General features: G+C 45.0%; 2 protein-coding genes across 4 annotated transcripts in view; one reads left to right on the top strand and one right to left on the bottom strand.

Annotated features, from left to right (window-relative positions):
• Positions 1-4,578, top strand: part of HERC4 (HECT and RLD domain containing E3 ubiquitin protein ligase 4) — a 99,136-nt gene extending 94,558 nt beyond the window's left edge. For all 3 annotated transcript variants that reach the window (XM_040362164.1, XM_040362163.1, XM_040362162.1), the window contains 2 exons: positions 1,272-1,374; positions 4,062-4,578. In XM_040362164.1, coding sequence (XP_040218098.1) covers positions 1,272-1,374; positions 4,062-4,270 — 312 coding nt within the window. In that variant the 3' untranslated portion in view covers positions 4,271-4,578. The remainder of the gene's footprint in view (positions 1-1,271; positions 1,375-4,061) is intronic.
• Positions 4,579-16,850: 12,272 nt separating this feature from the next.
• DNAJC12 (DnaJ heat shock protein family (Hsp40) member C12) lies at positions 16,851-34,117 on the bottom strand. The gene is made up of 5 exons (XM_040362161.1): positions 33,881-34,117; positions 27,529-27,607; positions 23,916-24,055; positions 20,466-20,652; positions 16,851-17,134 (listed from the first exon to the last, which is right to left on the bottom strand). The coding sequence occupies exons 1-5, from the start codon at positions 34,103-34,105 to the stop codon at positions 17,040-17,042; spliced, it is 726 nt and encodes a 241-aa protein (XP_040218095.1). The 5' UTR covers positions 34,106-34,117; the 3' UTR covers positions 16,851-17,039.
• Positions 34,118-72,089: the final 37,972 nt, after the last annotated feature.

The following is a 72,089-nucleotide window of genomic DNA, read 5'->3' as shown; positions in this document are numbered from 1 at the left end:
TGCGCAAAAATTTTTCCAACGCCTTTTTTTTGGGGAAAAACCTGTTTTATGAATTGAATAACAAAACCGTAAAGTTAGCTACATTTTATGTATAATGTGAAAGATGATGTTTTGCCGAGTAAATAGATACCTAACATGTCACGCTTTAAAATTGCGCACACTCATGGAATGGCGCCAAACTTCAGTACTTTAAAAATCTCCATAGGTGATGCTTTAAATTTTTTTACAGGTTACTATTTTCGAGTTACAGAGGAGGTCTAGTGCTAGAATACGCGACGATACCTCACATGTGGGGTTTGAACGGCGTTTACATATGTGGGCGGGACTTGCATGCGTGTTCGCCTCTGAGCGCGAGCTGCCGGGGACAGGGGCGTTTTAAAAAAAAAAAAAAAAAAAAAAAAAAAATTATTTTACTTACTTTTATTTTTATTTTTACATAGCTTACAAGCATGAGATCGTGAAAAAAAATTCACCGATCTCATGCCGACAGCCGAGATTGCGGCTTTGTTTACTTCCGGGTACCCGGGCGTGACGTCACAACCATCTGGTCACCAGTTATCTCTATCCTCGTGAGCCGGCGCCTGCCGATTCGCTCTCAGGGCCCCCGATGGTACGGGAGAGCCCGGAAAAGCACCGGATGGCGGCGGGAGGGGGGCTGCCTATAAGAACGATCAAGCGATGGAACTGCCGCTTTGATCGTTCTTATCATGCACAGAATCGCCAGCAGGAGATAATGATATCTGAATGATGCCTGTAGCTGCAGGCATCATTCAGATATCACCACACAAAGTCAAGTGGTTAAACTAAAATTCCAACACCAAAGTGGACTAAAAATAGGTAATTATGCTGATCTTTTTTTACACAGGTTAGGCAGCAGGAGGGGAGAGGGAACATGTTTTAGACTAGCTAATGTTAGGCTGGAATTCCACTTTAGAAAGGTACTAATACTGTCAGGATCTCCAGGTAATAAACATAGAAAACAATTCAACAATGATTTGATTAACAGAAAGGTAAACAACGATGCATGATGCCACACAGTGTGAAATTTTAAGTTTACATACATTTTTAATGGGGAAGTCCCCATTCTAACTATACTACATGTGTTCATTTGTATTCAACAAAGGTATACAGTAACTGCAACATGCATCAAAGCTATATATATGTATTGTAAATGTTAATAACCTTTTATATATGGAATAGTTATAAAATAATATATACCGTAAGTATAAACAATAATTGTGATTTAAAAGTTCAAATTTTGTTCTATTTAGCATACAGAATATAAGGGCGAGTATTGGGCAGATCACCCAACGATTAAAATCTTCTGGAAGGTTTTCCATGAATTATCCCTGGAAAAGAAAAAGCAGTTCTTATGTGAGTATTGTTTACACTTTTTAATATGTGATTCTTTAGTGGTTTGTGCCCTATTTGACCAGTTCCTTGGGTAGTCTGATACCACTTGCATATGATCCATGTTTCTCTGTACCTCCTGGCATTACAAGATACACATTTATTCACACTGGAACTTTGTGTCTGTTGATATAAAGATAAAACCGATAACCTTTCTGTGGGCCTGCAATATTCTACAGGAACATTTATTAAGTTGGAATTATGAAAAGTGTAGCTGTTGATACAGTGGATATAAAAAGTATACACACCCCTGTTAAAATGTTAGGTTTCTGTGATGTGAAAAAAAAAAGGCAAAGATAAATCATTTCCAGAATTTCCCCACCTTTTTAATGTGACCTGTAAACTGTACAACTCAATTGAAAAAAAAAATTAAATATTTTAGGTGGAGAAGTAAAAATAAGAAATTAAAGTAATGTGGTTGCATAAGTATGCACACCCTCTTATAACTGGGGATGTAGCTGTGTTCAGAATTAAGCAATCACATTCAAAATCATGTTAAATAGGAGTCGGTACACACTTGCCATCATTTAAAGTGCCTCTGATTAGCCCCAAATAAAGTTCAGCTGTTCTAGTAGGTCTTTCCTGACGTTGTCTTAGTTGCATCCTACAGCAAAAGCTATTGTCTGCAGAGAGCTTCCAAAGCATCAGAGGATCATTGTTAAAAGGTATCAGTCAGGAAAAGGGTACAAAAGACATTATATATACCATGGAAAACAGTGAAGACAGCCATCGCCAAGTGGAGAAAATATGGCAAAACAGTGACATTACAAAGAACTGGACGCCCCTCCAAAATTGATGAGAAAACTGGTCAGGGGGGCTGCCAAAAGGCCTACAGCAACATTAAAGGAGCTGCGGGAATATCTGGCAAGTACTGGCTGTGTGGTACATGTGACAACAATCTTCCGTATTCTTCATACAGGTGAAACTCGAAAAATTTGAATATCGTCCAACAGTTCATTTATTTCACTAATGCAACTTAAACGGTGAAACTAATATATGTGATACAAAAACAAGAAGGAATGCAGCGCTGATGTGTGATGAATATATGATTCATGTAAATAATGTGAATAAAGTTCATGAAAAATAATATAAATAAAGGTTCATTCTGGAGTGAATATTGAGTCCAGAAAGTTAAAGAGAGATTTGGTGTAAACAAGATTCCAAAAGCCGTGAAGAGAAAGAAATCAGTGATTAGTCCAGCATAATTTTCTCAGAAAAAAAGGGGCTGTTGGGAAGGTGATGTGACAAGCTCCAAGTTGCTACCGGTGGAATAAATCTCTGCAGTACACCCGTGAGATAAGATTGCCTGCTTACCAGAATAAAAGACTGCTTTACATCAGTCTCATGGAGCATGTGGGAAGTATGGTCTCCCTGTAACCAATCCGTCTAGATGTTCAGAATGGAACTCAGCAGTAGGTCCAGGATGTACACATGAATGATAAGAAAAGAGGGGATTCTCATAGCGTATTAAGTTTTTCAAAGAGGTAGATTTAATAAATGGTTGCACTTACAATCATGTGATGAGTTATGGGCACAAAAGTCGTAAAAACGAGGAAATTGCTTCCACTCCGATAGTCCGATGCTTCTCGCTGCTCGATCGAACACACCGCCTGGGACCTCTAAAAAGTATAAGCATGCATATGTACTTGGTTTGGGCCCCTTTTGCAGCAATTACTGCCTCAATGCGGCGTGGCATGGAAGTTATCAGCCTGTGGCACTGCTGAGGTGTTATGGAAGTACGGGATGCTTCAATAGCGGCCTTCAGCTCTTCTGCATTGAACCCGGTTTTGTTGCTTTTGGCAGTGTGGGCAGGTGCAGGTATTCTTCCACCTATTTTTGGTAAAAAAAATCGCAATAAGCGTTTATCGATTGGTTTGCGCAAAATTTATAGCGTTTACAAAATAGGGGATAGTTTTATTGCATTTTTATTAATATTTTTTTTTTTTTTACTACTACTAATGGTGGCGATCAGCGATTTTTTTTTTTTTTTTTTTTTTTTTTTTTTCCCCGTGACTACGGCATTATGGCAGACACATCGGACAATTTTGACACATTTTTGGGATCATTGTCATTTTCACAGAAAAAAATGCTATAAAAATACATTGTTTACTGTGAAAATTACAATTGGAGTTTGGGAGTTAACCACTAGGGGGCGCTGAAGGGGTTAAGTGTGACCTCATATGTGTTTCTAACTGTAGGGGGGCGGGGCTGGACGTGTGACATCATTGATCGCCTTTCCCTATATCAGGAAACAGACGATTCTCTCCCCGTTCTTCAGCTCCATGGACCGATCACGGTACTCCGGCGGCCATCGGGGTCTCGGAGCTTCGGACCGGGTCGTGGGCGCGAGCCCGCGACCCACGGCTGGGCATTTAACAATAACGTACAGGTACGTGATTGTGCCCAGCCGTGCCATTCTGCCGACGTATATCGGCGTTAGGCGGTCCTTAAGTGGTTAAAGGTGGAAAAAGTTCTGAAATGATTTCTTTGACTTATTTTATTACATCACAGAAACCTGACACTTTTAAATAAAAATTAAAAATATAAATGCAATTGTATATTGTGTGACCTGGTGATAATTGTACTTTTAGATGATACATTGGTATTATCGTATCGTTTGTATGACATTTTGTTATATATATTTTTTGCAGTGTTTTTGACTGGAAGTGACCGTATCCCAATTCTTGGTATGAAAAGTTTGAAACTTATAATCCAGCCAACAGGAGGGGGAGATGATTTTCTACCTGTCGCTCATACCTGCTTCAATCTATTGGATCTTCCCAAATACACCAGAAAATCTAGTCTGAGAGACAAACTAATTCAAGCCATTGACCATTATGAAGGCTTCAACCTTGTTTGAAGAACTCCTATTAAGGCTTATTCTCAATTGAATATTTGCAGTCTCTTAATAATTGAGCCAGCCAAAATTGTATTTAATTTTCTATGTATATTGTTTTCTAAAGGCTGTTTTTGCTATTAACAAAACGGGAAACATGTACAGGCTGTGTAAGTAAAACACTTTTCATTGTATATAACTATACAAGATACTTTTCTCCCTTAAAAATTAGGCTTCAGTTTGCTCACCAGTTAGTTATTTCAAACCTTAATTTTATGCTATACAAGCCTTATAAACGATTCTGTGAAAAATAAACAATGTTTTTACATTAAGCATTGGTAATTCTGTGTTGGGCATTTCATAAAATGTTATCCTTTACTGGTATACACAAGTGAACTAATGCTAATAGGAGATTGGCCCACCTCTTCTCTATCACTGGTGTCTTACTTTAGCAAAAAGTGGACAGAGAAAACCTATTAGTCCACATTTTTACATTCTTTTAATGTTTTCTCTAATTTCCTAAAAACTGAAGAATCTATCATTACCGGAGCTTTGGAGACTACTGAACATTTACCACTGCTTACACTTGTCAAATAGTGTAGCTGCCCCTTCTATTGTAACTAAAGGACTGTACTTTCTTAAGGTTGGGACACTGTGTAAAATCTACATAAAACAGAATTCAATGATTTGCAAATCTCATAAACCCATATTTTATTCACATAGGAAAATAGAAAACATATCAAATGTTTAAACTGAGAAAATGTTTTAGGATAAAAATTAAATAATTTTGAAATTGATGGGCAGCAACACATCTCAAAAAAGTAGGGACAGGACAACAAAAAGCTGTTGCTCTATAAACAAAAAACAATATTTTCTATTTTCTGCCATAAAACATACCCGATAAAAATGAGGAAGATGGGGTAGGATAGGTGGCAGCAAGGGTTAGCAAGGTGGCAGTGGGGTGCCAGGTGTGATAAGGATGAGAGGGGGGTGGGGTGTTGGCAAGGTGGCAGTGGGGTGACAGGTATGATGATAATGAGGATGACAGGAGTTAGGGTGTTGGCAAGCTGGCAGTGGTGTGCCAGGTGCGATGAGAATGACAAGGGGGGTAGTGTATTAGGAAGGATTTTTAAACGTTTAGAAATGTCTATTGCCTCAATATAAGTCTGCAGGCTGTAACTGATTCTGTTGAGAGGTAAAAAAAATAACACTGCAAAAACATGTACAATGGTGTTATCTCGTTTATGGGAATCGCTGCCTCTTGAAATCCACTACAACCTGTGTCCTCATGCTTTTATGGGAGGGGGATCATCTATTAATCAAGATGCGACATCCCACCCACAATGTTCTTTTTTTTTTTTTTTTTTTTTTAGTTACTGGGCATGGAGCAGGAGGGAGGGACTGGGCTGTCATTTAGGATCTGTATACACGCCCAAATGTGTGATGTCAATATTAGGATTGCACTGATACCATTATCGGTGCCAATACCGAGCATTTACACGAGTACTTGGATCAGTGATCACTGACTCTGTCCATTCATAACTGAGCATCGTAAACTGTGTTTACAATGTCTCCGTTTTATGAATCGAGAGGAGCCGCTGTCTCTTGTCCATTATTATTCAGTGCAGCTGAGGCTGCAGAGAAAGGGACTTGGAAATCTGTGTCGTCGGTCCATTTCCCTCATTCAAAGGGGAGATGTCAGGGGTCTGTTTAGAACCCTGATATCCCACCAAAGTCACCCCCAACAGGACTGATAACAAATAATAATAATAAATTGTAAGAAATATTTAAAAGTTAAAATTGTAAAATAAATAAAAAAATAACACTGACACTCATGAGTACTTGTACTTGGTCTTAAAAAAAAAAGTGGTATCGGTGCAACCCTAGTCAATATCATGGGACCTGAACAGCTGAACTGAATCAGGAAATGTTCTCCCCAGCAATAGAGACCAAACTGAGCATGTGCAGAAGGACTACCCTCACTGTGTCTTTTCTGGACTTGTCCAGATTGACCGTGCAGGAGAGAGAGGATCTGTGCATACAGGATCAAACAGCCTTTTTACACAATGCAGAGGATTAATCACTTAAGTTCCACAGTGATTAGAACAAGCATGCTATTCTGCATGTACAGACATATTTTACTGTTGTGGGTTTAGTAACTCTTTACAATAAAAGGAATTTTGACTTACCTGTAAATTCAATATCTTGGAGTACAGGACACAGGCCACCATCCCCTCCACTCCTTGGTTTATTCTGCATTGCTTGCTACAAAACTGTGAATTTACAGAATGGGGTAGGCCTAATAGCGGAGGAGCCAAGGCACCATGTCCTAAAAAGCTTGTCTAATTACCTGAAGGTCCTTGCCTATAATCTGTGTCTGTCTGTGTCCTATCTGTTCAAGATATGGAATTCACAGGTAAATCAAAATCTTTTTTTTGTTTTGTTTAACTCATATGAGAAAAACGGATATCAGAAAAACGGATATAAAGTGGCAGGTACATGGAGTTACCTTCAAATACCTGCATCAGCCTTCCAAACTTTCCTGTCACAGACAAATGGCAAGAGATCCTTTGGCGGACTCGACAGACGCGTTGGTAGCCCCGTGGGGACAGTATCGGCTAATTTATGCATTCCCCAGCTGAAGCTGCTTCCTCATCTGCTTCACAGAGCGGAGGCCGAAGGGATCCCGATGATCCTAATTGGCCCAGATTGACCTCAGCGTCCCTGGTACGCCCTCCTGGTAAGACTAGTGGCGGATGCTCCTTGGCGACTGCCGTTGAGAAGACCTTCTGTCACAAGGTCCCATTCTTAATCCTGCTTTACAGTTGCTGGCTTTAATGGCGTGGCTGTTGAAAGCCAGGTGCTGAAGGACCGAGGCCTGTCGGATTCCGTAATTTCAACCATGCTGAGGGCACGGAAGTCTTCTTCTTGAAAGATTTACCATTGCATGTGGAATGTTTACATCTCTGTGCAAAGGGATGGGGTGGCATCCACGTACATATTCAGTTTCTAGGATCCTGCTGTTTTTGTGGCGTGGATCAGAATCTTGCTTTAGGCACCATTAAGGGGCACTTTTGGTCAAGGGGTTCGACATGTGGCTCCTCCGGTTCGACCACCACTACCTCCGTGGGATTTGAATCTGGTGCTCTCGGCACTTCAGGAACCCCTCTTTGAGAACATCGGAGAGATTCCTCTCCTGACACTCTCCCAGAAAGTGGCCTTTCTAGTGGCCATTACATCTGTCAGACGGGTTTCTGAGTTGGCAGCCTTGTCTTGCAAGACCCCCTACTTGGTCCTCCATAGGGATAAAGCGGTGCTACGCCCACAGCCTTCGTTTCTTCCGAAGGTGGTTTTGGCTTTTCATCTAAATGAGGACATTGTGCTTCTATCTTTGTGTCTTCATCTGTCGCATTCCAAGGAGGCTGCGTTACATTCCCTAGACGTGGTACGTGCTCTGCGGGTGTATCTGTCTGCTACGGCTCCGTTTCGGAGGTCAGACTCACTGTATCTGTGTCTGGTCCAAAGAAAGGCCTGGCAGTATCGTCGGCCACCATTTCTCGGTGGATCAGACAGATCGTGATTCAGGCTTATGCCCTGAAAGGGCGGGCGCCTCCCTTTCCTGTCACGGCACATTCGACCAGGGCAATTGCTTCCTGGGCCTTCAGACATCAAGCGGCTGTCTCACAGGTGTGCAAGGCAGCGACCTGGTTGTCCGTTCACACCTTTATAAGGTTGATGTAAGTGCATCTTCGGATGCTTGCTTCTGCCGCAAAGTTTTGCAGGTGGCTGTTTAAAGGTTGCAACTCCTCCGTTGAGAAGCACAGGTGTGTTGGGGTGAAGTTTGACTTTTGATTGCTGTTCCCACCCATTGTTTTTTTGACACAGTCAAGAGTATAAGGAAGCTGTGTCTGTCCATGGACAAAAGAGAAAATAGGATTTTTGTACTCACCGTGAAATCCTTTTCTCTGAAGTCCATGGACGGACATCGCACCCACCCCTCCTTTTTAGGTTTGTACTCCTTTTTGACAAACTGAGCTGCTCACTGTAGTGAGAGGGTTTATGACCAGAGGGACCGCCCCCTGGGTGGGGCTGTTCAGCTTTGCTAAAGATTACATGTTAACTATTAACATGTCTGCCTAGTCGTCTCCTGATAGACGGAACATAACCCTACAGTCAAGAGTATAAGGAAGCTGTGCCCGTCCATGGACTTCAGATAAAAGGATTTTATGTTGAGTACAAAAATCCTATTTCTGTTCTAGTGATAGCACTAGAGTTGTCAGAGCTTGGACCAGATCTACAAAATGAAAGGAAGCATCGGTTTGACATGCCAGCAAAATTAAAAGATTGTATCATAAGAAGATGGAGATCTTTTTTCTTTTCTTTATGGAGCTTAATATTATTTCATGAGTAATGTGGTTTTACTTCAACGTTAAAACAAGTTTTCCTACGGAAATTAAATCTTGCAATCAGATAAAGTGTGCTGTTTGGCGGTGCAAGAAACCGTGTATATTATGTGAGGTAAATTCAAAGATATTTCCAGTAGGCATCACACCTTTAACAGACTGCAAAGGTTTGAGCAAAAACAGAAAAAAAAGAGAATGGACTTTGAAGGTTGCTACTATAATCCCAAATAGGAAAGAGAGATGGTCTTGTATTTTAATGGAAATATATAATTTATTTGAATCGCATAAAAAAACACACATATATTAGGAAAAAAGGTAATATAAATACATGAACATATCTGGAATAATACACTGTCTTATGTAAGAGAACAGATGAGAAGCTGAAACAGGGAAGTCGCATAGATGGCCTAGGAGACTGGGAAGCCAGGTAGTCCTAGAAAATGATTTCTGGCTTAAAGGCCAAGCATATGAAACTTTAATATCAGTGCCAATGGATCACTACGCATTTCGCCTTTAGCTTCTTCAGGAGATCGTATTGGTACATCACAAAAGGGGGGGGGGAGTGCCTATCAAGCACAGAGGGCCCAATCAATATTGTAGTGCAACATCATGGAACAAGGAAATGGCAAGAGAGCAGAAAAAAGGGCTCAAAAGATAGAAGAAACAGCCTATATTGAGGAGCCTGAATCTAGGTGGATGGCAGCTTGTGGAATTAATATATGCTGGATCTTACCACTGGGTAAGTATTGATAGTAATCAAACAGTCCTGAGATCAATATATGGACACCACCTGTGATTGTTTCTCCAACTAGTTTTCCCAAGGTGGAGGAGGGATATGAGGAAAAAACTAAGCCCTGTGTAGAGTAGATTTGTGCTAAAGCGCCCCCTGCTCTGTGTCAGACGCTCTGTTGCCTGTATGGCTTGTCAGACTGCAAAGGTTTGTAGGAAGCTTAAACAAAAAACTTTAGATAAAGAACTGTAGATACTGCACTGCAGAACATATAAAGAATGGTCTGGGTGAAAAGAAAGCATGCTCTAACCGTAACAACCAACCATATTCATTTCGGTAGAATTGGGGCTGCAGGATTCTGATTCTGGTTGAGAGTAATTGAGTCTACGGTTCTCAAATTATGAATGATCTCTGATGCAGTATAAACAGATGTACACTACTAACAGCTGACAAACTGATGGGAATGTGCAGTTCAGGGGAATTCGGTGGTATCAGTAGCACGTGGCAGTAGTGAACTGTTGGGGGTACCATTGGGTGTAGCCACATGTGGACTATAGCTGTAACCAGAGCCATCTTTAACATTGATTGGACCCTGGGCAAACATTTTCTAATTCACTGATTAGTTGCTAGAGGTTACAGCACATCATTATTGCTAACTGGTTGCTAGAGGTTACATCCTATTATTACTGCTCACTGACTGGTTGCTAGAGGTAATAATGCTGTTGCAAAATCAAGTCCATAAAATGGAACAAGTCCGTAAGTGCATGTGAAAAAGCACAAAATAAATCACAGCATGCAAATAATAATTTAATAAAGGTGTCTTCCTGCCCCACGCTAATGAAGTCCCGCCTACGGATGTAACGCGTATGGGGGGGAGGAGCTACGTTGGACATCACCCGCGATCACCGCTGTTCTTTGTTTACATGCTGCAGTTGTTGGCACTCGCAATTTGAGTGCTTTATTATGTGAGTAGATTTTCCTATGTTTTTTACCTCATTAAATATTTGGTTCAGTGAGCACTAGATAGTCCTTTTCTTTTGTTTATTTATGTATGGTGGAGTGCAAGTCCAGGTTATCTCTCCATGACTCCATTGACATTTGCTGTATCATAAGCTGCCTATCTGAGGATTGTCATTCGGATCTCCATTGTGGGATTATATGCCTTATGACCTATTGAAGGTCGAATCTGTGAGGTGAGAGGCCGTCCTGTGTGCGGTGGAGGATTCTTTCTGGTCACCTGTTTATATTTACACTGCATGCTGTGATTTATTTTGTGCTTTTTCACATGCACTTACGAACTTCTTCCATTTTAGGGACTTGATTTTGCAACAGCATTATTACTATTATCATTTTTTTGTGCTGCCCTGTTTTATTGTTTATTCTCTGAGGGATTTTCTATGAATTCATCCTGAGTGCTGGCATTTAAAGTAGTTTTTAGTTTTAAATATTTTTCAGGGCTGAATACTTTTATGGTTGCTAGAGGTTACAGCATATAATTTCTGCTCACTGGTTGGCTGCTAGAGATTACAGCAGCACACATTACGACTCAGATTAATTGCTAGAGGTTATAGCACATCATTACTGCTAACTGATGGTTGATAGAAGTTACAGCCTAGCATTATGGCTCGCTGACTGGTTGCTAGAGTTTACAGCACACATTAAGGCTCACTGACTAGTTGCTAGAGGTAACAGCATATCCTTCCTGCTTGTTAATTGGTTGCTAGAGGTTACCACACATAATGTATGCTTGCTGATTGGTTGCTAGAGGTTACTGCACATAATTACAGCTAACTAATCGGTTGCTAGAGGTTACAGAAAATCATTACAGCTAACCGATTGGTTGCTAGATAGAATATGCTACAAACTCACACAGCAGTCCCCTTGCCTGAGTAGAAGTGTTGTCTTGCATTGCAGCAGAATGTAACGTGGCAGAAAAGATGGGGTTAATGAAGCCAACCAGGATTACATTCAAAACAGTACTGTCAATGATCATAGCAAGCAGAGAGGCAGAGATGAGTGATGGTTCAGTGGCTAAAGCAGTGAAAGAGTTCAGGTTGTTGAATATTCCAGCTGTCTGCTCATCCATGCCCACCAGTATGCACAGGCAGTGCTGATAGTGTTAGTAGTAAGCGGAAAAAGGGAAATAATAGTTTAGCAACTGAAACCGTGGAAAACATAAACTAAACTAAGCACATGTGCTCATTCAGAGTCAGAACTCCATCCGCTTTCTGCTCATTCATGCTGCCTGAGGAATGTTATTGCCTCCTCTCTGCGATACCTCCTCACGCTTCTCGCCTCTGCAGCTGCTTGTCAGTGTATCTCTCCACTCGGCCAGCTCTGCTGTCAGTTATGGTGCCGCTTACTGCTTCCCTTTCTCTTCAGCTACAGCCACACTATATGTGGCCAAATGTTGGGCCCCACAACAATGTTTGTTCCCAGGGCAGCTGCCCAGTTTGCCCTGCCTTAAAGACAGCCCTGAACATAAAGGTAGGGTTTTTCAACTTCCATGAGCATACACAGCTCTTAAATTTGAAAAAAATCACATGCTCTTATACGTGTATGGTGTAGGTGACTTGATAAAGGAGGCAATTCCTCTGAAATGCGTCATCATGGCATCCTATTGACACCAGATTTCCTCCCGTCTTCTGCTTGTGTTGATTGTTGTGTGGACGGTAGCACCGGCTGGACCGGGCACATGCACACTAGGTACCGCACGACTTGTCTGTGTTACGGCTTCACATGTGCTGTCAGGATCCAGGTAGCCAGCCTAAGTACTCACGGTTTTTCTTCCCTGTTGGGACCTCACAGCGGTGTATAAGGTGAGTGGCTACAGTTGAAGTGGTTTTATTGTGTTTTTATTAAAGCTGAACCCCTGACAAACAGCTTAATACACAGCTGAAATAAAATATATAGCGGCTGTTTTACCTGCCAACGGTCCAACGTTTCTGTATAACAATATGGTGACCTGACTTTTCTAAACTGAAGAGATAGCGGAGGGACCCCAAATGACCCAGAAGAACCCCCTAAGCAAAAAGGGGGGAAAAAAGCGGGCAGGGAGGACTGACTCAGGAAAGAGCGGATATATCAGCTTGAATCTTACCAGATGGACAAGTGCCCATTGGCCCCTTCATACAAGTGTTAAGTGGTAATATTTATCTCTTACACTTCTTTTGGCACTTTCTGCATTTGTCACCAATTTCTATCTATCACCACTTATATCCGGTTACCATCTTCTGGGACCATCTGGTCCTGGGACCCCCCCCCCCCCCTCTCCTTCTTACTTCCTGCAGTGTACCCCACGCAGATCCATCTCCACCTTTACCCCCTTGGCTGCCGTGGGAGGCAATTTCATTGGCTGGCTGGGCGTCTGAGCCGACAAGACACAAACTCCTAGAACTTCTCCTGACGAAGCAATTTAATATCGCGAAACTAGTAGAGACCTCCCGTACCGTGACCCCAACACTTGCCTGGACTCCCCTTTGGGGGATTGTAATTTCGGTGAATTGATCGGTAGTCACGATATGTGCATTGTTTTAACTGTCCTCAATGTTTAGTGTTTTTATTATTTTATTGATATTGTATTAATAAATTTATATATTTTTTGATATATCCGCTCTTTCCTGAGTCAACCTACTTACTCTGCCGCAATAGTCCTCCCTGCCCGCTTTTTTCTCCCCTTTTTTCTTAGGGGGTTCTTCTGGGTCATTTGGGGTCCCTGGAGTCCCTCCGCTATCTCACTAGATTTTGGACGATGGTACTGTTTTAAAATCGAATATTACTTAGCTCATTGAAGAGGTTAAAAATGTATTTCATTTTCTAAACTGAAATTAAAGTGATACTAAACCCAGGACCCGACATTCACGTCTCCCACAGAACATGGAAATGCGATAGTTTTAGTAAATATAAACTCCCAAATACCTTTTCTCATCAGCAGTAAATGGCAGTCTTGTGACTTCTATCAGTTCCTGGTTAAAGCTTATAGGAGGAGTTTTTGTACTCTGAGCCTGCATGAACCCTGACCCTCTGTCTGGACAATGCTGATTGGCGCTGTGCTGATCACGTGCACTCTCCCAAGAAAATAAAAACACTCTAGCAATTCACACCAAACTGAGCATGTGCAGTTTGTCCCCTGGCCTCTGTACTGTCAGGAGATGGATTGGGGGCAGAGGAAGAAAGGAAGGATCAGAAAAGACAGGATGAAACAGCTTTTCTCTTATCTCTTAGATAATTAAATACATGTTACATTAACAGAGTTGAACAGCCCCGCCCAGGGGGCGGTTCCATCCAGGCATAACCCTCCTCACTGCAGCATGCAGCCTCAGTTTCGTTCTGCCTAGCAAGGAGAAGGACGTATGGCTCCCTTTGGGCCCAGCGCCCAATTTTATTTTACTTTTTCTTGAAAAATCTTCTTTCAACTGTCTGCTGAGAGACAGGCTGGATAATATAGATCCTTGTTGTCTATTCAGTCTGACCAGCAAGCGTGGGCACACCTTTGCAAAGAGGCTGGGTCTGCCACGCCATACCTCATGACTCCTGGGGTGGCCGGTGAGCTTTTCTCCGAGGTCCACATATGACTGGGCTGTGGTGTTGTCTCACTCACAGTGGACCGGGCCGACTGCTACCTCCATTGCGGTTGTAGCTCTGTCGGGAATGCGTCAGCGAGTCCTCGCTCGGACGGGTATATACAGTCCCTCCCGCTTCGGTGGGTTGGTACGGCTGGGCATTCCTGGGGTTCGGGGGTCCTCTTCTCCTCCCTTCCCTGCTCCTTTTCCCTTGCTACATTGCTGACTGAAGGATCTTTTCATCGGTCCAAACCGATCGTGTGTGGGCCCCATCGGTCAGTTAACCTTCGGTCAAAAAAATGAGAACTTGCTTTAAAATTTAACCGATGGACTGATAAACGATAGGTCAAAACTGATCGTTAGTATGCAAAAGCATTGGTTAAAAACCTGCGCATGCTCAGAATCAAGTCGACGCATGCTTGGACAGTTCTCATCGGATGGACCGATCGTGTGTACGCGGCATAACCGATCGCGTGTGGGCCCCATCGTTTTTTTATCCATCGGTTAAAAAACTAGGAACTTGTTTTAAAATTATCTGATGGTTAACTAACCGATAGGAAAAAAATCGATCGTCTGTAGGCATGTCCGTCGGTTAAAAATCCACGCATGTTCAGACTAAATTAGGGGATGGGAGCGCTCGTTCTGGTAAAACTAGCGTTCGTTATGGAGATAGCACATTCATCACGCTGTAACAGACAGAAAAGCGCAAATCATCTTTTACTAACACAAAATCAATTAAAGCAGCCCCAAGGGTGACGTCATTGGATTTGAACTTCTCCTTTATAGTGCCGTCGTATGTGGTTTACGTGAAGTTCTGACTTGATCGGTTTTTTTAACCGATGGTGTGTAGGCACAACTGATCATCAGTCAGCTTCATCGGATAACTGATGAAAAAATCCATCAGTCTGTTTTCATCGGATGGACCGATCGTGTGTACAGGGCATAAGAGATGTTTGGCAGCCGGTACGAGTCCCCTTGCCGGAATGAGTGACACTGAACACTGTTCGGATATTTAAACCTACTGGCGGACTCCCGGGATAGCCTTCGCCCTCTCCACAACGCTGTATAGATGAATCCATAACCTCAGCAAGCCGCAGTATAGACGGATGGCCAATATCATTGAGCATTAAACAGGGGAACACTGTGGTAATGTATGATTGAACATACCAACCTATACATGTTGTTAACAGATTGAACTGATACAATATTACCAAGCCAGTGTCGTTATTGCAAGGCTATTGCTGATCCCCTATTTTTGATCCAATCCAGTGTGGGGTAGTTGATCACTGAGCATACTGTGACAAGTGAGTCTATGATCAAACTTTAGGAGTCCAATTATACCTATGAGGGACTCAACTACAACTTACAGAAGGTCTTTATTCAAGACCAAACAAGCAATTTAAACTGAAATCTCAGTAATACTGTTGGCCCCTGTGGATAATTGATTTATTATTCTTGTCAACACCAGGATTTACTTCAGTACTTGGAATTACCAAATGTGACTCCTAATTATTGATTGCACATGCTCCTCTAAATAAAATCCATTTAGTTGATCACCTAATATACTCCCCACCTCTATCCCCCCTCCCTCCGCTCCCTCCCTTTATACCTGGTCCAGCTCCTTGTAAGTCACACCCATTGATTTCTACAAGGGAATATTCAATAATTGATACCTATTTAATTAATTACCCAGATTTCCTCATAGGGCTAAATTACCATTCTCATTGAATGGGGTGTGCATAACTTGAGGCTGGACTTCAACGTCCGAACTATTGCTGTGTTTTGTCATTTGTGTGTCCTGTTTGTCACCTATGTTCATTGCAATTATGTTCCTATTGTTTTTATATCTTATATATTTAACTTTTTGGAATAAACTTAATGAATTTTGGATTATTCCAGTCTTGTTGCTAAGAGTAACCCCTTTTTAGCCTGTCTATCAACAGGCTACCCCTTCCCTTGTCTATGCTAATTGGTTACAGTACCAACACCTCACAAGGTGAATGTATCTCACTTGGTTACCTGTATATTAGTGATAACAACTTGCTTGCTCCCCTCCTCACCTTTCCCCCAGCTTCTCGTGTATGAGGAAGTAAGCAGGAGAGAAAATTTATGTCATGGGTGAAAGTCCGCTTTACCAAACAGGCAGCTAATATAATTTAAAAAATGTAAATATTAATTGAGGGTTCTTTGTCTTAAATTACATTATTTAAGATTGCATACTGTACTGTTGCTGGCCGAATGCTGGTATAATAATAAAAAAACACATCTATAGATAATCTGCTTATAATTTATTGACAAAAAAATGTAAACCATACAAAAATAACATTAATCGGAAACAACATGCAACATTTCATTAAATACTGGAACAAAGACCATTTTACATAGAAAATGAACTTTTACTATGTTAAAGTGACATTAAAGCGGTGGTTCACCCTAAAAAACAAGTTTCTACCATGAAATCCAGCATACTAGCGTGAGCTACAGTATGCCTTTATTTTTATATTTTGCGCCGTACTCAGTTTAATCCCGTAGTTAAGTTTCAGACTCTCCGCGGGGAATAGGCGTTTCTATGCAGAGGGGGAACATGATTGACGGCCGGCTATGGCGCGTCACGCTTCCCGAAAATAGCCGGAGTAGGACTCGGCTCTTCACGGCGCTATACGGCGCCTGCGCACAGACTAGGAGCTGACTGTGCAGACGCCGTGAAGAGCCAAGTCCTATTTAGGCTATTTTCGGGAAGCGTGACGCGCCATAGCCGGCCGTCAATCATGTTCCCCTCTGCATAGGAACGCCTACTCCTCGCGGGGAGTCTGAAACTTAACTACGGGATTAAACTGTGAGTACGGCGCAAAAAAATAAAATAAAGGCATACTGTAGCTCGCGCTAGTATGCTGGATGGCATGGTAGAATTTTTTTTTTTTTTTTTTAGGGTGAACCCTCCGCTTTAATATGTAATTTGTGTACAAAGAGATGACTTGTAATAAAATACTTCTAGGTAGTATGGAGTAAATAGAAAAATAAGGCTTACATTATACACTATACACAGTAAGAAAAAGCATGTCATGGAAAGAGCACTGGAATACTTTAGAGGAAGGATCTTATATTTCATAATTTCTGAATTTTCGAAGTAGGTCAGATGGAGCCTCGGCCGACCAGCGGAAGCGCAGGAGACAGTATGTCATGTCTGGACTTCCTACATTCAAACGAGATAAATGGTTGTTAAAGAATCAAAATTGCCAAAATCATACCAATGCTGTATTTAAGATCATAAAATATAACTCTGATGTATGCCACATTAAAGTGGATGTAAACCCGAAAAATATATTTTTAATTAAGGCTTGCACCTTGTACAGTATAAGATTTCATGTCATCTGTGCCCAGTCTTGCTACAATGGAGAGTTAATCCAGCTTTGAGCAGTCCTCTTTTTTTCAGTGAGATAAAAACTGACAAACAGAGAAATAGGAGTCAGTTTCTCCCCCTTGCTGTGAGTGACAGGCGATTTACATATCTCCGCCTGAGAGAGACATTCTGTGTACTTCAGATCCCCTCCTCCTTTCTTCTCCAGCTCTCCTAGGATTGGCTGCTCTACACTTCAGCATTATTGGGCATGCTGAAGTCATGTGGTGATCTTTATGGGTTTTGACTGGATGTTAAAAGCAAAAGTTCAGTGTAAGAAATACACAGGAGAAAATGCATGTTGACAAGGGCAGTGTGGAGGTGGGTGGGGAGTCTACTGACATCATGACTCCACCCACAGAGCTCCAGACAACAGACCCACCCAAAGAATCTGCAGTTTTTTGGTTCTCATAACAGACAGAGGGGAGACATTTGACAGGTAAGGATACATGCAGGAGGCATGTATATCCGTATAGTTAACCACTATGGCAGTAGTTTAGAAAGAATGAGAGAGGGTTTACATCCACTTTAAGGTGACTGATCCCCTTGCCTTTCATTTGTTAAAAAATTCTAGATATTATGGATCCTTGGGGAAAAATAGGAGTGTTTTGGATAATCTTTTGCATAATTTTATACCCCCTCTCTCCCCCCCCCCCCCCATGACAGTGTTCGGGGGTTCCTCTCCCCCACAGCAGCTGTCACTTTTGAAATCTACATGGCTGCCCAAATCAAACAGTCATGACATTAATTTACAGAAATCTGTGAATTATTGTACTACAAGTCCCATCTGTCCTCCTGGCAGACAGACTAGAGTACAGAGATCTCGATGGAACATGAGTATGGTGTTTACCATATTGATATTCCATTGAGACTTCCCCTAGCTCTCCAACTGAAAATGTGTGTGTCTGTATGGTACCCTAGGTAAATTAAAACTTTTTTTTGGTTGGAAATTGGACCTTAGTTTGTTGGTAAATATTAATGGATATCTTCTGATTTTTTTTATGGTATCAAAGGAAAACTGCCTCAAAAATAGTAAAACAATGTGTAGTTTTGCTGTAAAATTGTGTGCTATTGCTTTGACCCTACACCACAAAAAAAACTAAATAAAAAGAAATTTAGTTATTTTTGACGTGCATAAGGATACCAGATGGGTGACATAAGCACTTTTTGACCTTCCTGTAACAAGGGGTCAAACACCTCTAGTGAGTGTACACCTATTCCTTGAGCACCAGTGCCACCCATCAGTACAACCTATCAGTGCCACCTAATAGTGCCCACCAGTGCCACTTCATCAGTGCTGCCTTATCGGTGCCGCCTTATCAGCGCCCATCGGTTTGCAAAATGTTATAACAAACTATGATTTATTTTTATTTTTATGAATGGCTATTTAAGATTGATGTCACTATACTTAAGCGAGTGTCATCCTTTCTTATCACGTTTTTTTCAATACTGGAAGGTGTTGATTTTGATCTTTAAATGGGCAGCTACACTTTTTCTTATTTTGTTATCTATGTTTGGCTTTCTAAGGGTGCCACACGCACTGGTTTTTGTTTTTACTGACAGAAAACTGTTCCCTGTGGAACATCATTTAAAAAAACATTATTTTTTATGCCCATAATAACTGTATGCTCTGGTGGTGTTTTTTCTGGTTAGAGTCATGCTTAGATTCCTTCAACACTTTGTTTCTTTCACCTCACCAAGGAATGGGTCCTGCCGTCCTTCCTAGCAGAAACAGATCCTGATCTATAACAGGAGTTGGATGTCCCAAAAGTCCTGGGCATCTAGCCCTGAGCCACCTCCTCATTTAGGGCCTCAGAAAGATTGTTCATTGTCCCAACTGGCAAATCCAAGGGGAAAGAGGCCACAGCCAGAACTTTATCAACCTGGATAGTCCAGATCATCTAGAAGGAGTACAGAGCGGCTGGGAGAGACCCTCCAGCAGCGATAAACGCTCATTCCACTAGATCTAGCTTTATTACATGGGCAGTGCAAACTAGAGTGTCCTTGGAGACCATCTGCAAGGCGGAGAGTTGGTCATCACAGCACACCTTACTGTGGCACTACCAGGTGGACCCAGAGGCTCTCATTGGAGTTTGGGAGGAAGACATTCCAGACCTCCATGTCTATTGTTAATAAGATTTGAATATGCATCATGACCCCCCATTGTTTAACTTGTTTTTTTTATCACTTGTACATTGCCATGTTGGTGTCGGTAAGATGAAAAATACTTTTTTTACCTGATAGCATTCATGGAGTCCTGTACACACAATCGGTTTTCCCGTCGGAAAAAGTTGGATGGTTTTTCAGACAGAATTCCTCTCAAGCCTGCCTTGCATACACACGGTCACACAAAAGTTCGGTGAACTTTTGACTGCCAAGAACGCGGTGATGTAAAAGACTACGACGAGCCAAGAAAATTAAGTTCAATGCTTCTGAGCATGCGTCGAATTGTTTCCAAGCATGCGTAGGAATTTTGCGGGTCGGGATTTGTACACACAATCGGAAATACTGATCAGTTTTTTTCCTGACAGGAAAAAAAGAGATCCTGCTCGCTATCTTTTTCCAGCAGTTTTTCCATTGGAAAAAGTCTGATGGAGCATACACATGGTCAGGATTCCCGACCAAAAGCTCTCATCAGACGTTTTCCAACAAGAAAACCGATCGCGTGTATGGGGCATAAGTGTTTGACACAATTTTCCATTTTTCTGTCTCTCTGTACAGAGGCAAAATGTGAGTGGAGAGGTATTAGAATACCTGTCAGATTTTTAATGCTACCTCTGCCCCTGTTAGGGAGATTCACTATATCTTTATCTTGTTTACCATTATCATTGAAAATTTAAGTAGAAGAAAATCCTCAGAAAAGTAATAGAGAGGAAATCTTACAATGGGGAAAATGGTTCTGGTGACCCCAAGGGATTCCTTTAATTTGCAGGAATTTCAACTTCCTGGGTGTGGAACAGGAAGTAAAGGTAAATCTCCCCAATAGGACACAGATGGAAAAAATAACTGACATGAGTTATAACCTTCACTTACTGTATCCAAAATGAAAACATTTTTGCTTAAAGATCTACTTTAACATTTAAGAGCTTCATCACAACAGATCAATAGCCACTAATTCTTGTGTTACCTTCAGGACTTTTAGGTGACAGTAAATCAATATTTTCCTGAGGTTCCTCCAATATGTAATCCTCATTGCGGAGTGGGTTATTCTTTTCTTCCGCATCATTTATAATGTCATCTTGTGCTCCACCTGAAGGCTTGTATGGAGCCTCCAGCATCGCTTCCTTCTTGTTCTTCACGGTCCAATGCATTGACTAAAAACATACATACACAGAATTTACTAATATATCATCAAACCGTATACAATTGTTGTGTTGATTTTAAGTGCAACAAAACGTAAGTATTAAAATCTGTGAGCAGGCAGCAATTATTGCAGAAAAGACATGCAATCTGTCTTCTGTAATATCAAAAACGTACCTGCCTGCTCACCATCTTCTATTGAATGTACACTTAGCTGTGCTTGTGCAGCTCAGCATGCATTCCTGGCACACTCGTTCTGTGCTGGAATGACTTACTCCTGTGTGCATGCACAGGATGATGCCACTCACCCACCGGCCAATCAAGAGGCCAAAAACCTGGCACCCAGAAGGGGGTCAGGCAAACCGTGATAGCAGCCAGTGAGGGATGTAACCGCCACATGTCTGGAAGGTGGAATTAACTAATTCTGGGGGTTTAGTTCCCCTTTAATACATCTACAGTATAGTCTTCCAATAGAACATGTAAAATATGTTCCACCCCGTTAGTTAGGGTATGGTGGTACCCTGCTCTGCCCATGGACCATGTTAGGCCTGGGTGCAGAAGGGGAAAGAATGTTATATGGAGGACACTCATGACATGCAAGGAGATCAAAGCTCTACATCCACAGTTGCCTTATTTTACTATTATATATTTGTATCTGAATGTAGTGTTAATATATATTACTATTTGAACAAATGACAGATTAGACCTTACGGTGATTTCACACTGGTACCTAAGTGTCCTCACCATTATTGGTTTTGTTTTGTATAGTGAATTGGAAAAAAATTGTGTTTTTTGTTTTTGTGTTTGTTTTCAATAAAAATTATCTGATTTAAAAAAGAAAAATATGTTCCAAACCCCTTTTAGGTATCAATGTGAAAGCCAGTATTTAAAAAAATACCAGTCACTAACTACACATCTTCTTGGGACTGGTCCATTAATATTAAACCCTCATAAATAGAGAGGGAAGGTACCATGCTAATATACCCACATCCCACAACATACACAAGAGAAAGGTTTTTGTAGCAAGAGGACTTTTCAAGGGCATATAGAGAATGGGTGATAAATAAAATTATTCTGGCAGAAAACTTCAAAAAGCCAGGTCAGAGAATTAATATTGAGTAGTGGCAGAACCATTAAACATTGTGTGCAGCCATAATGTCACTAGGTATAAGCATTGGGAAATTCTATAGGCTTCCAGTGACCAGGATAGTGATTTGTCTTCCTGACCTGACCCATGCTTTGTACATGTAACCATATGTCAATGACCTGTACGTTCAGCATGTTGATCCCGCCACTTGGGTTAAAGGCCACATACGCCTACTGATGCTGTAATCATACAACCAAATGTTATCATCCGATACAATCGTATGATGGTTAACAATCAAGTAGAGAAATAATTACTCTGCATTTTTGTCTTAATCTGAACTTGTCTGAAAAATGTACTTTAACAGAGATCAAAACTGTCACAACAGTTTTAGTGCTAATTTCAATAATAGCACATTATTAGACTGAATTCCATTAAGTGACTGACGTCAAACTATGCCAAAGTAAAGAAACAGATGTTACAGAAGTATAAAGAGGGTTACTACAGAGCAACAACTCATCTGCATTCTACTACAAAGTTTGGATTAGGAAATGTTTATTTGCTAGGTTCAAAGAGAAAATGTTTTGAAACCACCTAATTCTATTGAAACAAATTCTTGCACAATAGCGCGCTATACGGTCAAAACACACTCCAATGCCAAAGGAAAGCTTTCCTCCAATCAAGTCTCAGCGTTCTCCGGGTCATATTACACACACCCACCAGCACGCAAGCATGCCTTTAAAATAAAATCCAGACCTAACAAAGCCACTGATACAGTGCAGGTACATGTATGGTTACAGTCTTTTAAAACTGCTGTTCTATAAATGAAAATTATTCAGAAAAAAGCATCGCACCTCTCCTCTTGGGGTAATGGTGAGGTGGTCCCCTGTAACAGCAATCACAGTCTTCCTTAAAGGGGTTGTAAAGGACATATTTTTTTCCCCCCTAAATATCTTCCTTTACCTTAGTGCAGTCCCCCTTTACTTACCTCATCCTTCAATTTTGCTTTTAAATGTCCTTATTTCTTCTGAGAAATCCTCACTTCCCCGTTCTGTCTGTAACTCACCACAGTAATGCAAAACTTTCTTCCTGGTGTGGAAAAGCCTCTTGAGGGGGGAGGGGGCGAGCAGGAGTGTCAGGACGCCCACTAACACACAGCTCCTTTCTCTATCTGCAAAGTAGAGAGTGTACTGACTTGCCTGCTCGCCCCCTCCTCCATCAAGAGGCTTTCTCCACACCAGGAAGAAAGCCTCGCATTACGGTGGTGAGTTACAGACAGAAGAACAGGAAGTGAGGATTTCTCAGAAGAAATAAGGCCATTTAAAACCAAAATTGAAGGATGAAGTAAGTGACGGAGGACTGCACTAAGGTAAAGGAAGCTATTTAGGTAAAAAAAAATCCTTTACAACCCCTTTAATTTGCATTGAATCTCTCTATGAATTTGGCCCTTGGCTCTGTCTGTGATAGCAGTCAAAGTTACCTTGATTTATGAACAATTAATTCTTCTTGCATTGTCCAGCAGTTGCTTCTACCCAGCCCTTCTGCCCAATTCTTCAACAAAAAGATGCTTCATTCTTGCCATTTTCTCTCTCTGAATATACCCCCTCCAGCAGGGCAGCTAAAGCCATTGAGCCTTCAGTACATGCCCCCAATCAGGAAAGGTCCAAATAGAAGGCACACTTTTTTACTGATATCCTCTCTAGGCAGAAACCCTGGTGAGAAATAACACTTTGGTAAGGTCAATAAAACTATTTCCCTGGCACCAACATGTCTTCATACATGTGGTAGCATGCTGCTATGGATTGGCACCAGGAAAGAAAAATTCCGGTAAGTATTTGATACAATTTTAAATTTTCCTGGTGCCAATATTGCAGCATACTACCATATGTATGCTGCCATTGATTTTCTGTGGTTCTCTCCTTAATCCATACCACTGAACAAAGATGTCAGAGATTGGTTAGTTCAGAAAAATATTTATAACTCAGTGATTATCTTTCCCACTTTGGTTAATGGAACCCCCTCAAAAGTAACAGACAGAAGCAATCACCAACTGAGTTTAGGGGATTCAGCAGAGTCCAGAAATATATAAACATACAAACTGCCTACAGCTTAGCTTCAAATCACACTAAACATAATTAGTAACATTCAAGCTTAGAGCAGGGCCCCTACACTATCATACTTAGAAAAACTTACCATTTTTAGAGAATCCTGTAAAGCTTCCCATTGCGTAAATGGGATCAAGATTTTGCTCCGTCTCCAGTAATCGTAATGAGCGCGACTTTCTTCATTTGTTAAGGTTTCTTTGGCTTGCTGGAGTTTTTGAAACTCTTCAACTGCAATGTAACAATGTGTGTTCAGAGATTCAATTGTCAACATGAATTAGGATTTAGGGTCAAAAGGTAATTTATGGCAGAAATATCACAGTTAAATGGTGATGGCCAATCCTATGGCTCACCACAATTTTGCATTGACAGTCAATAATAAGGAAAATTTTGCATACATTTTACTATATTTCTTTAATTAAAAATTAAACCAAAGGATTTGGGGTCTGCATGAGGGTATGATTTACCTAAATATAGGTCAGCCTTGCCTATAATATCTGCCTGTTTTATATTAAGAACAGTTACATAAAGTATCATTTTCTGTAATTCAGTAAACACTGCATGGTACTTCAAAATCCCTTTGCAAACCAGAAAACCAACATTATGCTCAAGACTAATTTAAACTTAATTTTTCGCTTATTACGGGATGCAGGATTAGGAGACAATTGGGCTGTACTGAGGGCTACAGAAGGATTTTGACTCTGGGTGAAAGTGTTCATATGCCCCAGCAGAAGCCAAGCCTCTTGCAAGGAAGACTCCTCCTCCCTCTAAGGTCCAAAAAAAATCCTTTTGTTACTCCCAAGCTTTTAACGTCAAAGTTCAGAGCAAAGCCAGGTTCCCAGTTCAACTGCAAACCCTGAGCCTCTATACCTTTTGAAGCCTTCAAACAAGTTCTCTTTGACATGAAGGGACACCCGACTTGGTGGGATATCTGCTGGCCTTTGCAAAACCTGGTCTGAAAGCATCTTGGATTTGTGGTGGCTCAGTAATCCAGTTCTGATGTTGGGAAAATCCTTCCTCCTAGTGTCTTGGGAGACCCTAACCACACATGCCAGCCAGAAGGGTGGGGGAAAAGTCTTGTTTTGGTATATGGGCATGTTAGTGTTTTGTTACTGTTGCCCACCCATCAGCTGGACTATTTTGAATGTCCCCATTGTCTTTGAATCCTGTGTCCCTTAATGAACATGAAAGAAAGGGGAATTTTGTTATTTACCATAATTTCCATTCCCTGGAGTTCATTAAGGCATACAGGTCCAATCCCTCTGTTCTTTGTGTTCTTACTAATAGTACGCTTTTTCATGAACTGACGAATGCTGGGACTGAATAACGAATCTCTAATTTTGAAACATAAGGAAAGAGTATCTCCAATAGCTTTTTGACCACATCAAAACAGTAAACTCTAGGTTGAATGTTATTAAGGAGCCACAGAATTTTGCGATGTCAAATACTATCTATATATTTTACAACTAGGTTCTGTCATTTCTTATAATACAGTTACTATATACAAAATTTGGCTCAGCATTCACTAACAGGCAGACATTTCCAAAGATCCACAGACATTTCATAGACCTTCTTTTACACTGGAAATCCCCCCTTCAGTCTATTATGAATACTGGTGCCAGACTCATTTACAGTGCCTTAAAAATTATTCACACCCCTTGAAATGTACACATTTTGTCATGTTACAACCAAAAACATAAATGTATTTTATTGGGATTTTATGTGATAGACCAACACAGAGTGGCTCATAAATGTGAAGTGGAAGGAAAATAATAAATGGTTTCAGATTCTTTTTACAAATAAATATGTGAAAAGTACGACGTGCATTTGAATTCAGCCCTCCGAGTCAATAGTTTGTAGAACCACCTTTTGCTGCAATTACAGCTCCAAGTCTTTTTGGGGATGTCTCTATTAGCTTTGCACATCTAGAGAGTGACATGTTTGTTCATTCTTCTTTGCAAAATAGCTCAAGCTCTGTCAGATTGAATGGAGAGCGTCTGTGAACAGCAATTTTCAAGTCTGGCCACAGATTCTTAATTTAATTTAGGTCTGGACTTTGACTGGGCCATTTTAACACATTCATATGCTTTGATCTAAACCATTCCATTGTAGCTCTGGCTGTATGTTTAGGGTCATTGTCCTGCTGGACAGTGAACCTCAGCCCCAGTCTCAAGTCTTTTGCAGGTTTTCTTCTAAGATTGCATTTGGCTCCATCCATCTTCCCATCAACTCTGGCCAGCTTCCCTGTCCCTGCTGAAGAAAAGCATCCCCACAACATACAACACAGTAAAGGGGGCTGAATACAAATGCAAGCCACACTTTTCAGATATTTTATTTGTAAAAAAAAAAAAAAATGAAAACCATGTATCATTTTCCTTCTACTTCACAATTATGTGCCACTTTGTGTTGGTCTATCACATAAAATCCCATTAAAATAAATTGATGTTTTTGGTTGTAACATGACAAAATGTGGAAAATTTCAAGGGCTTAGTGTCCACTACACCTCTCTGCCAACCCCTCCACTGGCTTCTGATTGCCCAACAAATGAAATTCAAAATACTAACAACAACATACAAAGTCATTTGCAACTCTGTTTTCAGCTACATCGCTAATCTTGTCTCAAAATATCACCCAAACCGTCCTCTCTGCTCCTCTACCTGCTCTCTAGCTCCCCTGTCCCCTCCTCTCATGCTCGCCTCCAGGGCTTCTCTAGAGCCTCACCCATCCTTTGGAACTCTCTACCCACAGTCTGTCCAGCTATGTCCTACATATCCCACATGTCTATTGGGGGCCCTCAACTCTATGATCCAACAACCTCTTAGGGAATTAAACGATCAAGCAGATTGAAATAGAACTGTCCCTATTCTATCACTCTCTTCCAAGATCTATTGGCTTTCAGTGCTGGTAGTTTGTTACTGGTAGATTTGCTGCAGAGATCCTGGCACGGAGAATGATGCCTCAACTAAATATCCTCCTGACACTATTCCTTCTCTTAACCCTAACCATCCACATAACTCTAACAAATCCTCCCTATAACTCTAAAGCTATCCTTCACTTCATACAGCTAGCCATCCCTATAACCCTAATTTTAACCCTCCCTATAACCCTAACACCAACCCCATATAACCCCAAAATGTAAGCCTCATACTAACCCTTCCTATAACCCAAACATCAACCCCATATAACCCCAAAATGTAAGCCTCCTACTAACCCTTCCTAAAACCCTGACATTAACCACAAATTAATCCTTTCTGTAACCCTAAAACTATTCCTCACACTAATAACCCTCATACTTATTCCTCCTCCAAGCTCAACACTGACTTCGCTCTAATCCTCCCCGTAACCCTAACGCTAACCTCACATAAACCCTAAGTTAACATTATGCCTGCATGTAAACAGAGCAATACCCCACACTAACCCACCCTTTAAACCTAACACTATGTTCACACTAATCATTTTTAACATACATTGAACTTCTTGCTTGCATATCACTTTACTCTTCTGCATCGAATATCAATCCTTCTTAATTCCAAAGATATCAGTGCCAAAATCTCATTTATGTTTTATAGGGTGCAGGAGAGGACACGTCCAACAAAAGCTTTGTGATGAGAAGATTTTTGAAATGCATAACTTTATTTTTCAATTTTTCCTGGAGTATATATAGGTATAATTTTCTAGTTATGAAATTTGGAAAATACATTTACCTGCTTTCTGGTTTCCTGGGTGTTTGTCTGGATGGCGTTCAAGAGCTCTGACTTTATATTCAGCAATAATTTGTTCAACCTGCATAAAAAACACACACACATTTACTAGCTGTGGTTCTGTGTACACATTTTACTCTAGATTATTGTACTGTTAGATTCATCCTGACAATGGTCAGTTATTCCCCCGGAGCACCAGGGACCTGTCAGGATTGATTTTCTTTGTATTTTTTCCTTTATGGAAAATAACCCTTGGTTGAGTCATAGCTGCTCACCTGCCAATGAAAGGACAGGAAATGACAGACCACACAGGTGTAAGATGCAATAGACACGTAGCACAACATCTGCTGTTTTCTTTAGAAGTTTATCAGCAGATACAGTATATTGCAAAAAAGCATCCTTGTGCAATACTCCACGGTAACCAATAATCAGCTTTAAGCAGCTTAGAAAAAATGAAAAAAAGGTTTTGATTTCTATGGATTAGTGCACACAGTTCTTTGCGCTGTTAATAAACAAGTTCATTTGTTCTTCCTCCTCATTCTTAAATGTCAATTTATAAGTACAGAACTCCAAATACTGTAGCTAAGAAGGGCAGTTCAACGGACAGCTGTATCATTTTGGCCTTGGTCGGCTAAAGCAACTCCATGTTTATATTTTAAGGAACTATTGAAGGAGTGTATAGATAGTTAGCCATAGTGACCATTAACTTGTGGCAAGATAGTTATAGCTGTGGATGTTTTCACTGCATCAGTTTATTAACTGGATAAAATACAATGATTTCAGTCAACACACCAGATCATTGTTACAATGTAACCAGTGGCGTATCATCCATGGGTGCAAGGTGTGCAGTGCACATGGTGCCCCCAGGGGGATGGGGCCCACTGTGCTCTGACCCCAAGGATTAGACACATCTGAGGCACTGCAGGTGTTCCTGTCACTGCCGCTCTCTGGCTCTTGCCACAGGATCTGTGTGACTCAATCCTCACTCACACAGATCCTGTTACTGCAGCTGAGAGCGGATGGGAGCGGGCAATGCTTCCCTGGGGCGGGGTGCTGATGTCATCCACTGGAGCCAGGAGAAAGAATTCTACAATTCCTGAGAGATCTTAAACTCTGAAGTAAGGTCTGTGAATATGGAGGGTAGGGGGAATGTGCAGATGAACTGGAGAGGGGCTCGGAAGACCGAGGATGGGGGCTGTAAAGCCTGAGGTTTGGGGGCTCTGAAGACATTCTCACTCCTGCACTATATACACTACATTGTACATGCTTCTCACCAAAGTGTTAATTGTCTTAACAGTTGCTGGTAGTTAAGTAGTCCCTGACTATTCTTGCCAAGGTTTTCTGTAAGGTCGGCTCAGATAAAATGTCAGCTCTCTGACTATCTTCATATCTGACTTCATATCTGACTATCAAATCATATGTGATGGAAGATTTTTGTTTATTTTAAATGACTGTGCTGAGGTTTATATATGTCTGTGAGACTCTTGCTTGTGGCACAGCAATACATACATATTTTATGGGTACAAGAAGGCTTTTGTTTTTGTTAACCACACCCCTTTAAGCCCCTCCCATTGTTACGGCAATTTGGCCACACCATTCGCCGTGCCACGCTACAGGTGCCACTTTATTACTCCAGTTATGGTTCCCAAACAGGCCCCAGGTCTTTTGCAACCCTAGCAACACCCCAGCCACAACAATAAACATGCCCACTCTTTCACACTAAGCATGTGTTTTTTTTATTTGTATATCAAGTAATGGGGTGCAGCTTATAATCATGCACACAAGCCCAATGATCTCACACCCCTGAATGTAACATAATACAATTTGGTGTGGCCACTTTGTATAATTTGTTGATTTCTGAGATAAAACAGAGTTAAGAAGGTCCAATTCCCTTCATATTTCCACTATATCAGAGGCTACATTAGAAGGCAGAAAACATTTGATTTTTAAAATATTATAAGCAAAGTAGAAAAAAATTAAAAATATGTTTTTTAATCTACTCTTTAACACCGATTTCTACTCTCATCTTAATGAGCACATGAAGATTTATGTACTCACTGTCCATTAAGGGACACAGGAAGTCTTTAACCTTTAGGTTAAAGTCATCAAGTTAAAGAGCCACCCGAAAGACCTTCCTCTGAATGTGTAAAAAGAATACCAGGTGGCAGACTTGTAAATCTGGGAAACAGGTGTTTGATGCTGAAAAGCCCATGGGGCACTCATTAGATCAAGTAGAGTGCACCTTGACTAAAAAGGGGGGAATGCAATCCCTGGATGATGGTCTGCTTGAGCCACCTAGAGATGGTGGAATCACTTTACAAAAAAAAACAAAGATTTTACAGCACACTTACCAGCTAGCCTGCAAGAAAAATAAAAAATATACGTTAAAAAACAGAGTTTTTTAGTTGAACACATTTGCAATTATATATAGAAGCTGCGCTGCTTCTCTGTAAAGTGTGGTCCTGGCCTTTATATTTTAGAGTCTCAAAGATGGAGCCTATGTAGCAGTGGATAAATTAAGGGCAAGAATGCCTTAAGGGAGCCCATTCCTCCTTAAAGACGCAGGGACGCATTAGAAGCCCAGCAACTGCACAATGGCAGCTGAAGGCGTCCAAAGTGTCCCCACACCAAATCCAGTAAGCAAGCTATACAATAATGGCAACTACTCAAATTTATGACTAGCTTTTGAACCACTTCCAGACAATAGAGGGAAATTTTCTTTTGGTAAACTGAAGACAGGCAGAGGGACAGAAGGACTGTGGTTGAGGTGAAAGTCAGAAACAACCTTAGGCAAGAAGGAAGTCCTGGACCTGGGCAGTGTCTAAAGTGCAGAGGGCACCAGATTCAGATCTCATGGAGTCACAGGGGAATGGACAGGGGAGCTATATGGAAGGCCCTCTGTACAAATATCTTACAGTGGTCTAGAGTGGTCTCTAAAACATAATAGAAATGGCAAGAACCTGACCCTTATTAGAGCTGAGTGCCAAACGCTGGTCCAGACCCTGCTGCAGGAAGGAGAAAATCAATCCAAAAAACCCACATCAAGTCAAATATGAATTCTATGTCTGAGTTTCTATGTCTTTTAGTTTCTTAGGAATGACAGACTCAAAGAAAGCTGTGTCTCTCAGAACCCGTTCTTCAACAGTCATGGCAGTAAGCTAACAATTGTGAAGCAGGATAGCAAATCAGTCCTTGGGATAGAAGAGTCTGACAGTGTGGCAGAGCCTATGAAGCACATGGCAGGAGTCTTACTAGGTCGGTGTACCAGATCCATGTGGGCTAGTCTAGAGCAAAGAGGATCACTGGAACACCCTCCATCTTGATCCTGCAAAGCAGGAAGAAGTTTCTGGGACACCTGATACAGTGGGAATCAGACATGTTGTGACTGTGTGATGATAAGGCAATGTGTAAGCTTAGGGAAAGAGGCAAGGCCTCAGGTACTCGCGAAAATCCGAGCAGCTGGTAGCAGGTGAAAAAGAAAAAAGGGATCTAGCAAAACAAGTTAGCCATTAACAGAAAAGCAGAAAAGATGTCCGCCCTTCTATGACACTAGCAAAAAAAAACGGGGCATGCTGGTTGTGGGAGATGTTATCCTGGGTTTGCTTTCAGCTTGTTTGCCAGGGTCCAATGCTCCTATATGTGGCAACATAACCTAAAGGTGAGAGACTTCATGTGTCCATCAATGGACCAGAAAGAAACTAGACTCCTCCAAGTACAACAGAAAAGGAGCCTATCTGAGAAATCATTTTTGTGTTCAATCAATTTTATTGTAATTTCACAAAGCAGTGAACTCAGGAAGAAAAGATACCTGAGAAATCCTTTCCGAAGTGTTCAAATGGTCATCAAGTAGACATGCTAAAAATTTGATCCGTGGTGTTGTAGTATATTTATGCCATAAACGTATGCTCCTGTGAGGGATTTTATATCAGAATACTGTATATCCTGAGAGGTAAGCAATAAGCAAGGGAGGTGTCAGTTTTGTAGTAAAAAGTAGAAAATGCAAAGACAACCATGGATGCATCTATAGCCATAGTAGATCGTGTTATTCCCGATTTACCGTGATGCCCAGCAATAAATTAGGGTCCAATACTGTCTGGCTGCTTAATTCTTTATGCAGACAGCAAGTCACAATAGCATTTTCAACAATTCTAAGAAAGCTGTAAGTATTTTAAAGTATATTATTTTCTTTCATTGGAGTAGTAGAATTAGAGGGACAGCTGGATGCACTACAAACATTTTTTAATTAGATTACATTACAGGAACCACTGATGTCAGGCAGTAAGTGGCACCGGGTGATGTGTTGCATTGCAACACAGTGATGTTGCAACAGGAAGGGGACATCCCCGAACTGTTCCCACAAAGTTGGGAGCATGAAATTGTCCAAAATGACTTGAATTGCTTAAGAGTTCCAAGGGGCCAAGCCCAACCCCTAAAAAACAACCCCACGCCATAATCCCCCCTCCATCAAATTATTTGGACCAGTGCACAAAGCAAGGTCCATAAAGACATGGATGAGCTAGTTTGGGATGGAGGAACTTGACTGGCCTACACAGTCCTGAGCTCAACCAGATAGAACCCCTTTGGGATGAATTCGAGACTGTAGGCCAGGCTTTCTTGTCCAACATCGGTGCCTGACCTTACAAATGTGCCTCTGGAAGAATGGTCAAACATTCCCATAGACCTTGTGGACAGCCTTCCCAGAAGAGTTGAAGCTGTTATAGCTGCAAAGGGTGGGCCAACTCAATATTGAACCCTATGGACCAAGACTGGGATGCCATTAAAGTTCATGTGAATGTAAAGGCAGGTGTCCCAATACTTTTGACAATATAGTGTCGATTTTACAGGTAACACTCATGCCCCGTACACACGTGCGGAATTTCCGACGGGAAAAGTTCCCGTCGGAAATCCCGAGGGGAAAGCCTAGAACCTGCTCGGTTCAGTCTTTCCCCTATACACAGCCGGTTTTCCCGACAGCAAAAGGAAAACTGTGATGGAGCTTTGGCCGGGAAACCCGGCCATGTGTATGCTCCATTGCAGTTTTTCCCATAGGAAAACTGCCAAAAACCGCCGGGCAAAAGTCTGTTGGTTTTCCCGACGGGAAAAAAGAGAACTGGTTCTCTTTTATTGTCCTCCGGTTTTTGGTCAGTTTTCCCGTCGGAGCATACACACGGCATACACACGGCCAGGATTTCCGACCAAAAGCTGTCCTCACTGTTTTCTGAAAACTGTTCGTGTGTACGAGGCATCAAAGTATGAAAACTGTGCAAAGATAAATCACAGCAGATTTTTTAGCTCACGAACAATTGATGAACACGGTCTCCACTTGTGCTACTGATGCGCTGATCTTGTATGCCTCTTCGGTGACAGAGTGGGTGGTATGCATTGCCTAGCAAAGTAATGAAGCCCTCTGTGACGTCAAGGAAAGCAAACAGTGTAATTATACTGTGTGATTAATGTAGAAGACAAATGCATAACATGTGTCACTGGACAGCTAAAAATCGTATTCAGCAAAAGCAATTACTTCAGTCTAGTAAAAAATAACAAACATGACAGAAATACTGTATATACTCATTATAGCTATTTAGGGTGGAAATGTAGAGATAGTAGCTATAATAATACCTGCAGAAAATATATGAAATTAGCATTAAAAAGCGGCAATTTTTATGTATTTCCATGTACGTCTGCTTAGGTTATAAAATGGGGCAGTACAGACACACAGATGATGTACCAATAAGCAAAGATGATGTACAATGTGAAATCACCCAGAGCAACCAATCAGATTTCAAAATGGATCATATTAGGCAAATCACAAATAACAAAGATGATTGCCAACTGATTGCACATAGCTTATTATGATTATGTGGGACTAGCCCTTAATATATTTTTTAAATAAATTGAATAAATGTATAAATAAATTAACAAATCTTTTTTTCACATTTTCCTTTTTACAAAGAATATTTGGAATACATTACCACCAAAATAATATATGGGGTAATTGTGGCATTTACTAACACAATATAAATACGTACATACAGAAATGAATATTAAATCTATCCTGTACTGTGCGGTCCCAGACATATATGATGACTCAGGAATTGTAAAACATATTAAATGACGATGATTTCATATAAAAGCTGTTATTTTAGTACATTGGATGCATTATACTAGTGTGATCCCTATTTATATAAAGTAGAATTAAATCAATCTGAATATGTACAATTAATTAAGAGACCCATCTGCAGCATCCAAATATTGAAAACAAATGTCCTAATAAAGGAAGAGATGCAAAGTTGCACAGGACAATGGAATATATTGTGACAAAGCATTAGGCAGGCTGAATAGCGGACATACACACCGTGGACAGCTCATCACATCCTAACAGAGTGTAATAATCTGGCCCCATAGACTCTTCAGTGCACTTCAGAATTGCATCCATCTCTTGATGCAGAAGAAGCAGCAAAGCTCTGATTTCTGTGACAGCTGAGCAGCTCAAGCCTTTATGTACATGGGCAGCTCCCCACTTGTTGCTTGCTATTGGCACAGGAGAAGAGGAGAGGCTGCTGTGCTCCTGATGCATCATGGGAGTTGTAGTTCCTAGGAAAAAGAAGAGGTGTAGGCTTCTTTCTACTGTTTATCTGCATGACAGCAATCTGATTCACTTGTTCTCATTGCTAAAAGAAGGTCATTGACTTGAAAAGGTCAACAAGCCCTAAACATTTGTAAATAAATAGGATTATTTCTTACACAATCACCTAGGACATTGACATGTTCCTAGCTCCTAACTGTCCCCGATTTCAAGGGACTGTCCCCGAATTGGAACAAAGTCCCTCTTTCCTCCTAATTTTCCCCTCATTTTTGTCGGATCTATATAGTTGTATATAAAATACACTTTTTACCTTTCAAAAAGTGTTTTATAATGCTAAACCTTTAAACAAATTTCTAAATTGCGGCATTTTTTTATTTTAAAAGACAGTTGTAAAGGAATAGTAGTGTCAAATAAAGTACTTGTGGGTTTAAAGGATCACTAAAGATATATATATATATTTTTAACCACTTCCATACAGGGCACTTATACACCTTCCCCCCCAGACCAATTTTTAGCTTTCAGCGCTGTTGCACTTTGAATGACAATTGCGCGGTCGTGCTACACTGTACCCAAACAAAATTTTTTATCATTTTGTACCCACAAATAGAGCTTTCTTTTGGTGGTATTTGATCACCTCTGGGATATTTATTTTCTGCCCAAAAAAATAAAAAAATTACAGAAATCTTTGAAAAAAAACGTTATTTTTTTGTTTCTGTTATAAAACATTGTAAGTAAGTACGTTTTCTCCTTCACTGATGGGCACTGATGGTACTGCACTGACGGGCACTGATAAGGCGGCACTGATGGGCACCGATGAGGTGGCACTGATGTGGTGGCATTGATGGGCACTAATATGCGGCACTGATGGGCGGCACGGATGGGCACTGATAGGCGGCACGGATAGGCGGCATGGATGGGCTTGGATAGGCGGCACGGATGGGCACGGATAGGTGGCACAGATGAGCATAGGTAGGCGGCACGGATGGGCACGGATAGGCAGCACGGATGGGCACTGATAGGCGGCACGGATGGGCACTGATAGGTGGCACGGATGGGCATAGATAGGCACTATCGTATGTGTTGTACTAATGGATGCCAATCAGTGCCAAACAATGCCTGCCAATCAGTGATGCCCATTGTGGGCACTGATTGGCATCCATTTTTTGTGTCCTTCTCATCCCTGGTGGTCTAGGGTGGCATACTTTTTTTTTTTCATCCCTGGTGGTCTAGTGGGCATCCCTGGTGGTCCAGTGGGCATCCCTGGTGGTCCAGTGGGCATCCTCGGGGGGGCTGTGCTGATAATCGATCAGCACAAACCCCCCCTGTCACAGGAGCAGCCGATCGGCTCTCCTCTACTCGCGTCTAACAGACGCGAGTGAGGAAAAGCCGATTACCGGCTTTTCCTGTTTACATCGTGATCAGCCGTGATTGGACACGGCTGATCACGTGGTAAAGAGTCTCCGTGAGAGACTCTTTACCTTGATCTGTGTTGCGGGGTGTCAGACTGACACCCTGCAACAAAGATCGCCGCGATGCGCGCCCACCGGGGGCGCGCAGCGGCTCAAAATCCTGAGGACGTCATATGACGTCCAGTCAGGATTCTACAACCACTTTGCCAACGTCAATTTGTCATTGGCGGGCGGCAAGTGGTTAAATAACAAACATGTTATACTTACCTCCACTGTGCAGCTCGTTTTGCACAGAGTGGCCCCGAACCTGGTCTACTGGGGTCCCTCGACAGGGCTGGACTGGGACAGAAATTTGGGCCTGGACTTCATCCAGACCGGCCCACTTTAATTTGAAGTGTCCCCCTTGCATCAGAGTCCCCCTTACATCAGCGTCCCCCCATCAGAACCCCCCTTGCATCAGAGCCCCCCTTGTATCAGAGTATCCCCCATCAGAGTCTCCCTTGCATCAGAGTGTTCCCCATCAGAGTTTTTCTTGCATCGGAGTGTCCCCCATCAAAGTCCCCCTTGCATCAGAGTGTCCCCCCTTGCATTAGTGTTCCCCTTCAGTGTCCCCCCTTGCATCAGAGAGTCCCCCTTACATCAGAGTGCATCAGAGTGTCCCCCTTGCACCAGAGAGCCCCCTTTGCATTAGAGTGTCCCCCCTTACATCAGAGTGTTCCCCTTGCATCGGAGTACCCCCCTTGCATCAGAGTGTCCCCCCTTGCATCAGTGTCCCCCCTTGTACCAGAGAGCCCCCTTTGCATCAGAGTGTCCCTCCTTACATCAGAGAGTCCCCCTTACATCAGAGTGCATCAGAGTGTCCCCCTTGCACCAGAGAGCCCCCTTTGCATTAGAGTGTCCCCCCTTACATCAGAGTGTTCCCCTTGCATCGGAGTACCCCCCTTACATTAGAGTGTCCCCCCTTGCGTCAGTGTCCCCACTTGTACCAGAGAGCCCCCTTTGACTGTTCTGCCTAGTAACAGAACAGTGATCCACTGCTCCCTGTGATCAGGAGCAGTGATTAGTGTTGTGTCATTGGTAGCCCATCCCCCACACAGTTAGAATCACTCCCCAGAACACACTTAACCCCTTCCTTGCCGGTGTCATTTACACAGTAATCATTGCATTTTATAGCACTGATAGCTGTATAAATGACAATGGTCCCAAAATAGTGTCAAAAGTGTCCGATGTGTCCGCCATAATGTCGCAGTCACAATAAAAAAATAAATAAAAAAAAATCGCTAATCGCCGCCATTACTAGTAAAAAAAAAAATTATTAATAAAAATGCCATAAAACTATCCCCTATTTTGTAGACACTATGGTCCAGATTCAGGTAGATCCGTGCAATATTTGCGTGGGCACAGGGCAACGAGTTTTGCTCTGCGCCCACGCAAATATTTTGAAATGCCCGCGATTCACGGAGCAGTAGCTCCGTAAATTGCGCGGGCGATATGCTAAATAGCCGGGCGTAAGGCTGCCTAATGTAAATGATCCCGCCGGGGGCGGGAATCATTTAAATTAGGCGCGCTCCCGTGCCGAGCGAACAGCGCATGCTCCGTCGGGAAACTTTCCCGACGTGCATTGCGGCAAATGACGTCGCAAGGACGTCATTTGCTTCTAAGTGAACGTGAATGGCGTCCAGCGCCATTCACGAATCACTTACGTAAACGACGTGAAATTTAAATTTCACGAGCGGGAAGGGCGGCTATACTTTAGCATTGGTTGCCCCTGCTATTAGCAGGAGCAACCTTGCGCTAAAGTCGCCGTACGGAAACTCCGTACCTTGCGTGCGCAGGGCCCGCGCAACTTTTGTGAATCGGTGGTAGTATGCAATTTGCATACTATACGCCGATCACAATGGCCGCGCCCCCTAGCGGCCAACGCAAGAATGCAGCCTGAGATATGAAGGCATAAGGAGGCTTATGTCTGTCATATCCTAGGCTGCAGTCGGTGTAACGAGGTTCCTGAATCAGGAGCACTCGTTACACCGGAGCAAGTAAGCCCTTGCGCCGCGCAACCTATGGTTGCGCGGGCGCAAGTGCTTCTTGAATCTGGCCCTATAACTTTTGCGCAAAAATAAATATACGCTTATTGTATTATTATTTTTTTTACCAAAAATATCTAGAAAAATACATAATCGGCCTAAACTGATGAAGAAATTTTTTTGGGATATTGTTTTATAGCAAAAAGTTCAACATTTTGTGTTTTTTCCTAAATTTACACTTTTTTTGTTTATAGCGCAAAAAATAAAAACTGCAAAGGTGATCAAATACCACAAAAAGAAAGCTCTATTTGTGGGGGAAAAAAAGGACATAAATTTTGTTTGGGTAACACATCGCACGACCGCGCAATTGTCACTTAGAGCAACGCAGTGCAGTATCGCAAAAAATGGCCTGGTCATTAGGGGGAAATCCTTCCAGGGCTAAAGTGGTTAACGAGTACAAGATTGTTAAAATACCCAGTATTGGTGCATCTCTAACCGGTAGTGTACACTTTCCAAGGGTAGTTTTTAGATGTTATATTTTCTTGGGCAACAAAAATTACCCTCAAAATTACTATCTGAGCGCTCGCCCCTACCCCCCCCCCTTCCCCTCTGGCAGTGGCAGTTGCTCGGGTCTGTAGAAACGACATGCCTCCCCCATAGCCCCATGTGTAATATGCTGCACCCTCTTTTAGACTGATTCCCCACCATCCTCCGCACACTAGCTTTTTTCATTTACAAATTTACAATAGAGTAAGGGAGGGCTATAACCTCTGTCAGGTGTTCTTTGCCATCTGTGTCTCCATTGGGGGGGATTTCCCTTCACTTCTTTTCCCATAGCCAAAAAGGAAGTGAGAGAAATACCTCAAAGTGCCATAATACCTGGGTGTCACCAGAACTAGTGTCCCCATTGGAAGATTTTCCCTCTATTTCCTCTTCCGGTGACAACCAAAAATCTGGAATTTTCTTTCATTTTTGGTGGAAATGGTAAACATGAAAAACAGAAAGCGACTCTCCCTAAAGGATGAGTAGACAGCAATAAAAACCCGACAGGGGTTCCAATCTCTCTCCACTCCATCCAACACTAAGAATAAGAACGTTTTCCTTTATGTATAATTGAACATATGGGTGAGAAATGGGAAAAAAACCTTTGTGTGTGTAGGGGGAGGGGGTTCATTGGTTTGACAGTTAACCACTTGCCACCCTGGCCAATTCTGACATTTCCCATAATTTTTTTACCCCCAAACATTACTTACCATGTCACAAAAATCCCCATAGGCAATGCTTAAATATTTTTTTACTGGTTACATGTTTTGAGTTACAGATAACATCGGAGGTCTAGTGCTGGAATTATTGCTCTCGCTCCAACGTTCGCAGCAATACCTCACATGTGTGATTTGAACACCGTTTTCATATGTGGGCAGGACTTACGTATGCGTTTGCTTCTGCAAGCACACAGGGACAGTGGCGCCTAAAAAAAAAATATTTTTATTTTTATTGTTAATTTTACTTTTATTATTTTAGTTTGACACAAAAAAAACATGTATCACTTTTTTTCCTATCACAGGGAAATTAAACATCCCTTGTAATAGGAATTTGGCATGACAGGTCCTCTTTACAGTGACATATGAGGTCAATAAGACCCCACATCTCACCTCTAGGCTGAGAAGCCTAAAATAAAAATAATTTAAAAAAACTGCGCCATTTGTTTGAATGCAGAGGCCAGGCGTGACGTCATACCATTGCGCCCGGCCTCTGAGCGATCATAGAGACTCTGGCGACCATCTGGTGCGCCAGAAATCACTATGGTAAACATCTGGAGCCGGTGGATCCGTTCTCCAACTCATCGATGGCAGGGGTGAGTCGGTAGAAGCATCAGAGGGCAGCGGGAGGAGGGGGGACATCCCCTCTCGCCACCCGTAAGAACGGTCAAGCGGCTAAAAAGCCGATATGATCGTTTTTATGGTCAAGGGAATCGCCGGCGGAAAAAGATGACATCTGAATGGTGCCTGTATCATTCAGATATCCCCCACTAAATTCAAGGAATGTCATATGACGGCCGGCGGGAGGGAAGTGGTTAAAGGGTTAAAACCAATGAACAATATAGTTTGGTAGTGAAAGGGTTAAATCTCGTTGACAATAACCGTCACTTCAAGAAAAACATGTTATTACAGGAGGCATATCCCTATTACATCTGTATACTGAGCCTACAGGCTGAATTCACAAAGCTCACAAAAAAGGACGAGGCTCCTTTAAGAAAAAACGTCAGTTATTTTTTTTGCTGAGTCATCATGAGTTGTTGTTGTTTTTAAATCTCATGATGACTCAGCAAAAAAAATAACTGCCAGTGAAAGAGTGAAAAAAAGTCCTTTGTGATGTCATAGCATGCGGACCCAATATAAGGCTGAGCGGAGGTGAGGAATCAGTAGCTGAGTTGTTTGCTGTACAGTGAAGACGTGTTCTTCTCTCTGTCCAGTGTTCTCTTGCTGTTTGATTGGATTCGGATTTATTCGATTCAGTTTTATTGCGATTTCTCAGACTTAAAGCGTGTTTTATTATATCTTCATAATGAAACTATTTAAAAGTAAACAGATTGTTTCTCAAAATAATAACATTGAGAAACCAACCACAGGTAGCCCCGCTATGGAAGGAGCTATCAACCAACAACAGCTTGTAGATCCTACAAGCAAGAAGCCCACCAAAATGCGTAGGGCACGGCGATTTGTACGTCGCTGCTTCAGATCCGTTATCGGATGTTTTGATGTCGGCAGTAAAGCCGATGGAACGCGCCATCACAAAGAACGCGGCGCTGGTAAGTTTTATAGATATTGATAAATACAAAACACTTTCATTGGATTTGTTTTTCCCCCATTGATGATCCCCCCCCATATGTACACTTGTATAGGAATGGCCATAGACATTGCTGATAAACACCATTATGAGGATTTTTAAAATCAAGAGAAGCAAGTAGCTATTTTTAGATCTGTTTACCCTGAGCCAAGTCCCCCCACCCCCACCCCCTTCTTTTTCCAACTGTCGCTTTCTAACTGACTTTTTTTTTTTTTTAACAAATCGTGCATGCCACTTATTACAGGCTGGACTGATGACCTCAGTGCCACCCAGCAAGATGGCAGAGGATTTACAATATGGAAAGAAAAGAACCACATACATGTTTAACCCCTTGTTACCCACATAAGACATATACATAGTTGCCAAAATTTAAAAAACCTTTCTACAGAAACTGTTTTTAAGCTGCACATGTAGCAAGCCATTGTAGGCAGAGAATGTATTTCCATTTACAATAGGAGTCATTCTACAAGACGCAGATCCAGGGCCGCCATCAGGGGGGTATAGGCAGTACACCTGTAAAGGGGCCCGGAGGTCCCCAGGGGCCCGGATGGCAACCCCCTTTTTTTCATATATATATATATTTTAAAAAAAATTATAATTTTATTTTTTTTTATTAAAGGGCCCAGAGGTCCCCAGGGCCCGGATGGCTACCCCACTTTTTATATATATATATATATATATATATTTTTGTAAGGGGTCCAGAGGTCCCCAGGGAAACCTCCCCAATTCGTGGCACCCCCCCTGCTTTTCAATTCACGCCCCCCGCTTCTCAATTTGCGGCAGCCCCCCTGCTTCTCAATGTGAAGCGGCAGCTCCAGGGGGCCCATGCCTGAAGCTGTGTAAGCGGCCCCATAATTCCTGATAGCGGCCCTGCGCAGATCATTAAACCAATGCCATACATTACAGTGATGGTAATGCTTGTTCTTTTATTTTTTAACTGCTCTGTGCAATGCTGAGAAAGAAAAAAAAACAAGCTGCCTCATGCATACTGGACGTTATAATAACGTTATATAAACGCCAGTAGCTTTGCAGTTGAGTTTTTCAACGTTTTTGCAATAGCGTTTTTTTTACAGCGTTGGTGTTTTTAAGCGTATTTTTTTTTTTTTTTACTGAGCCAGTGAGGAGCAAGAGAGCCTTGGCTCTTGTGCACATTGCTGGATCGGGATCAGGTTTAGGTATGTTTTTAGGGGGGCTGAGGGGGAGCTGCATATAGAAGGTTTTTTTTAGAAATGCAGCAAGATAAAATCCCTCTGCCTTTACAAGCACTTTAATTGAACCCGTATAAGGGAGCTGAAGTTATCATGGCTAAAGAAAAACAAAAAAACACACTTGTAGGAAGCATGTCCACTGATCCCAAGGCTTTGCAAGGTGCATTTTGAAGAGGCGCTCCAGTCTCCCCCCCCCCAAATTTTTTTAAGTCAGCAGCTAACTTTTAATATAAAGACACTTACCTGGAAACAGCATCTACCAAACATAGGTTAAAAGTAAATAGTGGCGCTAGGTACTGTAATGCAATAACATAAACAATACACATATATATTACACACCCAGTGAGTAGCAATGTGCAAACAATAAATATGCAAAAACAGAGAGAGTCAATAAGCTGTGATATTAAATAGGATGTCCGCTGAAAAACAAATATTAAAAGCCAGCAGCTACAAATACTGCAGCTGCTGACTTTGAATATTAGGACACTTACCTGTCCTGGAGTCCAGCGCCGTCCGCAGCAGAGGACGAGCGATCGCTCGTCACTCTGCTGCCCCCCCCCCCTGCCATCGTTGGTGAGGGAACCAGGAAGTGAAGCGCTCCGGCTTTACTGCCCGGTTCCCTACGGCGCATGTGCAAGTCGTGCTACGCCTGCCGATTGGCTCCCGCTGTGTACTGGGAGCCGAGTGTTCCCAGAACACAACAGGGGGGGGGGGAGGTGATGTCATGCCCGCAGTCTGCCCGAGACTGTGTGGCCGGAAATCTGGACAGGTATCTGCACCCCCCTCCCCCCTGAAAGGTGTCAAAAGTGACACCGGAGGGGGGAGGGTTCCGATCAGCGGGAGTTCCACTTTAGGGTGGAGCTCCGCTTTAATACTGGGTAGTATATGTGTGATAGATATTCAGTTGATAGAATGAACTGACACCCCACCCCAGCACTGTGTAATTGCTTACCCGCCCACACAATGTGCCCACAGCAATTACGTATGTTTGGTAGATGCTGTTTTATTATACTGCTAAAAATACTTCTTGTTGGCTTCCAATCATGGAATTTTAGTGGGTCAGCATAACTGCCAGGTAACCAGCATTTTTATACAAAGGCCAACAACAGTTTTTCCTGTGTCACTATCATGTCGGGTTTGCCATTTGTCCCTGGCAGTGGAGTTTTGACTTTTTTTCTTCTTAATTTGATGTTGTATAAAGAAAAATATATAAATAGTAGGTATAGATGCTAAATCCAATTTCTCTTTCTTTATTGCAGATAAAGGCGAGATTTACTGCAGACCCAGCTCACACGGCAGGCCTGCCACAGTGAGCAGTATTGAAAGGGACGTTCAGACTGCAGAAGAGTGTGTCGCCCACGCTCAGACTCCAGAAGAGTGTGTCGCCCACGCTCAGACTCCAGAAGAGTGTGTCGCCAACGCTCAGGTTCCAGAAGAGTATGTCGCCAACGCTCAGGTTCCAGAAGAGTGTGTCGCCAACACTCAGACTCCAGAAGAGTGTGTCGCCCACGTTCAGACTCCAGAAGAGTGTGTCGCCCACGTTCAGATTCCAGAAGAGTGTGTCGCCCACGTTCAGACTCCAGAAGAGTGTGTCGCCACCGTTCAGACTCCAGAAGAGTGTGTCGCCACCGTTCAGACTCCAGAAGAGTGTGTTGTCCACGTTCAGACTCCAGAAGAGGGTGTCATCCACGTTCAGACTCCAGAAGAGGATGTCGTCCACGTTCAGACTTCAGAAGAGGGTGTCGTCCACGTTCAGACTTCAGAAGAGTGTGTCGCCCACATTCAGACTCCAGAAGAGTGTGTCGCCCACATTCAGACTCCAAAAGAGTGTGTCGCCCACACTCAGGTTCCAGAAGAGTGTGTCGCCAACACTCAGGTTCCAGAAGAGTGTGTCGCCCACGTTCAGTCTCCAGAAGAGTGTGTCGCCCACGTTCAGTCTCCAGAAGAGGGCGTCTCCCACATTCAGACTCCAGAAGAGGGTGTCTCCCACGTTCAGACTCCAGAAAAGTGTGTCGCCCACATTCAGACTCCAGAAGAGTGTGTCGTCCACATTCAGACTCCAGAAGAGTGTGTCGCCCACATTCAGACTCCAGAAGAGTGTGTCACCCACATTCAGACTCCAGAAGAGTGTGTCCCCCACATTCAGACTCCAGAAGAGTGTGTCGCCAACACTCAGGTTCCAGAAGAGTGTGTCACCCAAGTTCAGTCTCCAGAAGAGTGTGTCGCCCACGTTCAGTCTCCAGAAGAGTGTGTCTCCCACGTCCAGTCTCCAGAAGAGTGTGACGCTAACTTTGAGACTCCAGAAGAGTGTGATGCTAACGTTGAGACTCCAGCAGAGTGTGATGCTAATGTGCAAGCTCCAGTAGAGTGTAATGTGCACATTGGGACTGTACCAGACATTGAGACTCCACCAATATGCCAGGTGAACCATGGGAACATCTCCTCCGATAAAGATGGGGGCAAGGTTACAAGAAGGGATAAGCAGATACTGGTGGTAGGGGATTCAATGATTAGAGGGACAGAGAGGGCAATCTGTCACAAAGACCGTCACCTCCGAACAGTATGTTGTTTACCAGGCGCTCGGGTTCGGGACATTGCAGATCGGATGGAAAGATTGTTGCGTGGGGCTGGGGAGGACCCAGCTGTTTTGGTACATATTGGTACCCATGACAAAGTTAGAGGAAGATGGAGCGCCCTACAAAATGATTTCAGGGACATAGGGACTATGTTGAAAAAAAGGACCTCCAAGGCAGTATTTTCAGAAATACTGCCTGTACCTCAAGCCACACCAGAAAGGCAGCAGGAGCTTAGAGAGCTTAACAAGTGGCTGAAGAACTGGTGCAGAGAAGAGGAGTTTGGCTTCATGGAGAACTGGGCTGACTTTGCGGTCAATTACCGGCTCTATAGCAGGGATGGACTGCACTTAAGTGGGAGGGGTGCAGCTTTTTTGGGAGTGAAGATTGCCAACAAGTTGGAAGAAATTGTTCAGACTCCAAAAGAGGGCGTCTCCCACGTTCAGACTCCAGAAGAGTGTGTCGCCCACATTCAGACTCCAGAAGAGTGTGTCGCCCACATTCAGACTCCAGAAGAGTGTGTCACCCACATTCAGACTCCAGAGGAGTGTGTCGCCCACATTCAGACTCCAGAAGAGTGTGTCGCCCACATTCAGACTCCAGAAGAGTGTGTCGCTCACACTCAGGTTCCAGAAGAGTGTGTCGCCAACACTCAGGTTCCAGAAGAGTGTGTCACCCAAGTTCAGTCTCCAGAAGAGTGTGTCGCCCACGTTCAGTCTCCAGAAGAGTGTGTCTCCCACGTCCAGTCTCCAGAAGAGTGTGACGCTAACTTTGAGACTCCAGAAGAGTGTGATGCTAACGTTGAGACTCCAGCAGAGTGTGATGCTAATGTGCAAGCTCCAGTAGAGTGTAATGTGCACATTGGGACTGTACCAGACATTGAGACTCCACCAAAAAAAGTGAACCATGGGAACTGCGGGGTGGGCCGTTCAGGCTCCAGAAGGGTGGGCCGTTCCGGCTCCAGAAGGGTGGGCCGTTCCGGCTCCAGAAGGGTGGGTCTTTCCGGCTCCAGAAGGGTGGGTCGTTCAGGCTCCAGAAGGGTGGGTCGTTCAGGCTCCAGAAGGGTGGGCCGTTCAGGCTCCAGAAGGGTGGGTCGTTCAGGCTCCAGAAGGGTGGGACGTTCAGGCTCCAGAAGGGTGGGACGTTCTGGCTCCAGAAGGGTGGGCCGTTCAGGCTCCAGCAGGGTGGGCCGTTAAGGCACCAGAGCGGTGGGCCGTTTAGGCTCCAGAAGAGGGGCTTTTCAGGCTCCAGCAGAATGGGCCATTAAGGCTCCAGAAGGGTGGGCCTTTCAGGCTCCAGCAGAATGGGCCATTAAGGCTCCAGAAGGGTGGGCCGTTCGGGCTCCAGAAGGGTGGGCTGTTCGGGCTCCAGAAGGGGGGCCGTCGGGGCTCCAGAAGGGTGGGCTGTTCAGGCTTCAGAAGAGTGGGCTGTTCAGCCTCCAGAAGGGTGGGCCATTCAGGCCCCAGAAGGATGGGTTGTTCAGGCTCCAGAAGGAGTGCCACAGTGTTTTTTTTGCAGGCGTGTATTGGACTGGCTATAAGAGGAGGTTGGTGGCCAGTTTTTTTTAATCATCTGGTACTGTCGAACCAGCAATAGCGGCTGGAATAATATGAAATTTTTTCACAATAAGTGGAAATAATCTTTTCGAGTGCTAGAGACTTTCTAAACCTCTGCGCCTCTGCAGAGGTGCATTGCTGGCGGTATTACCGCGGTGTCCTATTGTTTTCAATGAGAAGGAGTGGTGAAGGAGCGGTATACACACTGCTCCTCTCACTGCTCCAAAGATGCTGCTTGCCAGAATTCTAAACCGAGATTTCATCTTCCCTCGATGTTCCATCTTGTGAGGAGAAAGTTCATGTCTGTAGGCCGGAGGGACACCGTGGAAGGAGACAGAGGGACTACATCTCCCAGCAATCTCTGTCTGCATGGGGAACTACAACTCCCAGCATGCACTGTGTATGTAATGGGGCTTCAGCTCCCAGCCTGGAATAAGATGTTACAGGACTATATGTTCCAGCATGATTTTTTCTATAGATGTACTACAGGTCCCAGCAATCTCTACATACCCCAGCCTGCTCCCCTCCCCCTCCTCAGGGGTAATTTCACCCCACACTCCTCTCCCACCAAGGGTGGTGGGTTCCCTCCCCCCAGGATAAGGGTGGGCTGGTTGGGCCTGCGGGGGAGGGGTAAAGGGCAGTGGGAGATGAGTGGGGTGGTGGAACTGGGGCGGTGCAATCCCCCATGAGGAGGGGGAGGGGAGCAGGCTGGGGTATGTAGAGATCACTGGGACCTGTAATATCTCCATAGAAAAAAATCATGCTGGGATATGTAGTCCCACGGCATCTTATTCCAGGCTGAGAGCTGAACCCCCACTACTTACACAGTGCTTGCTGTTCCCCATGCGGATAGAGATTGCTGGGAGTTGTAGTAGTTCCCTTAGAGCCTGAGCAGAGGTGGCAGATTACACAGACACGTCGTGACCCCCCTGTAGTCTGGACAATGGCTCCTCCCTCTGGAGCTCTGTGTGGGGGATGGTCCCTCCTTCCTCGCTCTCCACACACCGACACCCACATAACTCACTTACCACCAAGGGTGGGGCTCCAATTGCCCGCCCTCCCCCACACACAAGGCTGATCCAGGAAATATTTGATTGCCTCTCGGGGGATCGGGAAGGAATTTTTTCTCCAACTGGAGCACATTGATCATGCTTTGCTGGGGTTTTTCGCCTTCCTCTGGATCAACTGCCTCACAACCCAATACACCCACTCATCTACCACCAAGAGGGGACACTACCACCCTGGGTATAGGGTGAGTGTGGCCAGTGCAACTTCCCCCCAAGTTTCATCTGCCCTCACTCCCCCCCGCCGAGTATACTGGTAATACCACCTGCCCTCACCTATATGCACTCATCTACCACCAAGAGGGGACGCTACCACCCTGAGTATAGGGTGAGTGTGGCCAGTGGAACTTCCCCCCAAGTTTAATCTGTCCAAACTCCCCCATGCCCAGCGTAATGGTACTACCCCCTGGCCCCACCTATATGCACTCATCTACCACCAAGAGGGGACGCTACCACCCTGGGTATAGGGTGAGTGTGGCCAGTGGAACTTCCCCCCAAGTTTAATCTGTCCACATTCCCCCACGCCCAGCGTAATGGTACTACCCCCTGGCCCCACCTATATGCACTCATCTACCACCAAGAGGGGACGCTACCACCCTGAGTATAGGGTGAGTGTGGCCAGTGGAACTTCCCCCCAAGTTTCATCTGTCCACACTCCCCCACGCCCAGCGTAATGGTACTACCCCCTGGCCCCACCTATATGCCCTTGTCTACCACCAAGAGGGGACGCTACCACCCTGAGTATAGGGTGAGTGTGGCCAGTGGAACTTCCCCCCAAGTTTAATCTGTCCACACTCCCCCACGCCCAGCGTAATGGTACTACCCCCTGGCCCCGCCTATATGCACTCATCTACACCAAGAGGGGACGCTACCACCCTGAGTATAGGGTGAGTGTGGCCAGTGGAACTTCCCCCCAAGTTTAATCTGTCCACACTCCCCCACGCCCAGCGTAATGGTACTACCCCCTGGCCCCACCTATATGCACTCATCTACCACCAAGAGGGGACGCTACCACCCTGAGTATAGGTGAGTGTGGCCAGTGGAACTTCCCCCCAAGTTTCATCTGTCCACACTCCCCCACGCCCAGCGTAATGGTACTACCCCCTGGCCCCGCCTATATGCACTCATCTACCACCAAGAGGGGACGCTACCACCTGAGTATAGGGTGAGTGTGGCCAGTGGAACTTCCCCCCAAGTTTAATCTGTCCACACTCCCCACGCCCAGCGTAATGGTACTACCCCCTGGCCCCACCTATATGCACTCATCTACCACCAAGAGGGGACGCTACCACCCTGAGTATAGGGTGAGTGTGGCCAGTGGAACTTCCCCCCAAGTTTAATCTGTCCACACTCCCCCATGCCCAGCGTAATGGTACTACCCCCTGGCCCCACCTATATGCACTCATCTACCACCAAGAGGGGACGCTACCACCCTGAGTATAGGGTGAGTGTGGCCAGTGGAACTTCCCCCCAAGTTTAATCTGTCCACACTCCCCCACGCCCAGCGTAATGGTATTACCCCCTGGCCCCACCTATATGCACTCATCTACCACCAAGAGGGGACGCTACCACCCTGAGTATAGGGTGAGTGTGGCCAGTGGAACTTCCCCCAAGTTTCATCTGTCCACACTCCCCCACACCCAGCGTAATGGTACTACCCCCTGGCCCCCACCTATATGCACTCATCTACCACCAAGAGGGACGCTACCACCCTGAGTATAGGGTGAGTGTGGCCAGTGGAACTTCCCCCCAAGTTTAATCTGTCCACACTCCCCCACGCCCAGCGTAATGGTACTACCCCCTGGCCCCACCTATATGCACTCATCTACCACCAAGAGGGGACGCTACCACCCTGAGTATAGGGTGAGTGTGGCCAGTGGAACTTCCCCCCAAGTTTCATCTGTCCACACTCCCCACGCCCAGCGTAATGGTACTACCCCCTGGCCCCACCTATATGCACTCATCTACCACCAAGAGGGGACGCTACCACCCTGAGTATAGGGTGAGTGTGGCCAGTGGAACGTCCCCCCAAGTTTAATCTGTCCACACTCCCCCACGCCCAGCATAATGTTACTACCCCACCTATATGCACTCATCTACCACCAAGAGGGGACGCTACCACCCTGAGTATAGGGTGAGTGTGGCCAGTGGAACTTCCCCCCAAGTTTCATCTGTGCACACTCCCCCACGCCCAGCGTAATGGTACTACCCCCTGGCCCCACCTATATGCCCTTGTCTACCACCAAGAGGGGACGCTACCACCCTGAGTATAGGGTGAGTGTGGCCAGTGGAACTTCCCCCCAAGTTTCATCTGTCCACACTCCCCCACGCCCAGCGTAATGGTACTACCCCCTGGCCCCGCCTATATGCACTTATCTACCACCAAGAGGGGACGCTACCACCCTGAGTATAGGGTGAGTGTGGCCAGTGGAACTTCCCCCCAAGTTTAATCTGTCCACACTCCCCCACGCCCAGCGTAATGGTACTACCCCCTGGCCCCACCTATATGCACTCATCTACCACCAAGAGGGGACGCTACCACCCTGAATATAGGGTGAGTGTGGCCAGTGGAACTTCCCCCCCAAGTTTAATCTGTCCACACTCCCCCACGCCCAGCATAATGTTACTACCCCACCTATATGCACTCATCTACCACCAAGAGGGGACGCTACCACCCTGAGTATAGGGTGAGTGTGGCCAGTGGAACTTCCCCCCAAGTTTCATCTGTCCACACTCCCCCACGCCCCGCGTAATGGTACTACCCCCTGGCCCCACCTATATGCACTCGTCTACCACCAAGAGGGGACGCTACCACCCTGAGTATAGGGTGAGTGTGGCCAGTGGAACTTCCCCCCAAGTTTCATCTGTCCACACTCCCCCACGCCCAGCGTAATGGTACTACCCCCTGGCCCCACCTATATGCCCTTGTCTACCACCAAGAGGGGACGCTACCACCCTGAGTATAGGGCGAGTGTGGCCAGTGGAACTTCCCCCCAAGTTTAATCTGTCCACACTCCCCCACGCCCAGCGTAATGGTACTACCCCCTGGCCCCGCCTATATGCACTCATCTACCACCAAGAGGGGACGCTACCACCCTGAGTATAGGGTGAGTGTGGCCAGTGGAACTTCCCCCCAAGTTTAATCTGTCCACACTCCCCCACGCTCAGCGTAATGGTACTACCCCCTGGCCCCAACTATATGCACTCATCTACCACCAAGAGGGGACGCTACCACCCTGAATATAGGGTGAGTGTGGCCAGTGGAACTTCCCCCCAAGTTTAATCTGTCCACACTCCCCCACGCCCAGCATAATGTTACTACCCCCTGGCCCCACCTATCTGCACTCATCTACCACCAAGAGGGGACGCTACCACCCTGAGTATAGGGTGAGTGTGGCCAGTGGAACTTCCCCCCAAGTTTAATCTGTCCACTATCTCCCCCACGCCCAGCGTAATGGTACTACCCTCTGGCCCCACCTATATGCACTCATCTACCACCAAGAGGGGACGCTACCACCCTGAGTATAGGGTGAGTGTGGCCAGTGGAACTTCCCCCCAAGTTTCATCTGTCCACACTCCCCCACGCCCAGCGTAATGGTACTACCCCCTGGCCCCACCGATATGCACTCATCTACCACCAAGAGGGGACGCTACCACCCTGAGTATAGGGTGAGTGTGGCCAGTGGAACTTCCCCCCAAGTTTAATCTGTCCACACTCCCCCACGCCCAGCATAATGTTACCACCCCACCTATATGCACTCATCTACCACCAAGAGGGGACGCTACCACCCTGAGTATAGGGTGAGTGTGGTCAGTGGAACTTCCCCCCAACTTTCATCTGTCCACACTCCCCCACGCCCAGCGTAATGGTACTACCCCCTGGCCCCACCTATATGCACTCGTCTACCACCAAGAGGGTCCAGAGAAAATGGGGTGCCTTGCAGATAAGTTGGGCTATATGCCCAGGTAAAAACAGGATGTTGACACTGGTCAACATACAATGACTGGCATGCACTGACCTACACTAACAGACGACGTCCAGATGTACATAAACGCTCCATGCTTTAGATAGATGTGCAATCCCCCATGAGGAGGGGGAGGGGACAGGCTGGGATATGTAGAGATCACTGGGACCTGTAATATCTCCATAGAAAAAAATCATGCTGGGATATGTAGTCCCACAGCATCTTATTCCAGGCTGAGAGCTGAACCCCCACTACTTACACAGTGCATGCTGTTCCCCATGCGGACAGAGATTGCTGGGAGTTGTAGTAGTTCCCTTAGAGCCTGAGCAGAGGCGGCAGATTACACAGACACGTCGTGACCCACCTGTAGTCTGGACAATGGCTCCTCCCTCTGGAGCTCTGTGTGGGGGATGGTCCCTCCTTCCCCGCTCTCCACACACCGACACCCACATCACTCACTTACCACCGAGGGTGGGGCTCCAATTGCCCGCCCTCCCCCACACACAAGGCTGATCCAGGAAATATTTGATTGCCTCTCGGGGGATCGGGAAGGAATTTTTTCCCCAGCTGGAGCACATTGATCATGCTTTGCTGGGGTTTTTCGTCTTCCTCTGGATCAACTGCCTCACAACCCAATACACCCACTCATCTACCACCAAGAGGGGACACTACCACCCTGGGTATAGGGTGAGTGTGGCCAGTGGAACTTCCCCCCAAGTTTCATCTGCCCTCACTCTCCCACGCCCAGTATACTGGTAATACCACCTGCCCTCACCTATATGCACTCATCTACCACCAAGAGGGGACGCTACCACCCTGAGTATAGGGTGAGTGTGGCCAGTGGAACTTCCCCCCAAGTTTAATCTGTCCACACTCCCCCACGCCCAGCGTAATGGTACTACCCCCTGGCCCCACCTATATGCACTCATCTACCACCAAGAGGGGACGCTACCACCCTGAGTATAGGGTGAGTGTGGCCAGTGGAACTTCCCCCCAAGTTTAATCTGTCCACACTCCCCCACGCCCAGCGTAATGGTACTAACCCCTGGCCCCACCTATATGCCCTTGTCTACCACCAAGAGGGGATGCTACCACCCTGAGTATAGGGTGAGTGTGGCCAGTGGAACTTCCCCCCAAGTTTAATCTGTCCACACTCCCCCACGCCCAGCGTAATGGTACTACCCCCTGGCCCCGCCTATATGCACTCATCTACCATCAAGAGGGGACGCTACCACCCTGAGTATAGGGTGAGTGTGGCCAGTGGAACTTCCCCCCAAGTTTAATCTGTCCACACTCCCCCACGCCCAGCGTAATGGTACTACCCCCTGGCCCCACCTATATGCACTCATCTACACCAAGAGGAGACGCTACCACCCTGAGTATAGGGTGAGTGTGGCCAGTGGAACTTCCCTCCAAGTTTAATCTGTCCACACTCCCCCACGCCCAGCATAATGTTACTACCCCACCTATATGCACTCATCTACCACCAAGAGGGGACGCTACCACCCTGAGTATAGGGTGAGTGTGGCCAGTGGAACTTCCCCCCAAGTTTTATCTGTCCACACTCCCCCACGCCCAGCGTAATGGTACTACCCCCTGGCCCCACCTATATGCACTCGTCTACCACCAAGAGGGTCCAGAGCAAATGGGGTGCCTTGCAGATAAGTTGGGCTACATGCCCAGGTAAAAACAGGATGTTGACACTGGTCAACATATAATGACTGGCATGCACTGACCTACACTAACAGACGACGTCCAGATGTACATAAACGCTCCATGCTTTAGATAGATGCACACAGACAGACAACCAAATTAGGAGAGAGTAGATCGCACACACAGATTATAGGATGAGGCCTACTACAAACATGCACCCAACATTAGAAAAAGGATGACTAGCATCCAGTAGGGTAGCTTAGTGTAGTTAGTGTAGGTCCTGCCCTAGAAGAGTCTACCTTGCCGTGGTGGGCAGGCTTGGAATCTCTTGGTCAACTGTGTGCCAGCAAACGGGCGAGAGGATCACTAGATCTTCACTTCTGGCCAATTGATTTTACCAAAGGACTCTTGGTTTAATAAGAGTATATAGAGTTGGAAAAGGAAAAAATGTGTATAGGTCCATGGCTGGACTGGGACAGAAATTTGGCCCTGGACTTTATCCAGACCAGCCCACTTTAATTTTAGGTGTCCCCCCTGCATCAGAGTCCCCCTTACACCAGTGTCCCCCCATCAGAGCCCCCCTTGCATCAGAGCCCCCCTTGTATCAGAGTATCCCCCATCAGAGTACCCCCCATCAGAGTCTCCCTTGCATCAGAGTGTCCCACATCAGAGTTTTTCTTGCATCAGAGTGTCCCCCATCAGAGTCCCCCTTGCATCAAAGTGTCCCCCCTTGCATCAGAGATCCCCCTTGCATTAGTGTTCCCCTTCAGTGTCCCCCCTTGCATCAGAGAGCCCCCCTTACATCAGAGTGCCCCCCTTGCATCAGTGTGCCCCCTTGCACCACAGAGCCCCCTTTGCATTAGAGTGTCCCCCCTTACATCAGAGTGTTCCCCCTTACATCAGACTGCCCCCCTTGCATTAGAGTGTCCCCCCTTGCATCAGTGTGCCCCCTTGTACAGAGTGTCCCCCTTGCATCAGAGTGTCCCCCCTTGCATCAGAGTGTCCCTCATCAGAGTTTACCCCTTGCATAAGAGTGTCCCCCATTGCACCAGGGTGTCCCCCATCAAAGTGTACCCCATTAGTGTGTCGTCCCCCTTGAATCAGATGGCCCCCCTCCCACATGTACTCATTCACAGCTCTCCAGTAAGGATGAGCTCTGACGTGTTCGCATAGAACACGTGCAAGCCCGCCAGGAAGTGTAAACAGCGCTACGCTAATAACAGCCAGGGAGACATTTCACAATCCCTGCAGCCGAGCATCGGGACAATGTCTCCCTGGCTGTGATTAGCACAGCGCCGTGCACACTTCCTGGCGGGCTCTGCATGTGTTCTATGCGAACACGCCAGAGCTCATCCTTACGCTCCAGAAAGGCAGCATTGTTCCTCTCTCCAGTCATGTGATAAGTGACAAGGGATAAGGGGAGAGAGGAAGGAAAGTCTGCTGGCTGTCTATCTCCCCCTATAGGGCGGGAGGGAGCAGAAAGGCTAATACTCACTCCAGCAAGTGACGGCTGCTGCTTCTCTTGATAGGAGTGAAATCGCGATTACTCACTGTCAGAGAGGAGCGGCTCAAGGACTGCACCTGACCGGCCCACTGAGCCATCGGCCCGCCGGGAAACTCCCGATAGTCCCAATGCCTGTCCCTCGACGGCTGTTTTGGCTCCCCCCCCGCAAGGACTCAGCACCTTCATGCGAGCGTGCTCGCATTGGTGTTAAGTTCTTGCGGGCACGCTCCCATGATACAGCCGGCAGCATAGAATGCATTAAGGTGAAAAAAACGTTTACATTTACAACCCCTTCAACTATAATTCTCATTTAAGGGGGCATGGCAGGGGGTGTGTCCTATGCCTATGAACTTTTGCTAAAGGAGTCCCTCTTCCGATCTCAAAAAGTTGGGAGGTATAGACATGTTGGTGGTAGATGTGGGATGCCTTGAAACAAATCATAAACATGATTGTAGTTAAAGCGTGTTCTCAAAGGCAGCTGCAGGATAAAAATCATATGTAAAGTTTATGTCATTTGGTGAACTGCAGTCAAATACACTATCTCCAAAAGTGAGTACACCCCTCACATTTTTGTAAATATTTTATTATATCTTTTCATGTGACAACACTGAAGAAATGACACTTTGCTACAATGTAAAGTAGTGAGTGTGCAGCTTGTATAACAGTGTAAATTTGCTGTCCCCTTAAAATAACTCATTACACAGACATTAATGTCTAAACCGCTAGCAACAAAAGTGAAAATTTTCAAATTGGGCCCAAAGTGTCAATATTTTGTGTGGCCACCATTATTTTCCAGCACTGCCTTAACTCTCTTGGGCATGGAGTTCACCAGAGCTTCACAGGTTGCCACTGGAGTCCTCTTCCACTCCTCCATGACGACATCACAAAGCTGGTGGATGTTAGAGACCTTGCGCTCCTCCACCTTCCGTTTGAGGACTCCCCACAGATTCTAAATAGGGTTTAGGTCTTGTGACAGGAAGTCAGGTAAATCTGTGGGTGTTGTCAAAGACGGGAGATACATTTCTGCCTTGTTTAGACAATACACCAATTATTATTAGGTGTCGGCTGCAGAAGTAGCCAGAAAGATTTAAGGGTGTTGGAAAACTTCAGCTGTTCAGAATGAGGCAACTAAGGCCTCTATAAGTAATCTAGAGGATTACTACTGATTGCTGCATCCTGAGGCTTTCTGAGTGAAGGAGTGCAGTGAACAGAAATACTTCTGAAGAGGTGAGGTGCTGTTGATTTTTCTGTGTGAAAAAAAATCAAAAAGACTTTTGTTTTCTGCTGTATGACCATCAGTGTCTGCCCAGCAATAGGCTGTGGCAGACTCCATAGATAGGTTCCTATGTGGTGAAGGTAGACGCCCCCAAGTGGCCAGGGTTTTTTTTTATGTTTGATTTGTTTATGCTGTTTGGACGCTTGCACTTGTTCCAGCAAGATGGATGAATAAACCAAAATCTTTGTTTTCAACCTCTTGGACTGCCTTTCTGTATAAATTCAGTGTGTAGTGAACCCATCCAGGGGGTCACACACCCCGCTACTGAGCTAACCCCTTACAGTCTGGAGACATGCTTGGCCAGTCCATCACATCTACCTTCAGATTCTTTATCAACGCAGTGGTCATCTTGGAGATGGGTTTGGGGTCGTTATCATGTTGGAATACTGCCCTGAGGCCCAGTCTCCAAAGGGAGGCTATCATGCTCTGCTTCAGTATGTCACAGAACATGTTGGTATTCATGGTCCCCTTAATGAACTGTAGCTTCCCAATGCTGGCAGCACCCATGCATCCCCAGACCATGACACTTCCACCACCATGCTTGACTGTAGACAAGACACACTTGTCTTTGTACTCCTCCCCTGGTTGCTGAACTATATTGCCAGAGCACATTTATGGCAGCAATGCTAGTCCTGGACCGACTAGGTATGCACTGTTTGAAATAAAAGGAGACGGACAGTAGGAGCAGCAGAGGGACAATAGGGACTAGTAGAATAATTATTAAAGGAGGGTCAGTTCTTTGAGATATTCTTCTTCCTGCTAACATTGGGATCCTTTAAGAGCATTGGTGCACTTATCAGCAAGCCATTATCTCAATAGAAATGGCTTTCTGCCACTCAGTGCCCTGCTCTGTCCACCTGTCTGATAATACCTGTATAGTGTAAACCAAATGCAAATGAATGATCCCAGCCCCATTTAGACCTCCATCAACAGAAGAACCCACACATGCTGTGACAGTTCACCTGATTGCTGCTATCCCTGCAAAAACAAAGCAGAGGAAGCCTTCTACTACTTATCTCTGCATTAGATGAGGTCATCTGTCAGAGCTGCCCAGGAAGTGAGTAGTAACGTAAGTAAATAATTTCCCCTTTCAGCTCTATGAACTGTGACAGCGGGCAGACAAAGACGGACAGTTTACTTGCAAAGGAGCCCACTGTATATACTGAGACCCCCAACTGCGTTTCAACCATGGTCTGGATTCCATAGTAGACACGTAGGCTGTTATTGTGGCAGTTCTGCCATTGGTACAAAATATAACAAAATGCTACTATGCAGCTTAACTCACCCAAACAACTATGTTTCACGTTAACACTAAAATTTCTTTGTGGGTTAGTCTTGAAGCTATAGATTACCGCCCTCTTCCAACTGATGGTCTATTATGGCTAGCCCAACAGTTAAAAAGTTAATTTCCCCAGATGCGGAAGAAACAAAGGGCATATGATTCACATCTTCTGGAGATTATTTCGGTATTGGAGGGAGGTAGTGGGAATCGTTGAGCAGATTTTTGAAGTCAATATGGAACTGGAACCAATACAATGTGTACTGATGTGTACTGGGATGGGTAGAGGGAGAGGGGAAAATTGGGAATAACCAGCTTTCAATATTGAGATGCCTATTTCGGGTTCCCCCACCGTCTAGTAAAGAATGGAAACAAAGCATGAACACAATAATATTGAAGGAAAGAGTTACGTATATCAGACAGGGCGCCCTTAAAAAATTTGATAAAATCTGGAGACAGTGGAGAAAAGTAATATCCATACATAATATAATGAATAGTGGGAAGGAGGGAAGAGACGATTTAAGGAAATAAAGGTTAAGTGGGAATGATAGAGGAATGAAAGCAGATGGATGTGAGTGAGGGACAAATGTGTTAGACAGAGGAGGAAAGCTTAGCTGAAGAGAAGACAAGGGAAAGACTGTCGGGTAGCAATACTCCAACTATAAGGAATGGGGAATTATAGGGGTCTTAAAGAAATATCGGGCAGATCCTCAAAAGGGATACGCCGGCGTATCTACTGATACGCCGTCGTATCCCTGTTTCAATCTTTGGAACTGATCCACAGAATCAGTTTCCAAAAGATAGGCAGAAGATCCGACATGTGTAAGGGACTTACACTGCCGGATCTTAGGATGCAGTACCGATCCGCCGCTGGGGGCATTTCGTGTCGAAATGCCGCTTCGGGTATGCAAATTAGCACTTACGGAGATCCACAAAGCTTTTACGCTTCGTTTTTTCTCCGTAAGTATTAAGTTGCATGTGTAAAATTAGGGCTGCTTTTACAAAGTGTAAACTGTTTACACCTTGTAAAAGTAGACCCTTCTACCCGCGACGCTGTTATTTATTTATTTTTTTAAAAAAAATTCCCGCCGTATCTTTTTTTTTTCCCGACGCAATTTTTTTTTACCCGGCGCGATTCACGAAGCTCGGCGTAACGTAATTTTGCGCTATGCACGTCGGGAAAATTACGTCACGAGCATGCGCAGTACATCCGGTGCGGGGAAGCGCGCCTAATTTAAATGGACTTGCCCCCATTTGAATAGGAACGCCTTGCGCCGGCGGAATTTAAGTTACACACCCGAAAATTTCTAGGTAAGTGCTTTGTGGATCGGGCACTTAGGTAGAAATTTTCCGGCAGTGTAACTTAAATGGGAAAAAGATAAGTTACGGCGGCTGGCTGTGGATCTGGCCATCATGATTAATTGTATTTGTATGATTTGGCAGGGGGGGGGGGGGGGGGATATGTGAATGTGTTGATGTATAATGAAAAATTGATCAATTAAGATAGGAAGTAAAAAAATAAAACAGTTTACTTCTAATCCAACCATTAACACACACCTAAACTTTAAGATACGTTAAATATTCAGGGATCCTATTTTCCCTCATCACCCTCTAATTAGATTTAAGAACAATCCAGAGTTTCACCTGGACCTGGACCCTAAACATTTTAATATCTGTAGGAAAATTGACTAGAGTACTTGCATAGATAATTCTTTCTCTTATCAAAATTAAAGAGTTCCTAAAAAGTACAAAATACTTTTAAAATTCCTAATTAAGAAATCTTACACAACCTGTAACTGAAACAATTGCACAATCGCTTCTACAGAAACTTTGCCCCTTTAGATCCGGTTAACACTGGGGCGACTCGTGAGGCGGCTCAGCCGCCTGACGAGTCGCGTCCCCATTCTATGCAATTAGAACCGTTCTAATAGGAGCGACGCAAGTTGCTCCGACTTAGAAAAAGGTTCCGGTACGACTTCGGGGGCGGCACTGGGGCGGACCTGCAATGACTTCTATACAGAGGTCATTTTGAAGGTCGCTCTCTGAAGTCGTCTTCAGGACGCCTTGCGGAGTCGCCCCCGAAGTCGTGCCGCCTAAGTTTGAACCGGCTCTTACTATAACCTCTTTGAAAAAGATAGAGAAGACTCTCACTCCTGCTCTGATTACCCAAATTTACTTATCACTAATGCAGGATAAAATGCAAACTGTTCCATTGTTTTTATTCCTGAGAATCTAACTATAAATTACCGATGAGATGCCCCTCTACAGTTGATATTTTGTAGTTCAGGGTATTCGCCTTTAAGCTTTCATGTTTGGACCTCCATCTCACCTGGCATAATGTTTGTCTGTAATGGTGTTAGTAAATTCCAATGAAAATCTGACCTCCAACTCCTCAGGGGATTTGGTTACATTATCGTGGTAGGACCTGACTGCCTTGATAGTGGAAATATATTTACCCTCTTATAGTTGGATCATCAACCTCTGATTTTTCAAGATACTACCTTCAGTGTTAGTAGCCATAATATTGATAAGTAAATGGAAGTGCTGTGATTGTAAAACTCAGTGGTGCATGCAGGGTTGGATTTCCCAATAGGCACTGTAGGCATGTGCCTATAGGTGCCCTTCATAGAGGGTAGGAGATCATTAAAATTATATACAATTACTCACTTTCTGAAGTCAGTATTTGTATATGGCTAGTGTTTGGTCCTTGTCATTGGCTAATATTGGATGCTTCCTTGTGGGAAACAGAAGCACACCCACATGGGTTGTTGGATGCCTAGATATTCTGGGAACCCACAGCAGATTGGGTGGCAATAAATGCTCATAAGGTAGAGGCAGGCACTGTATTCTTTAAAGTACTAGTTGTTAATTGCTGTTTGTAGGCTTAGTATAGGTTAGGGCTGAGAAGTTAGGAAATACAGCGATGCCTGACCTTTACAAGAAAAGTTAAGAATTGCATATATTAGCTGCCTATATCTCTGGATGTCTATCTGCACATCAAGAAGACATCAGAGGATCCCCCCTTTAAAGCCTGTGAGAAATTTTTATATCCTTATGTCCATAGTGTGCATCCTCTCTGTACACTATAGACACAGATGGTAAACAGAAATTTTTAGGATATACTTTCAGCATGACATTCCTTTTCAGTAAGGTAATGGAAGTACTGTATGTTTACCCTAAGACCCCTTTCAAACTGGGGCATTTTTCAGGCACTTTAGCTTTAAAAAAAAGCGCCTGTAAAGTGCCTGAAAGAAGCTGCATCTGCAATCCCAATGTAAAAGCCTGAGTGCTTTCACACTAAAGCGCCTGAAAAACGCCCCAGTGTGAAAGGGGTCTTAGCGTTAAAAAAAGCGCATGTAAAGCGCCTGAAAGAAGCCTCATCTGCAATTCCAATGTGAAAGCCCGAGTGATTTCACACCGAGGCGCGGCGCTGGCAGGGCATCAAAAAAAGTTCTGCAAGCAGCTTCTTTGCAGCGCTTTAGGAGCGCTGAATACATCGCTCCTAAAGCGCCCCTTCCCATTGAGGCGCTTATTTTAATGCCAAAGCGCCTGAAAAACGCCCAGTGTGAAAGGGGTCTTAGCGGAACTTTACCAGCATTTTTTGGGCGCTGGCAGTGTGAATGGGCTCTGAAAGCACTCATGCCTCGTACACACGATCATTTTTCGGCCTGAAAAAAAAAACGTCGTTTTTCAGCATGTAGAAAAAACCTTGTTTTTCCAACTTCATCATTGAAACGATGTTGCCCACACACCATTTTAAAAAAATGCTCTAGCAAAGCGCGGTGACGTACAACACGTACGACGGCACTATAAAGGGGAAGTTCTATTCGCCTTTGGGCTGCTTTAGCTGATTCTGTGTTAGTAAAAGACGATTCACTCTTTTCTGTCTGTTACAGCGTGAAGAATGTGCTTACTCTATTATGAACGGTAGTTTTACCAAAACGAGCGCTCCAGTCTCATAACTTGCTTCTGAACATGCGCGGGTTTTTAACGTTGTTTTAGCCCACACACAATCATTTTTTACAACCTGAAAAACTACATAGTTTAAAACGACGTTAAAAAATGCAGCATGTTCTGAATTTTTTTTTTTCGTTTTTCAGAACCTGAAAAATTATGTGAAGCCCACACACAATCATTTTAAATTACATTTTTTAAAAACAACGTTTTTTTCATGCTGAAAAATGATTGTGTGTACGCGGCATAAGGCTTTCACATTGGGATTGCAAACGAGGCTTCTTTCAGGCATTTTACAATCGCTTTTTTTAACGCCAAAGTGCCTGAAAAAACGCCCCAGTGTGAAAAGGGTCTTAATAGAGTCTATCGAGAATTATAGATTTGACTGTATTTTAAATATATTATATCACAACATGTTTGAAGTCTGAATATCTTGTGATGTGAGTTTGTAAATGATAAAATGTTATCTCTCAAACAGGTTTAGAGGTCAGAGTAACTCAAGGGCATTCATTTGTTATCGGACATCCTGGCCTCTACCCGTCAGGTGATATCACCTTTCTGTTTATTTATAAAACTCAGTTTAGCACGATTTACCTCTATGTGAAAACATAATATAATCCTGTGTATTTTACAACAAAAACATAATGGGGTAGATTCAGAAAGAAGTTACGCTGGCGTATCTATTTATACGCCGCGTAACTTCTAGGATGCTCCGGCGTATCTTTTTTCTGTATTCAGAAAACAAGATACGCCGGAATTGGGCTAAGATCCGACTGGCGTAAGTCTCTTACGCGGTTGTATCTTAGTTGCATATTTACGCTGGCCACTAGGTGGCGCTTCCGTCGATTTACGCGAGGAATATGCAAATTAGGTAGATACGCCGATTCAGAAACGTACGTCCGCCCTGCGCATTTTTTTACGTCGTTTACATTAGGCTTTTTCTGGCGTTAAAGAGGGGGTTCACCCTATAACTTTTTTTTTTCCTAGCATTAAACTAAGCATAGTAGCGCGAGCTACAGTATGCCTTTATTTAATTTTTTTGCCCCGTACTCACTGTTTAATCCTATAGTGAAGATTCAGACTCCCGCGGGGAATGGGCGTTCCTATCCAGAGGGAAGATGATTGACGGCCGGCTCTGGCGCGTCACGCTTCTCCGGAAATAGCCGAAATAGGACTTGGCTCTTCACGGCGCCTGCGCCTAGTCTGTGCGCAGGCGCCGTATAGCCGTGAAGAGCCGAGACCTACTCAGGCTATCTTCGGGGAGCGTGACGTGCCATAGCCGGCCGTCAATCATCTTCCCTCCCGCGGGGAGTCTGAATTTTCACTATAGGATTAAACAGTGAGTACGGGGCAAAAAAATAAAATAAAGGCATACTGTAGCTCGCGCTACTATGCTTAATTTAATGCTAGAATGTTGTTATTGAGGGTGAACCACCGCTTTAAGTTACCCCTGCTATATGAGGCGTATCCTATGTTAAGTATGGACGTCGGGCCAGCGTTGAATTTTCCATCGATTACGTCGTTTGCGTAAGTCGTTCGCGAATAGGGCTGTACGTAAGTTACGTTCACGTCTAAAGCATTGACGATTTGCGGCGTAATTTCGAGCATGCGCACTGGGATTCTTTCACGGACGGCGCATGCACCGTTCGTAAAAAACGTCAAATACGTGGGGTCACAAGTAATTTAAATAAAACACACCCACATCATCCACATTTGAATTAGGCGGGCTTACGCCGGACCACATACGCTATGCCACCGTAACTTAGGGCGCAAGTTCTTTATGAATACGGAACTTGCGCCCTAAGTTACGGCGGCGTAACGTATCTGAGATACGTTACGCCCGCATAAATTTACGCCGGGCTATTTGAATCTACCCCATTGCTTATAAGTTAGCCATGCAACTCTGAGCTCATTCATACAGATGACAGTCTCTGCCACCTCCCTGAAAAACAATTTTTAACAGGTGGTTTGGAAAGCAATACATTTGTCTCTTGGAAGACCCTTTTTTTTAAAATCCCTATGGTAATTTTACATTAGACTACCATGCGGCACCCAGCATAGCTGTGTTTGGCTTAACAGGCTCCTATGGCCTGTACACACGATCCGAAAATCGGACGAAAAATACAGATTTCGTCACAATTGTACCATAATCGGATCGTTAGTACAGAGCTTTCGAGAGCCGATCACCACAGTTCATCTGATATTATTCGATCAGACAAGCACAAACGTTTTTCTCGTACTATACCAGATCGTACCATTTTCATTTAGTCAGTACAGTTGCCGTCCGAAAATACAATACAAATGCACTACAACACATGACATTACTTCTGATTTTTTTTTTTCTGTCGTACAAGAATTTTCGTGACTTAAGTAACCTCTCTATTTTCGATATGCGAATATTAAGCGAAAAAAGTCTGACGATCTGTCGTCCAAATTTCGGATCATGTGTAAGGGGCATACCAAGTTAAAGTTGCTGCACAGCAAAGTGAGGCACCATAGGCACGACAATGTAAACAGACCAGTGATCATTGGAGGAGAGCAGGCTGATTTCCCAGCAAAGCTAGAGAACTAACCACGTTGTGCTCTCCTGTTAAGTCAGTTTAGTATAGTATAGTCAATTGAAATAAATATATGGACACTTTTTTGTACCAGTGTTCAGTTCTGCGAGAGGCTACATAGGGCTTTATCATTTGGTCATTGAAGTCTACGCCTCCCTTAATATTTAGATTATAATCGTGGATGCAGAGAGGCTACTTAACGGCACCAGGCACCATCTGAATTTAGACCGTCATGGAAGACAGGATGAATACATCACATTTGTCCTCCCATTTTACTGCTAGTACTTCTTCATTCTGCAATCAGGCTTTCTCCACCTTTCTAAGTGGGGTGTAAAAGAGTTGTTGGGGGGAAGCCCCTGCAATTAGGTTGCATGGTGCCACAGTAGCAAATTTTTTGATGGAACAATGTCTAAAAAGTAGACTGCTTGCATACAAGTTGTCCACATACAAATGGTACCCCATACAGAACAAGAGTGACAAGTCCTACACTATCTTATCACTGCTCCCAATGTAGTCTGGGCATTCGGGGGGCTCTACTTGACTGTCTTTTTCCTCATAAATTCTAATATGTACGTATGTATAGCTTGTGGCCCTCTCACAGAGCTTATACATTTTTACCCCATATCTGCCACGCTTGTTGGGGAAATAATACTTAATTCTAAGCCTGCCAGTAAAATATACAAGCAACTCGTACATCTCGTACATCTATGCAGATGTTTTGTTGCGTGTATACACATCTGCAAATTTCTTGGACAGGTCATTTATGAGGGTCTGGATTTTGTGGAGCCGATCATAGTCAGGGTCACCCCGAGGTTATTGTCATTGTGCAGGGACCGACATGTCAGAGCGCCGCTCTCCTCTATGGGGGATCGGATGAAGACAGCCCGTAGAGTCCGTTTTCATCCGATCCGATATGCCAGACGGATTAAAAATAAATTAAATTAGAAATAGGGTTTCCATCCGTCAGACTTAAGTGGATCGGAGCAGATCGGATGTCAGCGGACATGTCACCGCTGACATCCGTCGCTCCATAGAGGTGCACGGAGCATCCGTTTGTGTGTGTGACGTACCTGGTGGAAGAGTCTGGTATGCAGAGGGAGGCCTCCCTTACACCTCTGACTCGAGGCCCCTCATAGGGAAGACAGGAGGCGCAGGAGTGCAGAGTCTCACGAGAGCCTGGCAAACTTGCTGGTAGACGAGCTGGACCAGAACTGGAACAGGAACTGGAACGGACCCGGGAACTAGTGGTCAGTGTAGTATAGTGGTCAGTGTAGTGTACAGTATAGTGGTCAGTGTAGTATAGTAGTCAGTGTAGTATAGTGGTCAGTGTAGTGTAGTGGTCAGTGTAATGTAGTGTAGTGGTCAGTGTAGTGTACAGTATAGTGGTCAGTGTAGTATAGTGGTCAGTGTAGTGTAGTGAACAGTATAGTGGTCAGTGTAGTATAGTGATCAGTGTAGTGTAGTGGACAGTATAGTGGTCAGTGTAGTATAGTGGTCAGTGTAGTGTAGTGGACAGTATAGTGGTCAGTGTAGTATAGTGGTCAGTGTAGTATAGTAGTCAGTGTAGTGTAATTGTCTGAACACATCGGTCAGACGGCCACCTTCTCCACCGCTCCTTCTGTGACTGACAACACGTTGTCCAGGACCAGGATTTTGTAACCTCCCAGTATCTGGGAACGTGTTTCACAGACCTTTCTGCAAGGCCTCCCGAAGATGTTTCATCTTCTGCTCCCTCTGTGATGGCAAGATAAGGTCCGCAACCTTATTCTTGTAACGTGGATCAAGGAGGGTTGCCAGCCAGTAATGATCCCTCTCCTTGATAGCACGAATACAGGGATACTTCCGCAGGCTTTGCAGGATCAGGGAGGCCATACAACGTAGGTTTGCTGCGGCATTGGGTGCGGACATGATCCACAGCCACCTTGTCCCAGCCACGTACAAGTCCATGGGTCTCTTGGGACTGTAATTGATCCCTTAAAGACTGCTGCTGATGCTGAGTGCTGGGCTCCACCTCCATGCTGACACAATCCTCCTCTTCCTCCTACTCCTCCTCCTCTTCTTCCTGTGTGATAGGCGGACAAGCAGGAACACTGTCTGGATAAAGGGGGCCTTGAGAGGTAAGGAAGTCGTCCTCTTCCTCCCTCTGTTCTGCCTCAAGGGCCCTGTCCATTATTCCACGCAGCGTGTGCTCCAACAGGTGAATAAGAGGGACAGTGTCACTGATGCATGCACTGTCACTGCTTGCCATCCTCGTGGCCTCCTCAAATGGTGACAGGACAGTGCATGCATCCCTGATCATGGCCCACTGGCGTGGGGGAAAAAAACCAAGCTCCCCTGACCCTGTTCTGCTGCCATATTGGCACAGATACTCATTGATGGCCCTCTGCTGCATGTGCAGCTGCTGCAGCATGGCCAACGTAGAGTTCCACCTGGTGGGCATGTCACAGAATAGGCGGTTCTTGGGCAGGTTGTATTCCTTTTGGAGGTCTGCCAGCAGAGCACTGGCATTATATGACCGTTGGAAATGCACACAGACTTTCCTGGCCTGCTTCAGGACATCCTGTAATCCCGGGTACCTGCCCAAGAACTGCTGCACCACCAAGTTAAGGACATGAGCAAAACAGGGCACATGGGTCAGTTGTCCCTGTTGCAGGGCGGAGAGGAGGTTGGTGCCATTGTCGCAAACCACCATTCCTGGCTTAAGCTGGCGTGGAGTCAACCACCTCTGAGCCTGCCCCTGCAGAGCTGACAGAACCTCTGCCCCAGTGTGGCTCCTGTCCCCCAAGCACACCAGCTCAAGCACTGCATGGCATCTCTTTGCCTGCGTACCTGCGTAGCCCCTTGAACGCCAACGGAGCACCGATGGTTCCGAGGACACATCAGCACAGGAAGAGACCACAGAGGAAGAAAAAGAGGAGGGGGTAGAGGAGAGAGGTGTGTCACAACGAGTAGTAGCATTTTGGAGGTGTGGTGGCGGAACAACCTCCAACACTACTGTATCTTGTCCTGCGTCCTTCCCAGCTGCCAGCAGAGTCACCCAATGCGCCGTGAAAGAGAGGTAACGTCCCTGTCCATGCCTGCTGGACCATGAGTCAGCGGTAATATGCACCTTACCACTGAGCGCCCTGTCCAGCCAAGCATGGACATTGCCTTCCAGATGGCGGTAGAGAGCCGGAATCGCCTTCCGTGAGAAAAAGTGACGTTTGGGAACTTGCCACTGAGGTACCGCACATTCCACAAACTCACGGAAGGGGGCAGAATCTACCAACTGAAAAGGCAGCAGTTGAATTGCTAGCAATTTAGCTAAGCTAGCATTCAACCGCTGGGCATGTGGATGGCTGGGAGAGAACTTCTCTTGGAGCTGCAGCAGCTGGGGCAGGAAAATTTGCCTGGTACAATCTGCCATTGGTGTACCGATAGTAGATTGCCCACAAGTACTTGGCTGTGACACACCTAATTCTACACCTTCAGTCCTATCAGTGCAGGCTTCAGAGAGGACTGAGGGTATAGTGGGGTTGGAGATCCCAGCTGATGAGGAGCAAGGAGAGGTCCGCTTTGTTCTTTGGTGTGGGTCTTTGAGGTACGCTTGCCAACGAACTGCATGGCAGGTCGACATATGTCTGGTCAAGCATGTGGTGCCCAAGCGGGTGATGTTTTGGCCACGCGAGATACGCTTGAGACATATGTTGCAAATAGCAGCGGTGCGATCTGATGCACTCGTCTCAAAAAAGGCCCACACTAAAGAACTTTTGGAATAACGCTGAGAGACAGCAGCGCCCTGCACATGCGGAGCTCTGCGCTGTGATGCAGTCGGTGTGCTGCCCTTAAGCTGGCCCCTGGAGGGCATCCTGCCTTGTTGGAGATGTGCCTCAACAAAAGTGGAGTTACACTTTAACTGCTTGCCAACCAGCCGCCGTATAACTGTTATACGGCGGCAGGTCGGCTCTGCTGGGTGAGATCCCATAGCTATTTGTCATCTCGCCGAGCAGCCAATAGGGGGTTGACCGATCACCGCCGGGCACCCACGATCGCTCCTTACAGAGCGAGAACCAGGAGCTGTGTGTGTAAACACACAGCTCCTGGTCCTGTCAGGGGGGTAAATGACCTATTGTCTGTTCATACAATGTATGAACAGCGATTTGTCATTTCCCCATGTCAGTCCACCCCCCCTTCAGTTAGAACACACTCAGGGAACATGATTAACCCCTTCCTTGCCCCCTAGTGTTAACCCCTTTACTGCCAGTGGCATTTTTATAGTAATCAATGCATTTTTATAGCACTGATCGCTATAAAAATACCAGTGGTCCCAAAAATGTGTTAAAAGTGTCCGAAGTGTCCGCCATAATGTCGCAGTACCGATAAAAATCGCTGATCGCCGCCATTACTAGTAAAAAATAATTATTAAGAAAAATGCCAAAAAACTGTCCCCTATTTTGTAAACGCTATAACTTTTGCGCAAATCAATCAATCAAACGCTTATTGCGATTTCTTTTGACGAAAAATATGTAGACAAATACGTATCGGCCTAAACTATATTTTTTTTATATATATATTTTTGGGGGATATTTATTATAGCAAAAAGTAAAAAATATAATTTTCTTTATCGTACATCACGGGACACAGAGAAGCATAGTAATTACTATGTGGGTTATAGAGAGTACCTTCAGGTGTGGACACTGGCACGCCCTTAAGGCAAGAAGTTCCCTCCCCTATATAACCCCTCCCATACCGGGAGTGCCTCAGTTTTTTGCCAGTGTCTAAGGTGTTGGTCACGAGTGAACATGTGCTCCAAGGAGCTCCACTGGAGGGATCCATATTGGATGTAAAAAGCCTCCATGAAATCCGGATCCGTCCAAAGTGCTTCTGAGCCAAAGTGGACGGTACCCGGGCCCCGGTTAAGAAGAACGGGGTTTGGCCTGTAATGCTTCTCTTTGAGAGCTGGATCCTGGTTATTCAGTACTTTGGTCAATTTCCTAATACCAAAAGTTTACTGACAGGGTGCGATATGGGTCCAGGGGTGTGGTGTTCCTGTCCATGGACCCCGGTCCCTGAAGGTCTATAGACGCTGCTCTCCGTGATGGGTGAAGATTGGACTGTCTGTTATGCAGAGTCCTGCAGCGTTGGATCAGGTAAGTGAAGGTGCTTCAGGACTTGGTCCTAGGAGTAACCTTCCTTTATTTGAGCCATTATGTTTGCCTAAAGCTAACTGTCTGTGCTTCTCCTATATGGTCCTGTGTGTTGTGGGGAGGAGGGGTATCTCTAGTCAGGTAGTTAGCCCCTCCTGTGCAGGTTAAAAGCAGAAAAAAGTTGTCCAAAATGTTTGGCTTCACTTGGCTTACCTGGTTCTCACATGGAGCTGTGGTGTTCCATCCTCATGCATGGCGCGTAGCGGCATGCGCGCGACATTGATGTGTCTTAGGCGCACGCGCGCGCACAAATGAATTTTTTGTACGCTGCTCCGATGCGCACGAATGTGCGCGGCGTGCTCCGTGAGATGCGTGTGACGACATGTGCGCGCGTGCGGCTACGTGTGCGCGCGTAGCCTCGTGGTGCACGCCTAACAGCGGCGCGCGCGTGCGCATGCGCGCAGGGGGTCTATCTCAGCTGTTCTCTATGAGACTTGAGATTACAGGACAGAGCAGGTCAGGTGATACACCTAGTCCTTATATGCTCCAGTCCACCTAACTGGTTCTGGCTGACGGTGGACACAGAGATCTTGTGCACATACTTCAGTATTTAGTACTGGTGGTGGACAGTGACATTTGCTTAAGGCGCATAGTGGGCTCTGCACCTTGCCAACCATCAAATAGCAGCGTCAGTGCTGGTCTATAGGTTCGCAAGTAGTTGCAACTATTGTGAGAACCTCAGCTTTATCATGGCTAAAGGCTCAGGGACTAGAAGCAAAAAAGCAAAGGGATCGCCATCTGGCTCAGAGGATCTCGGGCATGCTCCTGCGGCTGCTTCCTCTCCTGAAAAATTGAAGGAGGCCCAGGGTGAACCATCAGGGCTGTCAGATGCCTGTTCTGCCCTTGTCCCACTTGCTCCAGTTTTTGTGACACAGGAGGCTCTGGCCTCAGCTATGGGGGGTCTGGAGCAGAGATTAGCGACCTTGATTGCATCCTCTCTCTCAAGGGAAAAACGCACAAGGTCCCCCTCTCCCTCTGAGGAGTCCCTCGATTTGGGGCATGCATCCTCAGAAGAGGTTGAGTTACCCTCTGGAGATCTGGCAGAAGGTCAGCTGGAAGTAGTGGACTCTGAGGATTCCACTTTGGGAGAACCCTTTTCGGCGTCGCAATCCGAAAAATTGTTGGTCCAGTCCCTCACTGAGATGGTCCGTTCGGCCTTCAAGTTGCCACTTTCAGAACCAGCTTCAAGTGCAGTCTCATCTTTAGGCTCCTTAAAAGCTCCTCAAGCTAATTATTCCTTCCCGGTTCACCCCCTGCTGGAAGGGCTTATCTACAAGGATTGGGAACATCCAGATAGATATTTTCTTCCTCCTAAGAAGTTTTCGGTTTTATACCCCATGGAGGAACAATTCACTAAAAGATGGGGCATCCCCAAGGTTGACGCAGCTGTGTCCTGCGTAAACAAATCTTTGACCTGTCCAGTAGACAATGTTCTGGTATTCAAAGATCCGACAGACAAGAGATTAGAGACTTTATTAAAAACCTCTTTTGCTTCGACGAGAGGAATAACCCAGCCTGCAATTGCGGCTATTGGGATTTGCCAGGCCTTGAAGGACCAGTTTAAAGGGGTCTTAAAGGAATTGCCGGCACAACAGGCCCAGAATTTGGCTGAGTTTCCCAGAGCATTATGTTTTGCCATAGATGCTATTAAGGACTCCATTCAGCAGTCCTCACGTCTCACTCTCTCGCTAGTTCATATGCGCAGGTTACTCTGGCTGAAGAACTGGTCTGCTGAAGCCCCGTGTAAAAAATTACTGGCGGGGTTTCCCTTTCATGGAGAGCGTTTGTTTGGGGAAGATCTGGATGCTTACATTCAGAAAATTTCCAGTGGCAAAAGTACACTGTTGCCAGTAAAGAAAAGGTTTAGGGGTCCCCCCTCCTTTAAGCGATCCTCCTCTCCTATCCCTAGTACTTCCGGTACCAGGCAGTTCCGACGGCCTCCTGGACGATTCAATGCAGGTGGGAAGCCACAGGGCCAGCCTCAGGCTTCCAAAAAACCTTGGAACCGTAAGCCACAGGCCAAGCCAGCAACTAAGTCAGCATTATGAAGGTTCTCCCCCACTCAGCCGGGTGGGGGGAAGACTTCAGCTGTTTGCGGAGGCTTGGCTAGACAGGATCCAAGACAGGTGGGTCCTCTCTACGGTCTCCGGGGGCTACAAGCTGGAGTTGAGCGAATTTCCTCCGCCGCGCTTCTTAACCTCGAACGTCCCAAAGGACCTCGGCAAAAGAAGGTCCTTAGCATTGGCCTTAGATCATCTGTTATCCCAAGGGGTAATCAGAGAGCTGCCAGTGGAAGAACAAGGTTTGGGGTTTTATTCCAATCTCTTCACCGTCCCCAAACCAAACGGGGATGTAAGACCCATCCTGGACCTCAAGGCCTTAAACAAGTTCCTAAGGGTCCAATCATTCCGGATGGAATCGATCAGGTCAGTGGTGGCCTCCCTGCAAGGAGGGGAACTACTAGCGTCCATCGATATAAAGGACGCATACTTGCACGTTCCTATCTTTCTCGACCATCAGAAGCTGCTTCGCGGTAAATCAGCGCCACTTCCAATTCGTGGCCTTACCTTTTGGTCTGGCCACCGCTCCTCGTGTTTTCACAAAAGTATTGGCTCCACTGTTAGCCTATCTAAGGTCTCAAGGCATATCCATAGTAGCCTATCTAGACGACCTATTGGTAGTAGACCGGTCAGTGGCCGATCTAAACTCAGCGGTACACAGAACCGTAAAATTTCTGGAATCCATGGGTTGGGTTCTCAACCTGGACAAGTCAGCCTTAATGCCTGTGCAAAGGCTCGAATATTTGGGTCTACTCATAGACACAAAGCTAAAAAGGGTCTTCCTGCCCCAAAGGAAGTTCGAGGCTTTAAGAGAACTAGTTCAACTAGTCAAAGCAAAGCGTCAGCCTCCCATTCGCCTCTGTATGAGGTTACTGGGAAAGATGGTAGCCTCGTTCGAGGCCGTCCCATTTGCGCAGTTCCACTCAAGGGAGCTTCAACATGCCATTCTGTCCGCTTGGAACAAAAAGGTTCAAGCCTTGGATCTCCCTATGTCTCTCTCCCGGTCAGTCCGGCAGAGCCTTTGTTGGTGGCTGGTTCCCCGGAACCTGCTAAAGGGGAAGTCCTTTGTTCCCGTGACATGGCAGGTTGTGACCACGGACGCCAGTCTGCTAGGCTGGGGTGCAGTCCTGGGAGGTTTGTCTCTCCAGGGGAAATGGTCAGCCTCCGAGAGGTCTCTACCCATAAATCTGCTGGAAATTCGAGCAGTCTATCTAGCCCTGTCAGCTTGGTCAGACAGGTTGAAGGGTCTTCCGGTCAGGATTCAATCAGACAATGTCACTGCCGTGGCATACATAAATCACCAGGGGGGCACAAGAAGTCGTGCAGCCCAAAGAGAGGTGAATCGAATCCTGACCTGGGCAGGGAAATATGTCCCATGCATATCTGCAGTGTTCATTCCGGGAATAGACAATTGGCGAGCAGACTACCTAAGCCGCCAACAGGTGCTTCCAGGGGAATGGACTCTTCACCCCGACATCTTCCAGAGCATTTGTCAGAGGTGGGGAACACCAGATGTCGATCTCTTTGCATCGAGGTTCAATGCAAGGGTGGGCAACTTTCTGTCCCGGACAAGGGATCCACTTGCTTACGGCACGGATGCACTGGTGTTCCCATGGGACCAGTTCTCCCTAATGTATGCGTTTCCTCCGCTGCAATTATTACCCCGTCTTCTTCGCAGGGTAAAGTCGGAAGGAAGACCAGTGATTCTGGTGGCTCCAGCGTGGCCCAGAAGGGCCTGGTTCGCGGACATTGTAAGGATGTCCGTGGGGCAACCGTGGTCCCTTCCGCTTCGGCCAGACCTATTGTCCCAGGGGCCAATATTCCATCCTTCCTTACCGTCTCTCAATTTGACGGTTTGGCTA

This window comes from Rana temporaria, chromosome 8 (genome assembly GCF_905171775.1).
Source record: "Rana temporaria chromosome 8, aRanTem1.1, whole genome shotgun sequence".
Classification (NCBI taxonomy): domain Eukaryota; kingdom Metazoa; phylum Chordata; class Amphibia; order Anura; family Ranidae; genus Rana; species Rana temporaria.
This window is presented reverse-complemented; position numbering and strand designations above follow the sequence as displayed.

What these genes read in the sequence shown, in the direction of transcription:
- DNAJC12 (XM_040362161.1), bottom strand. Translation starts at nt 34,105, where the DNA reads ATGATGCATCAGGAGCACAGCAGCCTCTCCTCTTCTCCTGTGCCAATA. An exon ending in GATGTGATGAGCTGTCCACG is followed by an intron (nt 27,608 to 33,880) that starts GTGTGTATGTCC and finishes TTTTTTATGCAG; the next exon opens with GTTGAACAAATTATTGCTGA. An exon ending in CCCAGGAAACCAGAAAGCAG is followed by an intron (nt 24,056 to 27,528) that starts GTAAATGTATTT and finishes GTTACATTGCAG; the next exon opens with TTGAAGAGTTTCAAAAACTC.